The sequence below is a fragment of the Nilaparvata lugens genome, chromosome 2 (assembly GCF_014356525.2).
Source record: "Nilaparvata lugens isolate BPH chromosome 2, ASM1435652v1, whole genome shotgun sequence".
Lineage (NCBI taxonomy): Eukaryota > Metazoa > Arthropoda > Insecta > Hemiptera > Delphacidae > Nilaparvata > Nilaparvata lugens.
Genome location: NC_052505.1, coordinates 57,127,353 through 57,199,441, shown reverse-complemented (window position 1 = coordinate 57,199,441; position 72,089 = coordinate 57,127,353). Strand labels below are relative to the sequence as shown.

The 72,089-nt window shown below is 36.5% G+C and overlaps 1 protein-coding gene across 2 annotated transcripts; it reads right to left on the bottom strand.

The window, feature by feature from the left end:
- Nucleotides 1-17,828: 17,828 nt before the first annotated feature.
- Nucleotides 17,829-69,680, bottom strand: LOC120349558 (vacuolar protein sorting-associated protein 13D-like). Of its 2 annotated transcripts, XM_039419920.1 has the most exons (3): nucleotides 68,626-69,680; nucleotides 18,775-19,131; nucleotides 17,829-18,153 (listed from the first exon to the last, which is right to left on the bottom strand). In XM_039419920.1, the coding sequence occupies exons 1-3, from the start codon at nucleotides 68,626-68,628 to the stop codon at nucleotides 17,968-17,970; spliced, it is 546 nt and encodes a 181-aa protein (XP_039275854.1). In that variant the 5' UTR covers nucleotides 68,629-69,680; the 3' UTR covers nucleotides 17,829-17,967. The 2 variants fall into 2 exon arrangements, with proteins under 2 accessions (XP_039275854.1, XP_039275855.1); XM_039419921.1 differs by lacking the exon at nucleotides 68,626-69,680 and having other exon boundaries at nucleotides 17,846-18,153; nucleotides 18,775-19,294.
- Between the last annotated feature and the right edge of the window lie 2,409 nt (nucleotides 69,681-72,089).

The window sequence follows — 72,089 nt, the reverse complement described above, 5'->3', positions numbered from 1 at the left end:
CCTGTATCACTCGAAGGTCTTTTCGTAATATATGTACATGACACTTGAAACTTCTAACACCACACAATTTTATCCAGAATAGGCACTATCACTGAATCCATTTTGATATTCCCGTGATTTGGCAGCACACTCGGCAACTTATTCGAAGTATTCCATAATATTGTCACCATGGACCAGTCGCCGACCGATGTGGTTAGCCAGCCATCGTCCGCAGTCATCAACCTGGAAAAGCGCAACACCACATTAGACTCTTCAGTCGGTTATGTTACCAATCTTATGACAAATGATTCTACAAACGAATTCAAACTCATGCTCAGCCAACTCTTAGCAGGACAAGATGAAGAAGCGAAAATAACCCAAGAAAACAGCAAAGCTATCAAAGCAATCCAGGATAAATTGGAGGAAAATACCAAGGTCCTACAAGAAGAGATCAAAACGGTCAGACAGGATGTCAAAGCTATGGATGAAGTGCCTAAAGAAATTGAGAAATGGGTAGACGTATTAGGTGAAGAAAGAGGTACCACTATCATAGAAGCTACAACGGAAAAGGTATTAGAAAATAAATGCGGGATAGAATCGAAGATGGGTGAAAATGTCGATAGAATGGAAATAATAACTAAAGAACAAAGTGACGTGCAGACATGTATAGCAAACCTAACGGAGGAGGGGGCGAAATCAGGTGAGAGATGCGATGTATTAGTGAATGCCGTAGTCGGACAACAACTAAAGATAACCAAATTATATGACGAAGTGAATGAGAACATAAAAACTATAGATGATAAATGGACCGCAAGTGAAGAAAGAGTCTCTAGACTAGTGACATCCATGGAAAATATTCCAGCCAGCAGAATACATTATATACCGATTGAACCAGTAAATAGCACTCAACCTTTCCAAAATCTTGGAAAATTTGATAATTCCTACCGTCACATGCAACCCAAACCATTTGTGGACCAAATAAGAGCCGTTCAAGAACTGACACCCACCTCTTGGTTAATGTGGCGTTTTCAATTGTCCAGTTTATTACTCGGCGAGCCACTGATGTTTCTCCAGAGCCAGATGCAAGATATCAACAGCCTGGAGGACTTCATCTCCCAGTTCCTGCAACAGTATTGGAGTAAATGTGAACAGATGGACGCACTATCAGAAATTATTTTATGCACTTATGATAGTAGAAATGGACAATCCTACACTGATTTCATAACAGATTTGATGAGCAGAAACTATCAGTTAGGCGAATCCCTAACTGACTCATCACTGGTCCATATATTATTGAAAAAACTTCCTTTTCGTGTTCGTATGACATTGGCAGTATCTTCGATTTCCAGTTGCAAAGAATTAATGGAACATTTACACTGTATCCAATCCGTTACTTCTGAATCCAGTCAGGTAAACGATCGCACAGGAGACTCCAACCATTCTCTTCAACATAATAGCAATGGTTTCAGGAAAAATTATAATGGTGAGAATCAAATGTCAAATGCCGGAGTAAACACTCAATATCCAAAATACACTGAAAATACTAGCAGAGGTCAATCGTTTGAAAACAGTTCTAGAAATAGATTTCCATATTACAATAACAAACAACAGGATAGAGGAGCATATTATGATGGCAGAGATCATTTAAATGGGAATAATTACAAGTGAGATGGAGGTCACAAGAATCAAGGTGAAACACATCAAAATCATAACCGGACAAATACATCTTACACAATAGCACATACAACAAAGTCAACCCAAAATCAACATGCAAATAACCCACCACCAAATCAAGAAATAAATGCTTCTAAAACTACATGGATATATGATACCCCCGATATAATGCATACAAGCTTCAATGAAGCAAACAAAGAAAAGACAGATACTTCAGCATCACATAATACTTGTAGGAACGATTAACCGAAAATATTATTATTGGAAGAACAGAAACCAACACCAAAAACCGCCGCCCACCATGAAATTAAAACACCCCGCAAGCATCAGCCTCTATTAGGCATACTATTCCCCACCGAAGGATCACTACCAAATATAAATAGTTACCAGGAGGAGACCGCCACTATGCATCCGCGCACCGAGCCTACACCCGCGCATCAATCGACCCCACCGAGGCACACCAAGGACGGGAAGGAAGACACCAGTGAGTACCGAGAGGACAACATGCAGGATAGGAGGAGCGCCCACCGCAAGGCCCGGAGACGGAAACGCCCGAGGCAGACACCGGACGACCGACTGCAGGACGGACTACCAGAGAAAATAGGTATGCATCGCAAGGCCCGGAGGCGGAAAGTCAGGCGGAAGAAAAAGAAGTACCGCACGCGACGATGGAGGCCGCATGCACGCTTCAAGAGGCAATGGCGGACACCGGACCGAGACCAGGATGGAGGACAGAGGATCGACGGCATGCATCCGCGGCACATTCGCTTAAAAGCAGAATTTCAGCGATGTGACCGGAAGAATGGGCTAAAGAAATGTGATAAAAACGGACCTAATAAATGGATTAAAAATGGAGCTGCTTACGAAACAAATATGGAAACATGCATGGATGATAACAATAGATTGGATTACTTGTGGGAACTAATGAAGAATGGAAAGCGTTTAAGAAGAGTGAGAGAAATAAGGAGTTATATTAATAAAATGGAAGTACCTGGCTATATGTTGAGAGATTACATTGTTAAAGAAATGATAAATGTTCGGATATATTGTATACTATTTGTTATGGCTGTGACATTGATAAAAGACTGTGTTGTGGATAGGATGAAAAATATTGTATTATTATTATTAAATGAAACTACTATTGATGAGTGGAGAGGTTATGTTGTGAGAAACACAGTAAATGCATTGATTTATTTTGTGAGGATTATTATATTTATGGCTGCGATATCAATTAAGGAAAATATCATTAAAGTGCTGATGAATGAGGGCGTGTCTTATGTTTAGAGAATCAGTTCTAAAATTTTCAAAACTAATCTGAAACTCAGAACGATTCAAAATACACCAAGTAAATACTCTAGGCTAGCCAGGATAAGAGAGCTGATGGAGAACCGGTCGTCAAAACCGCCAGATTATTTACAGAATCAAAGCCCATGCCTATAATCTCAAACCGCATTATCAAAACATTAAGAGATAAAGAAAGTAAATAATAATATTTTGATGAAACGTCATTAGCTTACCCGTCTATGTATACGTACCACACAAACACCAACAATACACTTAATTAGCAGACGAGTATCCACTTTGAATAACAATACCTGAAAATAAAGAAAGAAAAAAATTTAGAAACCATCTTTAACACCATCCTCACTAATGAAACAAGTGAATAAATAACTTCAAATTTAAAAAACCAACTCACCGTTGTATATCTTGGAGACATCAAAATGGCGACAGTTGATAGACAGAAGCCAACGGAAACCAGCTGTCCACTACAAGAACCCGAGTAGTCAATGCCTGATAAATCGCCTAAGTTGACACCCCCAAGAAAGGCTCAAGTGTCATATAAATGTAAATTGTATGTAGAGATATTATAAAAATATTATATTATTATTATTTATGTGTAAATTAATTGTGAAAATCAATAAAATTATCCGCCAAATGATCAAACCGCATAGTTACCACCAAAAAGCATTAAGCCAAAGTTTTAATGTATCAGATGAATAAGAAGTTCTCTTTAATAAAACTTACCAAAGCTTATCCTTTAAAAATATTCGTTATATAAAAGCAAAGCCCAAATTCTGCAAGAGATTGAAATCAAAATGTACAAGTCACTATTCTATGTCGAGGGAGAAGAAATATTATATTCTGCAAGTCAGAGAATTACAAGTTTGTTAGGTTGTCAATGATTTTGCACTAACGTTCAAATGTGCTTCTAGCCTGAGAGCGAAGCGTGGATTGGAAAAAAGGTTTATATTGTGTATGGAGGAGGAGATAATTTATATTTGTGTATTATGTGTAGTAGGAGATTGGCCAATGTAAGGCATACGTATTTGAATTGAATTTATTTATTATTGTATATGTTGTTGAATTGTTAGGAGACAGAATTCTCAGTAGATTTATTAACAGACTTTGTAACATGTGTGATTTCTGATCCAAAACCAACTGGATCATAAAATTATATTATATTCTCGAATTGTCGTTTTATATCAGAAATCAGAGGACGTATTGTGTTACGTGGTAATTTAATACCATCAAATATTTTAAAATGAACCAATGAATTTTAATAGAACTATAAAATGGAAAGAAGGTTAGACCTAGTCAAAGGATAAATCAACTTAAATCAAGTATTATTAGCGATTAGGAGTAATAACATTGTCAAAAACGATAAGAAAACATGCATAATTGTGATTCTATAACTATGAGAACCCATTGGTAAGATCAAAAAATTATAAAGCGGCTTACTTATTATTGGCGGATTATAAAAAAAATAAAAGTGCATGAACATTGAGGTTAGAATTATTTGTTTACATTTTGAAAAGAATTAGTCGATCTTGAATAAATCGATAATTATTAGAATCAATGCTGAACGAATCAGCTGATTATTCGATCAACCAGTATAACAGGTTGAATTATATAAAATTTACTCACAAAGGATATATTATGTATACTAAAGGAAGTCGATGTGTAGAAATACGAACAACCATTATTTCTGTATAAATATTTATTATAATCTAAAAAAGCATGATAAATCAAGAATATACAAAACTCATATAGAAAAACTAATTGTATTAAAATCGTATGTTATGATTTATTTATGAAATCAATTTAAGAAAAACACTCCATATATTTGTATAAAAACTTTTTTATTTAATTTTTTCTATTATAAAGTCGAGGAAGCCCTGTTTCCAAGGCGACCAATTGTATTGAGTTTATTAAATTGAAGACCAATCAGAGAGTAGCTTACAGAATTATTCTTGGAAGAGACAAATTTTTCTGAAAACCTCCTTCTTCTGGCTTGAGATCTTGACCTGAGAGGATGCACATGGAGTTTAGGGTTCTTTCTTCCTCTTTTTGAAATTTTAAAACTATTAAGCCAAACCCTTTTAAATGTGAAATATTTGTATTAAATGTTAAATTATCTGTGAACTCAGTGCTGTCAAAGAGTTCGTAATTTGTAACTATTCCCTATAAATATATCTTTAATTCGGAAAGAAACTTATAAGAATCTGGATCACGCGCTAGCCCAGCAGAGACGAAAGGAGCCTACTTAATTAATTATTGGAAATAATTAATTCAATCCACGAGACCGTCAAGAACTTCATTTAAGTGAGTGATAAGTCAAACGAGCTCGTTTTAGATTTTCTGCGTAGAGTGGGGGAATTAATTAAAAGCGCTATTCAAATTGACTTAAATTAAATAAAAAGTCACCACGTGTTGAATAATATCACATAGTTCATAAGAACATTTTATAAATTTATTTGATATATGTAGGAAGCTTACTTCCACGCACGGCCCGAATTCATATAAATCCCTGAGATCTCATGTTTGAATAGTAATTTATCAATTATTAATTTTGTTAATTGAACAAAGTATATCATATCAAACCTATAGACCAAACAGGTTTTTATTTGCAGAATTTTGTATTGACTGGAAGCCTAAGTATCAGTATTAAATATAATATATTTATGAATTTGAAACTCACTATTGTGAATATTGGCAAAACCTGTGATAATTATTCAGATTTTAGAAAACATTTATTTAAGGAAAATTATAGATATATCGAATATTTTATACACACATTTTTATGGGAATATATTTTGTGTTTTATGTCAGCATACAAATCGTAGAAATTTATTTTATCCTAGTTCATCTCGTGATATACAGTCTGAGCTGTTTTGGTACCAATAGATATTCAGCAGCACTTAAAATTGTTGAATCAAGTAATATTAATCTTATTCAGAGCACTCAATATTTATCATCCTTTGATGATATTCATTTTATCTGCCAGAACAAGTATATTAAAAGATTATATTAATAAGGTTCCAGTTATATCATATAAGGATCCAGAGAGCTTCAAGAACTGGCGTTGTAAGTTCTAAGGAAATTTGGAAGGATATATTGGTGAATACCTGTATTCACGACGAGCGTTTTAAGAATCAACTAGAAACAACTATAGTTGGTCCTTATCATTCTCTAGTGGTACATGGTTACTGTTAATCAGTCATCGAATATTCTTTTAGTTTCCTCACTGGTATTCTTCAGGAACTTCATAGAAGCAGCGGTAAGAACTATTAATCACAGGACATTGAACCTTATGGTGATTACTTGCTTTTGTAAAGCTGAGGTTTGAACCCAGTAATTTTGCGAGCCGGACGGCCTTAATTTTTTGTGAATTTATTCGCAAAAGAGGGAATTTAGCGACTGCTCTTATAAATACCAATATCATCGCTCTATCATGAGAGGTAACCCTCCAAGGGCAAAGGTTTACAATTTCACAATCGATATCTCAAACCTTTCAAAAGTTATTCCAATTCAAAGATACTGATATATTATCCATCTATCTATCATCTTCTATGCTATAATCAAGGAAAGAACTGGCTTATACACGAATACACCTGTAAAGGATAGGAAAATTATGTTTGATGCATCATCACGTCTGAACTACTGGACTGATTTAGATGTTGCTTATAATTTCTTAATCAACCGAGGATTCTTATAGGCCTATTTCCATTTCTTCTAGATCCCATCACGTCAAGTTTTCAGTTTGTTAAGTTTTAAAATATACCCTTGCGAAGCACGGGTTACCAGCCGTATAGTATTATTTAATTGTCTTAGTGAATCATGTCTTATTTGCCTTGTTTTTCATTCTCTCCTGGAGACTAAAGTTTAGTTATTGGGAATCATATTATATCCCATCAGGTTTGTAATTGCTATTTTTTCTTCAACTTATTAATGTCATATTCTATTTATCTTCATTCGGAGCGGTTGACCGCTGCAATTTATCAATCTTAGGCTATATGGATTAGTAACAGTCAAAAACCAATTTAAGGGTGGGTAATGAATATTTCATAGTATTGATGTACGGTATTGTCTTTATTTTGATAATTTTACTTGTATGTATCATGGTGATAACAGTTTTTCGTTTTCTTTTATTGTTTAATGGATTAATCAATAATTTTATGATCGAATTTTACTCAATTTTGTAGTCTTACATCTGAGATATATGACGATATCCCAATGTACAAGAAAGTTATAGTAAATGGAGTATCTTCCTACTCTCTATTTCATTGGTACAGTCATTTATATCTCTGGCAATTTGTAATTATTGTGAGTAAAGTTTGAAATACTCACTAGTTGTACATCAACTGCAACTCTGTAACTTCTATTATATATTGTATCATCATGATTGATTTCGAATTGTTCATCATTCAAAAAAGTAAATCCTAAAAGTAATAATCCTTTTCAACTTTATTGTAAGTTCAATGATTGAATACTCATCAGCTTATTTTTTAATAATTATCAATAACTAAGACGAGAACACTTTGAAAACTTATTATTTTTATTTTTAATGTAAATTGTATGTATTTATTATTTTCATTAGATGATTTTATGAGAAATCATTCATTAAATAAGATATTTTGTATAAGTTATTTATCCTAGCATTACTGAGTAGTTGTGACTTGTGTTGCAGTTTTTTTTCTGTGAGTGTATTCTTGAATACTCTCGAGGATCGAGCTGTAAATATGCTTTGCTGTCAAACGAGGGCTGACGAATTCGCCGACCGAGATGGCCGGTGATATCGGACATCTGACCTTGCCGTACGGGGCTGAAAGACGATCTCCGATCTGACGCCACTAGCCCGATGCCTGGAGGCCATAACCCTTCACCCTCATCCATCACCCTTTGGACACCGGACTCGAGGACGACATATCTTAGATAAGTACTCGATACCCCCCACTACAATATCAGATGTGCCCCCGTAAATTTGGTCTCTATAAGACATGAGTATTTGGTCTCTTAAAGACATTTTGTGTTGGTCTCTCAAAGACAGATTGATTATTTGATTATTCATGTAAAGATGTAATATTTTCTATATTATTTTCATTATTATGAGAGCAGTCAGTCAACCGCATATCTATGTTCTTATTTCCAAGACCCTCAAACCACTAGAACTAGGATCACATTATTGACCAGATTCAAATCGGCAGACCTCGGGGCCTATCACAATTTCAACAACTAATCCTTCTCCGATAAAATCATTTGTCACCAGGAGAGCGGCTCATCAATATTATAGTTCTTCGAAATTCAATTTAAACGTGAACCACGACTATGCCACGTTTCAGAAAACCAATTTTCTGACACCAGGTTTTTAGAACTTATCTAAATCCCAAGCTCGGAAACCGGCCATAAGAAGATAGTGATTTCCACGAAATTGGAACAATTCAATAAGAATTTTGAAGTTCTATTCGATAAGAATTGAGTATGTATAAAAACCTTGATAGGAATTATGTATAATTGAAACCTGTTCTCTCATCAGCAGAATAATAATGTTATGCATAATCAATGAATTATCCAAATTTGAAATTTCCTTGCGAATGATGCCATGAGGTACAGAACAGTGTACAGTATATCCTTTGTTGCTAGTAATGATTCCGTTGTTAGAATATTTAATTTGTGATTTAATTATTCTGTTATTGAACTGACATTGAGTTATCACAATTTTCTGACTAGTTAGATGGGATGATGAACGGTGATCGCCCAATACGCTCACTGAATCAGAAGTGTGTGAGAATCCAATTTGAGATATTGAGTGGACTGGACGTGCAGCAGAGAAAGAGAAAGATGATGGATTGCATGGAGGTGATGAAGAGGAAACGGCCACTTCTGAAATCAATAAAGATGTGGAAAGGAATTGAGAAGAAAGCACTAGTTTGTCTCGAGTGTGGAAAATTGCCATGAGTCCGAGAAAACAGTTTTGACGGATGATGATCTTTCCTGTATCAATTCATGCCTAGAAACGGACCTTACTTCTCTTTATTGGGTAGCCCTACAGGAGAAAAGGAACTCAACAGATGTAAATCTCTGCCTAGGTTATCACATCGAGTGATAAATCGAGTAATTAATTACCAACTCAGGCAATTGTCAAGTCAATTTTTTATACTGAGGGTGATGCCCACATGAACTCTAGGCTTGTGCGAGGCTAATGATCATTCTAGATGGAATTTATAAAAAGACCTAGAGTTTAAGGTGAGTAATATAACAATCTTATTGATTTATAATGGAGTTTGAATAAAATACTAGATATTTTCAAACCATATTCATTGAGAATCGAGGTTTTGGTTGTTAGACAATTATCAATCTCTGGTAAACTCTATGTATCTGGTATACGCGTGTTTACCATTCTCGTGAATTGGAGTTCACCAGAGATTGATAATGGTGCAACAACCGAAACAATCTCCATTTTCAATAAATGGAGATAGTGAGGTCCACGTGTAGGTCTATAGTGAGGTCCACGTTATAATGGCAGTGCGTGATTTGCAGTGGTGTTGCTATCTTTGTCTTTTGTTCAACAAAGCAGATGGCGCTATCTCTTTCACGCATTGCGATGTTGCCACATCGTTCATCAACAATGTAAAAATTTCACTAATTGACAAAATATTCAATCTCAGTTATGAAAATTTTATTATCACATCTTTAAAAAATATATTTTCTTGGCAAATAAAATATGATCAACTATTTTCAACAATAATGAGCAGTTAAATTCATCAGATATACCAGTATCAGCTGTTTGGGTGGCAAGGCAACCCTTTTCTCCTATCTTCCTACACTGCCATTATAATGTGGACCTCACTATAGGTCTTTTCCTTTCAAAATGGATAACTAGCGCAGTTATCAACTTCACAACTACTCACAAATTATGAAGTTGTAATATATTGAGGAATTGAGATTGAGTTTCAAGTTTTGAAGTCATCTTTGCTCAAGATATTAAACATCTATATCAATACATTGTTGACTCCCTTTCTTGATTATCTTACTTGATTTTGCCATAACAAGTATTGTCTACAACATACCTCACCACAATCTATAGTCTATAACTTTCCTCAACACAAAGTTTTTGAATTCCAGTGCAAATCGATTGAAATATGATAGATGAAATATAAAATAGTGGGATGGATAGATAATTAGATAGTTTGGAGTTTTTCAGTACAGAATGCTCTCAATCCCAACATTTTTTTGAAAGTATTCAGTTTTTCTACTGATTACTAATGGCTTCTTGGTTTATTATCGATGAACTTTTACTAGTCTTACTCACAACGTAGAGAATTGTTTTCATACTCACTAGTTGTCTTTATACTTGAAAAACTGAAGTTTGATGATTTTTATTTTTAAACAGAAAAATTTGTATGAATTTCGAGTTTCTCATCAGGAATTGGAAGCTGAAATATCCAATAAGAATTATCATTCTATTTGCCACAGACTCCTTTTCCTCGCCAGAGAGTACTGTAGTGAGTTTGATAGGAAACCTTAATTCACTATTTGAAAACCGAACACTTAAGTTTATTCTTGATTAGAATAATCTTTGAGTTATTCATAAAGTTTATACAAAAGTATGAAATTATTTCTTTCTGGAATAAGCCTCCTGGTTTGAAAATGGAATGAAAACTAAAATGAAAAAAAAATTTATTGGGCGGAGTTAGGACTTTCAAGTCCTCTCTACCACTCAACCTCGACATCACAAATGCAATATTAAATAAATAATACAGTGTAACTTGATATATGAATAAAAGTACATAAAATAATATCGCTACAAAATAGAAACTTGGTTGGAACAAAAAAGTCAATCTGCATTTAGACTAAGAAATCAATTATATAATGCAAGAAACAATGGTAAAAAGGAAGGAATTAATTATATAATCATTCACATAACATTCACACAGCCCACCAGACCAGTTGCAAGCGCCAATCACACGCTACCCCGCAGACCCGGCAACAAAAGCCGCAATGAGGTAGCATAAGAGTCTTGACCAGTATGATTTTGATGTTGAGTGGAAGAAACAGAGCAAATCGTTTCAAGCTATTCTGAGTAGAATTTGGCCCACACCTTCTTCTACTAGAATTCCCAGTGTCGCTCTGGGCCGGCTAGACTTAGTCGGCGTCTGGGGTGGGCCGCAGCAGGGGACGGGAAGCTTGGTGTGGTGTACGTCAACAACCCTCGTTCGAGTCGGGGGTTGGAACAGGGCCTTGAGTACCTTGTTGAATTTATTCTCTCTTTAAGGAAAGAGGGGCCGTGCTTTCGCACTGCCTAACAGGGGTGGGCGGGGAGAGATAGGAGTAGGAATGATATGGTGTCTTCCGTGAGTAGGTCACTGGGACGGGAGAAGCGTTCCCAATCGTCACTGTATGTCCTTTTGCTATTCCCGATAGAATAAGCAAAGTAGAGTAGCCCTGGAACCGGGCGTCACGGCTGGCCACCGGGTACCTCACCTCGGGCACCGGTTGTTTCTGGCTACTAGGACTGGCGTCTCGGAGTCGAAAAAGGCGTTCTCAAGCCTTACTCGAGGTCCTCCTGCTATTCCCGATGGAAGTAGCAAGATAGAAAAGCCCTGGAACTGGGCGTTGCAGCTGGTCACCGGGTCCCTCGCCTGGGGTACTGGGTGTTTCTGACTCTCAGAAACGGTGTATCGGGGTCGAGCAAGGCCTTCCCAAGCCTTACTGGAGGTCCTCTAGCTATTCCAGTTGGAACTAGCAAGGTAGAAGTGCCCTGGAACTGGGCGTCACTGGCGGTCACCAAGTTTAACAGCTCCATCACCAGCTCTCTCCTGCGGCCGGGATCGATGTCTCGGGGTCAAGAAAGGCCTTCCTAAGCCTTAATCAAGGTCCTCTTGCTAATTCCATCGGGAATAGAAAAGCCCTGGAACCGAGCATCACTGGCGGTCACCGAGTCTAACGCATCGGTCACCGGCTGTCTCCTTCGGCCAGTATCAATGTCTCGGGGTCGAGGAAGGCGTTCTCAAGCCTTACTAAAGGTCCTCTTGCTATTCCCGATGGAAGTAGCAAGGTAGAAGAGCCCTGGCACTGGGCGTCGTGGCTGGTTACCGAGTCCCTCAACTCGGGCACTGGCTGTTCCTGGCTTTCAGGATCGGTATCACGGGGTCGAGCAAGGCCTTCCCAAGCCTTACTCGAGGTCCTCTTGCTATTCCAGTTGGAACTGACAAGGTAGAAGAGCCTCGAAACTGGGCATTGTGGCTGGTCACCAGGTCCCTTACCTCGCGTACAGGGTGTTTTTGGCTATCAGGATCGGTGCCTCGGGGTCGAGCAAGGCCTTCACAAGCCTCACTCGAGGTCTTCTTGCTATCCCAGTTGGAACTAGCAAGGCAGAAGAGCCCCAGAACTGGGTGTCGCGGCTGGTCACCGTGTTCCTTACCTTTGGTACTGGGTGTTTCTGGCTCTCAGAAACGGTGTCTTGGGGTCGAGCAAGGCGTTCCCAAGCCTTACTGGAGGTCCTCTTGCTATTTCAGTTGGAACTAGCAAGGTAGAAATGCCCTGGAACTGGGTGTCACTGGTGGTCACCGAGTCCAACAGCTCTGTCACTGACTCTCTCCTGCGGCCGGGATCGATGTCTCGGGGTCGAGGAAGGCCTTCTGAAGCCCCACTGGAGGTCCTCTTGCTGTTCCTGGTCCTCTTTGTGATGTTCCTGGGTCCAGTCAGGTTTTAGCCCAAAACCCAACTTGTTGCCACTGGTCGAATCAGGCAGGCTGGCTGCTAGAAGTCGCAGAAGTGGTCATACAGTACTCGCCTTCCTGCGAGTGTTGTATCTTGAAGCTTCCAGCGTCTTCTATTTCACATTCCACATAATTTTGTTCATCACAATTTACAAAATATCAACTAATAATTAGATAACATATACAATTATCAAATAATATTTTTGTACTTACTCATTTGATTATGAAATTCAATTTGATTATAAAATTTTTTTTTTTTAGAATTTTTTCTTAGAATTCGAATTATTTATTCAAGTAAGTTACAATACTTTTAGTTTTATACAGGAATTTACAATAAATTACAGTATAGCAGCTAATTATGCAACAAATTTCTCATATTATGAAAAATTATTAATTACAATGAAGATTAAATGCAACATTAGAATATTGATAATATAGTATTGTAATGTAACCACATAAATCGGCGGTGTTTCAACAATGAATAAATGATAATTTCAATGGATAAAAATATACACCTCACTATAAATTATATTTGTTGGGGAATAAGTAATTAGTTGCCTATTGCGTGTTATAATTATTATTTACAAACTTCATTCACTGATATGAGATTTAAGTTTTTTATAATAAAATTAGTAAAAATTTATAATACAAACTCCAGTTGACAATAATAACTCCAATAATAATGATAACTCCATTTAATAGGAGGCGCAATTTGAAGTAGTCAAAGGAGTAAGAGGAGATTCTGGTCACGAGCTGCACTCACTCCCTGGCCGCGTGCTGCCTTCTTCAATAGTTCTTGACTGACTGTCCAAGCTAGACTGGCTCTCTCTTCTACTCGGCGAGCCTTCCTTGGCAGCCGAGTGTCGGCGAGCCTTCCTTGGCAGCCGAGTGGGAGAAGATAAGGGTGCATAGTTGAGCAGTAGCCCAGTGCCTGCATCGCTCATTGTACAACGAGATCTTATAACAAGATTACCGAGTGTTGACAAAACTAGCTCTAAAATAAATTTCCCTCACTAGTTACGATATACATCGTGACACTATGGATGCAAGCAAACACCCTCTTGCAAACAGTCTCAACCCGATAAAGCCATGAGAGTGTTTTGGTGATAACAAGACCAAGGTTTCAAACACTCTCACCGTACTCGCACTGAACGCCATTTAACCTCAACCTTGGAACATTCTGAGTTCTGAATCAATTATAAGTCACAACTATTCTGTGTGTCTTACCTTCATTCGATATCAATGCATGATTGTATGTCCAGCCACTAAAAGCATGAATGTCAGAATTCATCCACTTGACACATGCATCAGACTCACCTGCAAAAAAATGTTGATAGATGTGATGGTCATCAGCATATAAATGCAGAAAAATTATAGATGAATTTACATAATATAGACTAAGAAAATAACTATTGAGCTGTATATGATATGAAAAAAACTGGTGTGGAGCACTCACACAACTTTCCTTGCCATTATGGAAATTGATCACCTGATGCTAGTGCTCCCACGCATAGAACTGTAGAAATCCAATAAATTTTTGTAGTTGTTTGCGGTTGATTGGTGATGGCAAATGTCGGATAGCTTCTAATTTATTTGGGTCCTGTGATATGCCGGTGGGTGTAATTATATGTCCTAGATATTTAACTTCGCTTGCAAAAAATTCGCACTTCAATAGCTTCAATTTCAGTCCACAGTTAATCAATCTACTAAATACTGTTTCCAGATGCTGGCAATGCTCGCTGATATTTTGTGAGGCTATCAATCCGTCGTCCACGTATAGCATGCAATAGTCTCCAATATCGCCTCCTAGTGCCAGTTCTTAGACATCGTATGAATATAGCCATAGCATTATGCAATCCAAATGCTAAATGAGTGAACCTGTAGTTATGTCCGTTGAACAAAAATGATAAATAATCGCGCGACTTTGGTGCTACCTGGATTTGCCAGTATCCTGATCTCAAATCTGCCGTTGAATATACTGTTTTGCCATAAAATGTTTGCATGACTTGTTCAATCTGGTTGGGTCCTTCTCAATATCTTTGCGCAAAGCGGTTCAAAGCGTGAGCATCTAGACATAGTCTTACTGTTCCATCTTTCTTTGCCACACAAACAATCGGTAGGCTATAAGGTGCTGTTGATTCTTCAATGATTCCCAGTTGTTCCATGTGGGTGATTTCTGCTATAGCGGCCGTTCGATAGGTGAATGGTATGGGGTATGATTTGCGGAGATAAGTGTCATGTGGCTTAACTTTGAGTGTGCATTCAAAGTGAGAAGCTAGTCTGGGTTGTTCAGAAAAATGTCTGCATTTTTACAGAATACTTGAATTATTTCATTTCTAATGTCAGGGTGCCAATCATTATGCTGATGGATCTTATTTGTCAAAATCTCTAATAATGCTTCGGTATTAGATTCTGCTCCTGGCTGTACCTGGTTCTCAGTTGTCAGACTTAATTCTTCTATATGCTCCATAGCATTCTCGATCCCGTGGATACCCCACATCATCGGCGCGCCTTCCATGTAATGAGCAAAGTGTATCTCTGTGACTTCTTCAGTGCGCTTCTTCAGGTCCAGTGGTAATATAATCTCGTGTGATTCAGGTTCGGTAAAAGTGTGAAATTTTAATGTTTGGAAATTTAAGCAGGCTTGGAAATGTTGGAGAAAATCTGTGCCTATTATTAAGTGTGGACCAGATACAGGTAATACAAGAAACATATAAGCAAATTGTTGTTGTTGAAGGTCCATTCCCAGCTAATTTTGTTTTCTCTTTTATACGCTGAAAGACATCCTCTTGTATAAGACTGCATTGTGAACCACTATCCACCAATGCTTGAACCTTCAATCCATATAACTTGATATCAATATATGCTTGCATCTGTGTGTCGGGCATCCTGTGTTCTCTTTCTGGTTCTTCTAATAATATTTCTGGTAAATCGTTCACAAAGGTGGTATATGAGGCTGAAGTATCTTTATTTTCTTTACCTATTTTTTCTGAGCTTATGTGGGTTGTATTGGGGGTATCATATAGTCATAATTGTTTAGATGTAGTTTTCTTTGTGTTTGGTGAAGGGTTATCTGGTGTTGGTTCCCTGTGTTTTGTGTTGATTTAATCGGGATGCATGCTCTATTGTATAATTTGTATTCATTTGATGTGGTGGCAGTTTATAGTTTCTGTTGTAACTATTATGAGTATATCTGGTATTAGCATTCAAATGGTCACGGCCATCATAATAATTTCTTTGTTTGCTTGTTGTGAATAATGGTTTGTTGGACGATTCTGAAAATTTCCATTATTCCTGTTATTACTTTGATTCTGGTCATTGCAATGCTCAAAACGAGGTGTCATTCGGGAACAATCGTATGGTACCGATTCATAAGCTTGGCTGGCATACCGATTAACATTTGAATTATATTGATTTTGTGTATATGGCTGATCGTATACAGTGTGATACGGTGATTTGGTATTGCCATCACTGATTGTATACAGTATAAATGGTTTATCAGATGTTTACAACCAGTTATTGGCTGGGTGGCGAGTGCCATTCTGACTTGGAAGGATAGTCTTTTCAATATTATGTTTGCTAAAGCAGAATCATTTATCGGCTCCTCTAGCTGAGAATTTTCAAATTGTAGGGCAGTGACGAAAGTCAGATGCACCATCTGAATTGGGGTTGAAATCGCATGATATGATATCTGCTAGCATGTCCAACTGTTTACTTCTGCTCCAATATTGTTCTAGGAAGACAGCAATAAACTCATCCAATGATGCAAATTCATGAGCTCTACTCCAAAAAAACAACAGGGGTTCACCACTCAGCAAGCTGGTGTAGGGGAGCCGCCACATATTCCAAGAGGTGGGTGCAAGAGTTTGAATCAGTTTTATTTGGTCAATAAACGGTTTAGGTTGCAAATGGCAATCGGTATTATCAAATCTACCTAGTCCATCCAGTATACCAGTTGAATTGATACTATCTGTTTGAATTCTATGAGGTTGTTGTTGGATCTGATTTTCTAATTCTGTTTTCCTATCTTGTGTTATTTTCCACTGATTATTACTTGCAGTTTTGTTAATTTCTATCTCTTGGTTTAATTGTGTTAAAGTTGATTTTTGCACTTGTAGAGCTCCGTTTAAAGATTTACATGATTCTATGTTCTGATTAAGGTTACTTTGTAATTGATTTATTTGTGTACACATACTGGCCTGTTTACTGTGAATAGCTGCAATAGTACTAGTGTTTTTATCTACTATAGAGGTCATATTCTGGTTAGTGATTGCAACCTGTTTCTGAATTTCTTGTTGACAATCAGCTTTAATGCTTGTTGCTATTTCCTGAATTTGCGAGGTGTTTTGTACTGTTAGATCATCTATTCTTCCATTCAATTCACAAGTAACAGTATCTATTCTTTCTGCTAAGCCTGTTGTAATTTTTTCCTGATTTTCAGTTTGTAAATCTATCATTACCTTTAATTCTTCCCTATAATTTTCTACCTTGCTGTCAATAGCGTCCAACCTATGTTCCACCAACTATATTGCGTCCGCTGCTTCCTTTATACCCTGCTCTACTGCCCTTTTATTTGAAGCTTTAATTTCTGTATTTTCTTTTTTAATCTCCCACATCATATCACTTATTGCATTTTGTAGCATAATATTAAACATATTGCTAGTCTGGTCCATTATTACCTTTGTTAACATATCTATTTCCATGTCTGACAATATGCTTTGTTTTGCCAGATGTGATTCTGACTCCTGGGCGCTCCTGGACGCTGTTTCTGCGGGCTCCTCTTCGCCCCCCTCGACATTGATATCTGCTACCTCAGTTTTCAGCGGTGCGTCTCGACCTGATTGGACGACAGATGTTGCAGACCTTGAGGATCGAAAACTATCAAACTGACACTTCCGGGTTCCCTCTCCTGTGGCGTATTGACATTGTCCATTGTGGGATTTGATGTGCTGGGAGTCGACAAAGTTGGATCTGGACAACCACTGTTCATATATGAAACTTCAGAGTTTGCGGGAGTGTGGTTCATGTTACTACTGAGTGTTAAGTGCAATTTGAAAAAGTGATAAATTTTATGCAACGTGGCCTTTATAATGGTCCACAAGGTAGAATTTACAAAAATGGCTATGTGCTGTGTGTTTCCAGCTAAGGACTCTGCCAGGTATTTATTAATTTCAATTTTATGATTTTATAAATTTTTATTATTGTTGAAACTATATTTTAGAGATTTTATGGGCCTTAATTGCTGAATTTTATTTAGTCACTGATAATTCAAATATAAGCCAGTTTGAGAATATTATAGGCTACAATCAATAAGCTAGTCAGAAATTGACAATTTAACACATTGCCATCCCCACCACTGTGGGAACCAGCTGACTAGCACGCTCCGCCCCTGTTGCTGTTGGTTGTTGGCGGTTTCTGCCTCCGGGGGCGGTTTGACGCCTCCATCTGGGGGCGGTGAAGGCTTAGCGGTACTGGGAGGCCGGATACGAGTCATTGCGATCTGTAAATCACAAAAAAATTGAAATTTGGCAACATTCTATTCATTCTATTTCTAACATTCAAACTATTTTATTACTACCATCTTATTTTACACAAACGGTTTCTCAAGTGTTCACTACTACAATAAAAAGACATTCAAGACAAAATTTTATTTCAGTTACATATTATTATCATAAGTACAATAGTAAGTATTAGATATTTGTTTTTGACTTTATTGATTTTGTATTTAGATTTTTACTGTGTGTTTGTATTGAAAAAAGTTATTGATTGATTGGAAGTTCAATTCTCCATTTTATTGTTTGTTTACCTCAGTAATCGCTGCTATAGACTAAGATCTATGTTCCGTTTTTATTACTTTTGAATGAATTTATTTATTTGTCAGGAACAAAATACAGAATACTTTGTCAATACATGTATTTGTCAACGACAATTAGAGCATTTAGGGCCGTTTGCACAGTCAAAGCTTAAACTGAATTTAGTCAGCTGGTGGCTTAAACTCAAAATGAAACAAATTTTAACAAACGAGACTTGATACGGATTCAATCTAGTTAAAATGAAATTTAGTTTAAACTGTCACTGTGCAAACGGCCCTAATTTGAATAGAACGATCAGTGGTACCAACCTCCCTCAACACTCTCAACTCATCGAATCCCCTCTCCCACTCGACAGCGTCCTTGAACGCTTTGTCGGCGGGAACAAGCGCAGTGACGTCACCGGCAGCTAACAGCTGACCGTAGATGCGCACATACTGCACGTTGTCGCGTGCGCGCTGCAGCATGCCTTCCAGACGCGCGGCACCTGCACGCTCCATGCGCACGGCGCCTGCGCCCGAGTCGCACAGCAGACAAGCGACCGCGTAGTGCCACCATTGGCGCGGGGCGTCGGTCACCGACGCGGCTGGCCTCAGCTTGCGGTAGCGTCGGTTCCGCTCAATCCGATCCAGACCTTTCATGCAGCCCACCATCTGCCCGTATTGTTTCTGCCAATGAAATCAACAGATGAACATTGAACTGTGAATATTTCTTCAATTCTATCACCATTATTATTACTGTATTGGATTTACTATTTGGTACTGATCTGGATATTCTGATAATATTTCATACTATAGAAATAATCTTTATTTGTCCCAAAAACATAATATTACAATGACAAAAATCTGGTGTGGCGCACTCACACAACTTTCCTTGCCGTTATGATAATTTATCACCTGACGATAGTACTCACGCTCATCTCAAGTCTATTATTCAAAGATCTAAGCAAGTTGGTGACAGTAAAATAACGCTGGAGACACACGAAGTTTGCTATCTCTTCATAGTGAATGATTTAATAGAATCAACAGTTGCCAACAGTTTGCAATTGAAATAATAATTTTTTTCGAATTTCGAGCTTATTTTAAATTTTAGGTGAAAATGTTATTGAACATTAATTGAAGAGATTTTAATGCTCAATCATATCCACTTGGAATTTTTTGTTTAAATTGTATCTGAAACCTGATAATTGGGAATCTAAAATCAAACTTTGCATAGATGGGGTGGAGCTCCTGGAATTTTTACAGATATGGGACTTGTGGCAGTTGATAGAGCTCATCAATGACTATTTTATGTATAAATTTGATCAAAATCTTTGGAGCCGTTTTCGAGAAAATCGCGAAAAACCCTGTTTTTGACAACATTTTCATCATTTTATCCGCCACCTTGAATTGCATTAGATCGAAATCTTTATAAAATAGAATGAATAGAATGTTGCCAAATTTCAATTTTTTGTGATTTACAGATCGCAATGACTCGTATCCGGCCTCCCAGTATCGCTAAGCCTTCACCGCCCCCAGATGGAGGCATCAAACCGCCCCCGGAGGCAGAAACCGCCAACAACCAACAGCAACAGGGGCGGAGCGTGCTAGTCAGCTGGTTCCCACAGTGGTGGGGATGGCAATGTGTTAAATTGTCAATTTCTGACTAGCTTATTGATTGTAGCCTATAATATTCTCAAACTGGCTTATATTTGAATTATCAGTGACTAAATAAAATTCAGCAATTAAGGCCCATAAAATCTCTAAAATATAGTTTCAACAATAATAAAAATTTATAAAAATAATTTCTTCTTTGCTTAAAGCTATTGATTCCCAACAATCTTTTTCTACTTTGCTTGCAGTCATAAGTAAATTCTCATTGCCTATCACCCATTCACGACAAATCTCAATCTGTATTGACTTGTCTATAAATTATCAGCGATATACAGCCCTGATTTACTCTCAATAATGATTTTATGAGCTCTGTTCTCATCACCAGTCCCACGTTGGATAAGTCATGTTTGTTTCACATTATTTCTTTCAATAACGAGCTGCCCTGCTTGGCTGCAGTCGGTAGAGCATGAATAACAAAATATATAACTTTTATTGTGGTTCTTAGAATAATGATAATACCAATTCACACCAAAAATCACACAAAAATTTTACTTGGTGATTTTAATGCTCAGTTAGGTAGAGAAAAGAAATTTAGAGATATAATTGGAAAAATGTCAGCACAAAAGAAAACTAATAAGAATGGTGAAAAACTTGTAGGAATTTGCAGAAACCATGAATTCATCTCCAAATCCACATATTTCATGCAAAAACCAGCAAAACTTAAAACATGGAAACATCCAAATTGGAAACAGGGCGAATGGCAACTTGACCATGTTTGTGCAGAAAAATTTAAGCATAAAGAAATTCAAAATGTAGAGGTTAATAGGTAACTCTACATATGTAGAAATGACCAATAATTAGAAATCCGATAATCTGAAAGAGCTTACAAAAAACTTGATTCAGGCTGCTACTTCTGCAGCACCACCAAATCCACCGAAGAAACATCTTTGGTGGAACGAAGAATGTGACAAAGCATATGAAAATCGTCACAAGTCTTGGCTTGAGCACCAAAGCAAGAAAACAGATGAATCATACAAAAACTTCATGGATATTCGCAAACAAGTCACAAAAATTTTCCGAAAAACCAAAAGACAGTTTGAAATATAGAGAATAGATAAAATAGAAGAAAATAGTCAAAAAGCCAACAGCCGGGATTATTTCCTTAATTTCAAACAGTCAATCTCTAAATTCGAACCAAATACCCTTTTACTAAAACATTCTGAGGGAAAACTTGCACATAGTGACAGGGAAAATGTAGAGATCCTTGCTTCTACCTTCAGATCTATTCTGAACTTCGATGATCCGATCTCGACTCTTGAAATTGATACAAATACTGCAATAAAATCAATGCAATCGCAAGTAGATCCACCCACACGGGAAGAACTCATCAGAGCAATGTCAGAACTGAAGAATTACAAAGCCAGTGGTAGTCAATGTGTCCAGACACATTGACTACAGAGATTTGGAAGAATGCCTCATCTCAGACAATGAACGAATTGCATCACCATTTAATCAAAATTTGGGAAACTGAGAGATTGGAAGAACACTGGACAACTGCGATTATTCACCCACTGCACAAAAAAGGCGACAGAAGCAATCCTGATAACTACAGGGGAATTTCGCTTCTAGATTGCACATATAAGATACTGTCACGAATAATTTACAACTGAATTAAAGATCAGCTAGATCTAGAATTGGGAGAATACCAGGGGGGTTTCCGACCGTGGCGAAGTTGCGCTGACCAAATATTAATGCTAAAATTAATCATGCAATATTACAGGAAACGAGGCAAACAACTAGTACTCTCTTCTATTGATTTCAAAAAAGCGTATGACAGCATCCATACTGAAAATCTTTACTGAAAATTTTAAGGCATTTGGGTCTCAACCCGAAGTTGATCAAAATGATTGAATTATCTTGAACATATACAAAATCAAAAATAAAGTTCAGAGGAGAACTGTCTGAGGCATTTGAGATAAAAACCGGCTTGAGACAGGGAGATGGGCTCTCTCCAATACTCTTTAACTGTGCTCTAGAATTCATCATTGGGAAATGGAGAGAAATTAATCCTGAAACTATACAAATTGGCCATCATAGAGACAACATCAAACTTAACAGCTTGGGTTTTGCAGATGATTTGGTTTCCCTTGCAAATGGAGTAGCAGAAGCACGGCAACAAATAACATCTTTGGAAGAAATAGCAGGAAATGTCGGACTGAAGATTTCTTACGAAAAACGAAATTCATGATAACTGATCCTTTGTGTATGAATAAAATTAATATTAACGGAAGTCTTATTGATATTGTGGACAGTTTTAGATATCTAGGAGAGACGATTACACATAATCTTAGTGAGAAGGCCTTATGGAAGGCCAGAATTTCAAAGCTTTCCAAGGGACAGCATGTAACTAGGGACACTTATTAGAGAAAAAGTCTTTCCATTCATACAAAACTGAAACACTACAAGGCAGTTCTAAGATCACAAGCAATGTATTGCAGTGAAACACTTTTCAATATTGATGGAAATGGAATTAAAGAAACTATAAGAAGAGTTGAAAGACGGATTCTTAGAACCTGCATAAACAAAAAACATGTAGTTGACAACCAGTTCAGACTCCTTCCAAGAGAACAGATTTATAGAGAAATCGAACCAATAACTGACGCAATGCGCAAAAAGAGAATTTCTTTCTTTGGACATATTCTCAGAACCCCAGCGAATCGATTGTTAAGAAGACTTATTGAAAAATTCATGAGTTCGAAAACAGAAAGAGCCACAATTCCTTGGCTTGTGGAAATAAAAAAAGACATATCGAAACTAAATTCAACTATTGACGATGTCAAAAATCGCACAAAAATCTATAGGGAAACCATCACTGACAGAAAGAGGATCTTATCTATAAAAACAATTAGGAGAAGGCAACAGGTTTGTTCAGATGAATTGAGAAAAGAAAGGTCTGACAGGTACTGGGAAGAAAGGAAGAGAATTGAAGCGAATAAATGAAGAAAGAGGACTAACCAGAGACTACAGTGGTCCTATGTGGTCATAAAATTGAAAAAAAAAATACCAATTTCTTACTGGCTCGCCCAGGAGCTCCCGCAGTTCTCTGCTCTTGCTGGTTACTGATGTCGGCTGCTCCAACAGTCCACAATTTCTGTGACTGATTTGTCGGATTCCGCAATTACAGATGCGAGAATTTGCGCTGCTGCAACTTAATGCTATGATTTTGAGATTCTCCAAATCGGATTCAATGATACTGGATAATTTATATAAATCTCTGGAACGTATTATTTCCAAATATTTGATAATCAATGCTGTATATCGCTGTATTAACCAACTTATTTGGTGAAGAATATAGTCGGATGGTAATCCTAATAATATTTCAATACTGGTAACTGGTTGCTTCTAGCACGAAAAATTACCATGTGCTTCTTAAATCATCAATCCTATGCATCTAGACTATGCAGCTCAGTTATCGACTTGCTGTTGCTTGTCGAATAAAATCTCATATACCTTCTTTCCAAGTTAATATATATAATTAATTAATAAATTATAAATCTCAAATATATTAATATATATTTCTCAAAGCTAAAGGTTCGGCCTCTGATGGAAATTAGATAAATCAATTCATCCAGTGAACATGAGCTTCAATTATATCTTCATAATTTACTAATAAAATTGATGATCGAGTGAGCATATATATTATAACTTTAAATTTGAATATTTATTTCCTCTGTGCATACTTGGACATATGAATCGCAACTTTGATATTAATTTCAATATTTGTATAACCTTTCGACGAGCTAGCTTTTTAAATCTTGTTTCACTTGAAGCACTGAGGGCGCCCTAGATTTATATATTTCTTGTTAACTATAACTCATGTGCCGAAATTCACAAGATGATGATGGCGATCCAAATTCTTCCATCGTCTTGGGGTTTTCTGGTGGCCAAAGTCATCCTCTCCAAGGGAATAAATAAATATCTGAATGACTTATGCCTTAATACGGCATCACTAAGTCTTATGAAAATTAATTATTGGATTCAAACTTAAATCTTTCAAACGTACAATTATTAACAAAAAAGGGACTTGTGCTCTATAAAATTAGTGGCGTTTCATGATGACATCTGGCGAACAAGTTGGCTGTGATCTACCCCTATTCTCTACGATCATACTTCCGTATTCCAAATTTGCATATTATTTAAATATTCAACTACTACGCCATTGTATGATCAAGTAGTCAATGTCAATCTGCTAGGCTATTACATATATATTATGTGTTATATTTTATAATTACTCAGATTACATCCGGTACATGAACTGCGTAGTGATAACTTGCAAATTCTTGTCATTTATATAAATACGGAGGGTTATTTTTGAATTGACTCGTTTTTACTGCCAATCAGCCACTGCATTTTGATTGGCTCATCTAAAAATTACAAATGTATCCATGCACCTGATAGAATATACACACTTCCTTGATATTTTTATTTATTTTACATATTTTGTACATGCTTGAATATACACACTTCCTTGATATTTTTATTTATTTTACATATTTTGTACATGCTCATGTGACACAATAATTTTTTTTAAGTTTATTAAGTTGTTTTTCCATTTACAATAACATGCCATGTGGTTACCAAATCCTCTGGTTGAATGCTATTGTTTACAACTAAGATTTGCCACAGGTGCTAGCTAAATTTCAAATTATACGGCTTGACCGATTATTTAGGTTGCCGACCAGTAAGTATTATAGCCTAACCTCAAAATTTCATTATTTTATATAATTCAATAAATAGCGAATAAAATTCTTTTCTATTCGGCTGTTTGAATTGTAGCCAGGATAACCGTTATTATCTAATCACTCACTTGTTGATATCGCACCCGGCGATAACAAAGCAGCTGTTTGGTAGAGACCTATAAAATCTTTTCATTAAGCGATTTTGCTTGCTATTCAAAATAATTTGTTATAATATTTGTATGTCTTGTTGACCGAGCGAAGTGAGGTCTTAGATTCAAGTCGACGGTTTGGCATTTCTCTTAATGTTTAAATGTTTATATGTTGCGCATTTAAGTCGAAACGCGGTAATAGATTTCCATGAAATTTGACAGGTATGTTCATTTTTAATTGCGCGTCGATGTATATAGCCTACAAGGTTTTTGGAAATTTTGCATTTCAAGGATAATAATAAAAGCAAAAAGGAGCCTCCTCAATACGCCAATATAAGAGTAAAAAATCTGGTGTGGCGCACTCACACAACTTTCCTTGCCGTTATGAAAATTGATCAACTGACGCTAGTGTTCCCACGCATATCAAATGTTGGTCTGGCCAGAGCATTTTTGAATTGTAGCGCCAATCCCAGACTACAGTTCTGCCCATAGCAGGCTTGTGCGCTAGTGTCGATTCGTCCAGCTGTTTGCCTTGCCATCCTTCCTAGCCCAGTCATCTCGTTCTTGTTCAGTCGTTCTTGTTCGTTTTGTCTTGTCTTGTTGTGAAGACCGAGTTCGTATTTTGTAATGTAATTTCCATCGGAAATTTCTAGTAATTGATTGTTTAAGTGTCGTGTGTGTGGATTATAAATATAACATCGTAAATAGTGTTAAATTGAATTAATTTGCATCAGTTTTGAATTTATAAAGAATCCAGTTTGAGCTTCGTTCGGAATATAGTACAGTATACGGAGCCTGCAAGTTGAACACGGAAAACCAGCCTGGAAGCGAAAACCTATCTTTTTCCCAGATTTCTTTCCACCCCTGAATCTGACCAAAACACCTAATAAAGGCTTCGAAGGGCAAGTAGACAAAATTGGATTATATCTGGTGAGTTTTTGCTCTTTTATTGTTCATTAATGCAGAGTTTAACTGTACCAATAACCTGGCTCAAATTGAAGATTAAATTTTGCTCCTTGTTTCTATTTGATAAATTGAATAGTAAATTACAGTCCACTAGTAGCTCTAGCCTGAGCTTTGTTCAGATCATTTTGATCCTGCCAGGCCGGAATGAATTTAAATTTGTAATTTGTTGATTAATTCACACACATTAGATTTAAGCAATTTCGTATTTGTCCAATGTTGGCATGTTCAGAATGGTCTGATCTATGCACAACTTTAGTTTGTTGTAGCCTTGTTCTAGAGCAAGGTTTCTTGTCAATTTGTATTTGTCTGAAATTAAATTTATTTCAGTTAAAATTGTAATTTTCCTGAAACTAGGCTCATTGTGCTCTTTTCTCAGGAATTTGTTTGTTGGATTTTGTATTGTCCATTTTGTATTGTACATGTTAGTGAAGGTTAATCACAGCATGATTTTGTTTGTTCAATTCAACAAGTTATCGTTTGTTTGTGAGTTGTTGGAAGAACATTATCTAATCATATAGTTTTGTCTTCAGCAGTAACTTGTCTTGTGAATTGATAATCAAAGTTTAACTTTGATAACTTACTAGTCGTGATTTTTCCTTCCATTTAGTTTTGAACTCATTCTTGTTTTTTTTTTTGTCTGTTGTTTGTATTGTCGGGGCTGAATTGTTTTGTGTATGAGTTCAAGATGGAGGAAAAATTACAGAAACAAATCAGGGTTCATCGCGCTAAACTGGAACAATTGTATGCCAGATTGCAAAGAATTTATGAACTGTCTAAAAATGTCTCTGATCCAAAAGTTGCTGAGCAATTTTTAGTGTTGTATCCTCGGGTGTCTCAGACCATTTCGGATTATGAAAAGACAGAATTAGTGGTTAATGAGTTGGAACTTGAGTTGAATAAAGATTATGTTGTAGCATTCAACGACTCACATCTAGATCTGTTTCAGTATATTGAAGTAGCGGCTAACACTCTCAAACAGAAAGAGGCGACTGATGCTATTGCTCAATCTTCGGCAGCTTCAGCAGCTAGTGCACAGCCGGTCGTGTCCGAGTCAGTACTGCCCAAAATCGACCTTCCAAAATTTGATGGGAACCAGACTCAATGGTCGGTGTTTTATGAATTATTTAAGGCATTGGTACATGACAACAAGAGTTTGAACGATCAGCAGAAGGTCCAATATCTTGTAAGTAGACTTACTGGACAAGCAGCAAATATTTGTCGTCATTTGCCACCATTGGCTAATAATTATCTAATAATTTGGCAGGCATTATTGACCCGCTATAACGATCCACGAGCGCAAGTCGATGCCTATTTCAAACAAATTTTTGAATTTCGTCCAATAAAATCAGAATCAAAGGCAGGTTGTATTGCGATTTTGGATGGGTTTTGCAGTTCCATCAATGCAGTGAAGAGATTGCGACTCACTGATTTGTCAGACTCGATATTCCTCTATCATGGCTTGAGATTGCTGGATCCAAGTTCTCGTAGAAATTTTGAATCGGCCGTACGTGACAAGGCTATGCCAACTTATGCCGATTATGTCAAATTCATTGAAAAGCAAATTAAGACTCTTCCTTCTGATGAGAAACAGACTGAATCGTTTAATATGAAGCACAAAAAAGATAATAAATCAAAGGTGTTTGTGGTTCAATCCAATGATTCATCTAACGATGCATCTAGTAAAAATCCCAATTGTCTGAAGTGCTCAAAACCGGGTCATCGGTTAGTAGATTGTGCTAGTTTCTTGAAAATGACTCCTTGGGATCGTTATTGTTTGATTAAAGGAAAGTTTTGTTGTTTTCGTTGTCTTGATGTGGATCATTTGAGTAAAATTGTCGTAGTAAAACTCAGTGTGCTCAATGTCGAGAATCTCATCATTCTTTATTGCACTTTTCCAGATCAAGTTCCAATGAAGGTGTTGCGTCCTCGTCGAACTCCAAGGCAGGTGGCACATCACCTATTAGTTGTTGTTCTACATCCAACGATGTAGAAAATTCGACCGTTGTGTTGTCGACCGTCACTGCACATATTCGAGATTGTAATGATCAGCTTTGTGATGTTCGTTTCTTGATTGACACCGGGAGTCAGTGTCATTTTGTTACAGCCAAATTGTGTCGGCGTTTGAGACTACCATTCCAGCCCATGAAAACCGTTGTTCGTGGATTCGGTGGTGGTACTAGTGAAGTTCGAGGTCGTACTTGTGTGTCGATTCAGTCGAAGTTGGATCCTACCGTCAAGTTTTCGATGGATGCCACAGTGGTAGATAGAATCATCGACAAGTTGCCTTCTTGTGAAATCGACAGATCCAAACTTCATCATCTTGAAAATCTCACACTGGCTGACGACAAATTCTACCTTCCTAGTAGAATAGATGGCATCATTGGTGCAGAGTTAGTTCCTCACTTGCTACGTGGGAGTCCTAGTATAGGTGAATCGCACGAATTGATGACTGTTAATAGTGTCTTTGGTCACATTCTGATGGGGAGAGCGCCGATTCTCACTTCAACAAAAAATGTGTCGAATTGTTTTACAGCCATCTGTAGTCCATTCGTTAGTAGTCCATCGTTGGATAGTTTTGTGGAACGTTTTTGGGAGTTGGAATCGTGCCCTGCACCAAGCTGTCAACTGAAACCGGAAGAGTTGGAGTGTGAGGTAAATTTTCGGAAGTCTGTACATCGTGTGAATTCTGGTCGTTTTGTTGTTGCCTTGTCATTTGCGGAGCCGCCCAGCAGCTTGGGAGATTCGTATGCTGTCGCCGAACGCCGACTGCTGAGTTTGGAGAGACGACTAGAGCATGACAGCAATACTCGTATTTCATATCATGAAATATTGATTGATTACCTACGTCAGGGTCACATGTCGTTTGTAGCAGATCAGACAGACCGAGGTGGTTACTACATACCGCATCACGCCATCGTGAAAGCAAGCAGCACTACCACGCCCATCCGAATTGTATTTGATGCTGGTTCCAGAACATCATCGGTTTGTCATTGAACCAGGTTCTTCATGCTGGTCCCAAATTGCAGACTGACATTTTTGTTTTGTTAGTCAATTTTCGTTTGTTCCCAATCGCACTAACTGCCGACATTAAACAAATGTATCGACAGATATTAGTGGAGGATTCCTGCCGTCGTTATCAGCGTGTATTGTGGAGATTTTCGCCGGAGGATCCGATCGAAATTTATCAGCTCAATTGTGTTGTTTTTGGTGTTTCAAGCTCTCCATATTTGGCACTTCGCACCGTCCACCAGCTTGTAGAGGAGGATGGAAATCGTTTTCCAGCAGCCAAGGCGAGAATACCAAGAGACATGTTCATGGACGACTTAGTCACATCTGTCGCCACAGAGTCAGAGGCCGCGGAGCTGTATCATCAGTCCAAGCAGCTGTTTGAGGGAGGAGGTTTCTCGCTCACAAAGTGGACGTCAAATTCACCATCAATGCTGGAGAAATTCTCGGAGGAAGAGAAATCGTTTTCGTACAAGGATTTCGAAGCAGACAACTCCTTGGCTATCTTGGGATTGAATTGGCAACCTAGTACTGATCTGTTTCAGTTTTCGTCAAGTGTGGTGAGGTCGTCGCTACTAAGCGTTCTATTCTGTCAGTGATGGCTCGTATCTATGATCCACTTGGTCTCTTGTCACCGTTTACATTATTTCTAAAATGTCTTGTCCAGAAACTGTGGAAATTAGGAGTGGATTGGGACGAGAAGCCGCCTGAGTCTATATGCACTCTTTGGGAGAATTGTCAAAAAGAGTTGCCTCTATTATTAAAATTTGCTGTTCCACGTCACGTTGGTTTGTTTCAGGATTCTCACATCAGTTTGATTGGTTTTTGTGACGCATCATTGTCGGGTTATGGTGCAGTTATCTATGTGAAGTCGCAGAAGGAGAGCGAGGAGTCAAGAGTTGTATTATTGTGTTCCAAGTCCAAGGTAGCACCATCTAAAGTTGTTTCAATACCTCGTTTGGAGTTGTGTGCGGCACTCTTGTTGGCAGAACTCATGAATTCAGTAGTCACTATTATTAGTGAACGTTGTCATGTGTCTCGTATTGTCGCACTCTCTGATTCGACAGTCACCTTGTGTTGGATTAATGCTCCATCCGCGAAATGGCAAACTTTTGTTGGTAATCGCGTCGCAAAAATACAGGATTCTTGTATACAGGAGTGGATGCATGTTGCCGGAATTGAAAATCCCGCTGACTGTTTGTCTAGAGGTTTATCACCAGTTGAGCTTGTGAACTTTCCGTTGTGGCTCTCAGGTCCATCATGGTTAGCAGAGGACGAATGCGATTGGCCCGTCCGAACTCAAATGGAAGAGATCGTGGATCCACCGGAGGCGAAAAAACCGTCAGTGTTGACAGTCACAAAATCTCCTGATTGTAACAGCAATGCAGTATATTCATTGATTGGTCGTTGTTCGGATTATGGTCGTCTTTTGAGAATTGTAATTCTTGTTCTCAAATTCTTACGAATCTTACCCCAATCAGAGGAATCAGATTTCGATGTTGCTGAGAGGTATCTATGTAAAGTGGTGCAGAAGATACATTTTTCATCTGAATTTGTGCAATTGGAGAAGGGAGAAGATTGTTCTATGCGCCTTCGTCGCCTGTCTCCATTCATTGATAAAGGTGTGATTCGCGTCGGCGGTCGTTTGTCTCATGCTGGACTGGAATTTGAGACTTGTCATCAGATGATCCTACCAAAATCCGACGCTTTCGTATCGATGTTGATTGATTATCATCACAAGAAGAACTGTCATGCTGGACCTTCGTTATTGTTGTCCTTGATCAGACAGAAATTCTGGATACTGTCTGCTCGCTCTATTATTCGTATTTGTGTGTTTAAGTGTAATCGTTGTTTCCGTGTTCGACCTAGTAATAATGCAATCATTCCAAAAATGGGTGACCTGCCTGCTTGTCGAGTGTCAAAATGCAAACCATTTGAAAATTGTGGTGTGGATTACGCTGGTCCTTTGCGTATTACTATGACGAGACGTCGTAATCCTTGTATTTTGAAAGCCTACATTTGTCTGTTTGTGTGTATGGCAACAAAGGCGGTACATATTGAGTTGGTATCGGATCTATCAACGCCCATGTTTTTAGCTGCGTTTCGTCGTTTTTTGTCACGTCGTGGACCCTGTCGTGTGATGTATTCGATTGTGGTACTAATTTTGTAGGTGCCAAGGAACAATTGCGAAATATATCTCAACTTTTGAATTCGTCCGAGTTTCAAACCACATTGACTAGTCAACTCGCCGAACACAAAATTGAATGGAAATTCATTCCCCCTGGTTCACCGCATTTTGGAGGTCTGTGGGAGGCAAATGTCAAATCTGTAAAGTTGCATCTGTTCGAGTAATTGGCAATCAACTTCTCACCTATGAGGAACTGAACACGGTATTGGTGCAGATTGAAGGTGTCCTGAATTCCCGCCCACTGTGTGTACTGAGTGAGGATCCGTGTGAACCGCTGGCTTGACCCCAGCGCACTTTTTGACACTCACACCGTTGAAATCATTTCCCATGCGGGACGTGGACAGTGTCCCTGTGAATCGTCTCACCAGGTATGAATTGATTGGTCAACTCATTCAATCGTTCTGGAACCGATGGAGAAGAGAGTACCTGCACAAACTCCAAAGTCGTAAAAAATGGCTGAAATCACCCACTTCTATCAGTGTGGGAACGGTTGTGGTAGTGGACCAACCAAACACACCTCCATTGCAATGGCCACTGGGTGTCATCGAACAGGTGTTTCCGGGAAGTGACGGTGAGGTTCGAGTGGCAAGTGTTCGCCTAAAAATGGGTATTTATAAAAGACCAGTTACAAAACTGTATCCACTCCCAACTCAATAGTTGTTTTTGCTTGTTGCATTTTTTTTTCTTTTTGTTGTTTTTTCGTGTTGGTGTTTTGTTTTGTCGTGTGTGTGGATTATAATATAACATCGTAAATAGTGTTAAATTGAATTAATTTGCATCAGTTTTGAATTTATAAAGAATCCAGTTTGAGCTTCGTTCGGAATATAGTACAGTATACGGAGCCTGCAAGTTGAACACGGAAAACCAGCCTGGAAGCGAAAACCTATCTTTTTCCCAGATTTCTTCCACCCCTGAATCTGACCAAAACACCTAATAAAGGCTTCGAAGGGCAAGTAGACAAAATTGGATTATATCTGGTGAGTTTTTGCTCTTTTATTGTTCATTAATGCAGAGTTTAACTGTACCAATAACCTGGCTCAAATTGAAGATTAAATTTTGCTCCTCGTTTCTATTTGATAAATTGAATAGTAAATTACAGTCCACTAGTAGCTCTAGCCTGAGCTTTGTTCAGATCAAATGTACTATTCTAAGATCTGAGACAGCTGGTGACAGGACAATAGCGCTGCAGACACACGAATTCTGCTATCTCTTCAGAATGAATATATATTATAACTAGCCGTCAGGCTCGCTTCGCTCGCCATATCCGTCTAGCCAGGGGGCTCCGCCCCCTGGACCCCCGACTGGATCGTCCAAGAATGAGTTCAGCCGGCTCGCTTCGCTCGCCTGCATTTTTCATTTGAGAATTTTTATCATATGTTAGGACAATACTAGTCGGGGGTCCAGAAACGTCTGGCTAAACGGATATGGCGAGCGAAGCGAGCCTGACGGCTAGTAATATAATATTCCCAGGATTGAAGTAGCAGTGCTTAATCAATTTTTCCGCGATAAATGCATTCAAATCTTCAACTTGGTGCCAACCTAACAAAGTCAACTCAACTTAATGCCAACCTGACAAAATTATTAATTTAGTTGCCAGTTAACAACTGTTTAGAAGAGGTATTCTATCTAGATTATAGTTCTATAGTAACATATGATATGGAAATTTCAATTATAATTAAGAGATTGGGAGAAGAAGAATATACATGCTGAAAGACGAACTTTGAACCCTTAAAAACCACCCTTAGAGTTAAAATATCGCCAAAAGATTTCTTAGTGCGCCTCTAAAGGGCCAACTGAACATACCTACCAAATTTGAACGTTTTTGGTCCGGTAAATTTTTAGTTATGCGAGTGAGTGAGTGAGTGAGTGAGTGAGTGAGTGAGTGAGTCAGTCAGTCAGTCAGTCAGTGAGTGTCATTTCGCTTTTATATATATAGATAGAATCAACAGGGTTCCAGGTTTTAAATATTTAGGAGAGGTTATTTCGGAGAGATTATCACAGCAGGATAGAATAAAGAAAGCTCATAAAGGCCTAGGGCTGGTGCAATCCATTTACAATAAAAAATGCTTGTCTCTTCACACTAAAATTAGACATTATAATACAGTAATAAAGCCATCAATGCTATATGCCAGTGAGACCCTAAATCTCAACAGGAAAGCTGATCTAGAAAATTTGAAGAAAGAAGAAAGGAAAATAATTAGAAAAATTCTAGGTCCGAGATTAACTGAGAATGGTTATAGATTACAGAAAAATAGCACAGTTGAGCAACATTCAAATATTGTAACAGACATGAGAAAAAGACGTCTAAAATCCTATGGTCATATCATGAGGCTCCCTGACCATAGAATCACAAAAAAAGTGAAATATGTAGCTTCGCTTGCCTATGGAGGAGAATGGATTAGGAATGTTAAGAAAGATCTAGTTTTGGCAGGAATTACTGATGATGAAATTGAAAATAGAAATAATTTCAAAACAAATGGGAAATTATTCCAGAGATAAAAGCACCAAGAGTTGGCACAAGATGGAGTGAAGAAAGAAAAGCTGCATTTTCTCGGAGAATGAATAGCTGGTGGGCGAACAAGAAAACCGCCAAGTCTAATAGAAATCGATGATCATGATTTTACTCAGCGTCTTCCACTTCGGAAGCTCTACGACTAATAATAATAGAATCAATAGTAGCCAACAGTTTGAAATTGAATAAACTTTTTCTCGCATTTCGAGCTTATTTTCAATTTTAGGTGAAAATGTTACTGAACATTAATTGTAGAGATTTATATGCTGAATCTTTTCCACTTAAATTTATTTGTTCAAATTGTATCTGAAGCCTGATAATTGGGAATCTGAAATCAAACTTTGCATAGATAGGGCGCTGCTCCTGGAAATACAGATATGGGACTTGTGGCAGTCGATAGAATTTATCAATGACTTTTCTAGGTATGAATTTTATCAAAATCGTTGGAGCCGTTTCCGAGAAAATCTCGAAAAACCCAGTTCTTGACAACATTTTCGCAATTTTCGCCGCCATCTTGAATAATTGCAGTAGATCGAAATTGTTCGTGTCGGATCCTTACAATGTAATGACCTTAAGTTCCAAATTTCAAGTCATTCCGTTTATTGGGAGATGAGATATCGTGTACACAGACGTACATACACTCATATACACACACACACCACACACACACACACACACACACACACACACACACACACACACACACACACACACACACACAACACACATACATGTGTGTATTTATGAAGAATATAGGATAAATTCTATAGTCTGATTTTACTTCCCTTGCCCTATTACCATAGGTAAGGAGAGTATCGCTTTCCGAAAAAAATTAAGGTACCCCAATTTCTAAATTTCTATAAGTTTCAAGGTCCCCTGAGTCCAAAAAAGTGGTTTTTGGGTATTGGTCTGTATGTTTGTGTGTGTGTGTGTGTGTGTGTGTGTGTGTGTGTGTGTGTGTGTGTGTGTGTTGTGTGTGTGTGTGTGTGTGTGTGTGTGTGTGTATGAGTGTATGTGCGTCTGTGTACACGATATCCCATCTCCCAATCAAGGGAATGACTTGAAATTTGGAACTTAAGGTCCTACACTATAAGTATCCGACACAAACAATTCCAATCATATGCAATTCAAGATGGCGGTTGAAATGACAAAATTGTTGTCAAAAACAGGGTTTTTCGTGATTTCCTCGAAAATGGCTTCAACGATCTTGATCAAAATCATACCTAAAATAGTCATTGATAAGCCATATCACCTGCCACAAGTCCCATATCTGTAAAAATTTCAGGAGCTCCGCCCCATCTATGCAAAATTTGATTTTAGATTCCCAATTATCAGGTATCAGATATAATTCAAACGAAAAATTCCGAGTGGAAAAGATTGAGCATAAAAACCTCTCCAATTAGTGTCCAGTAAAATTTTCACCTAAAATTTAAAATAAGCTTGAAAATCGAGAAAATGTTATTATTTCAATTGCAAACTGTTGGCAACTGTTGATTCTATTAAATCATTCACTATGAAGAGATAGCAGACCTCGTGTGTCTCCAGCATTATAGTCCTGTCACCAGCTGGCTTAGATCTTTGAATAGTGGACTTGAGATGCGTGGGAACACTAGCGTCAGGTGATAAATTTCCATAACGGCAAGGAAAGCTGTGTGAGTGCACCACACCAGATTTTTAAGTCTCTATCTTGAAGTAGTCATGGAAAATCGATCTTATAGTTCTAGCTTGTCACCTCATGTGTATGGAAAAACTCACGAGAAACCGTGCAGGATTTTTTTTGGAGGGCACTTGAGAACTCATTCCCTGATGTACAGCGCATGGAGATTGTAACATATTTGAAATTGGGGTAGATATAAAAATCCCTAGCTGAAGTACTAATAGGTCTGAGTAAAGTAACTGGCTAATATCGCCAATGAGATAACAATAAAGATTAGATAGCATCAGCTTGTTCTGGCTAAACGGTACAATAACCTAAAAAGGAATTGAAATAATTTTTTGCTAATATATAATATATTATAAATTTTTGAAGATTGAGGTTAGGTATAAACATTCAGTGATCGGCGACCTAACGATCGACCGAGCCATGCAACGTAGAATCTGACCAAACCCCTTGGCAGAGATCTATTGCAGCAAAACGGTATGCAATTTGAAAGAACAAATGGTCACGTGGCTAACTATTAGGAAGCATGAAATAAATAGTAGTATATAGAATATTAACTAGCATGTAGAGAGCATACTTAAAAAACCTAATAAAAATAATTAAATGTATCCAGGAAATAGGAGGTTACCAAGCGCATGAATACTGAAACAATTTGCATGCACCAATCACATAATGGCAGTTAATAGGCGGCAATAGTATGCCAATTCAAAAATATTTATATATATTTCTATAAATGATTGGGATTTATGTAAAAATGTTATATAGTCTATGTTATGGATATGGCCCGAAGGCAAAGAAATTATTAAACATACAACATAAGTAATAATTTAATATTTTAGTACGGTCTATTTGAACCTTAATGGCGGAGGACTAGGATATTCAAATTTTATGTAAATTTGAAAGTCGGAAATAAGAATTGTAAAATTGAGAAAGGAGAACCATCACTCGCCTGCCAAATGCCACCATGAGAGGTCCCTAAATATTATAGAGCGTAATACCTTGCTATAACTTGTAAAAGCTAAAGTTAGATTGAATTATTAAATTTCTTATAAGACTTTGTGATGCTCTTATAAAGCAGAAGTCATTTTCATTTTAAATAATTTTTGTAACCCCTTGGAAGAGACGATTCCGGCTACCATAGTCCAGGACCACCAGGAGTTGGATCGACATCAGCGGCTCATAAGAAGATTTCGACACGTGAGTGAGAAAATTGAATTAGTGATGGGCGCCCTTAGTGCTTCGAATTTATCTAATAATCAAAGCTAGCTCGTCGAAAGGGTTTTCTTATAAATTAAGAATTTAATAAAAAATACTTGCGCAAGTAAATATAGTATTAAAGGTATTTTATTAGAGGAATAATGGGTCAGTACATCTCAGAAAATTCTAATAAATCAAAGAAGTATAAAATCTAGGCTATTAATGCATATTCATATGATCTTTAATTTTTGCAATATAATTTGCGATAGTTTGTTGTAGCTCTGATTCACTAGATGAATTGCTCTACTTATTCCATCAGGTGCCGAATCTTGCACCCTGAGATAAAATATATATTCATTACAAAGAAATCTACTAGATACTAGAGAATTTAATATATATATATTTGGATTATTGGTTGCCAATTTATCAAGTTGATCTTAAGGAACCTATTTTTAATAGAATTGTCCAAGTCGACAAGTATTAGCAAGCTTATATCGCAGCTACATGCAAAAGGATGCATATGATTAAAAGATAAAAGCACATGGTAACGTTTCGTGCTATAAATTTAGAGAATAGTATTTAGCCTGTGATAGTTTACTGATTTCAATTATTGTTCTATTTTTATATTATATATTTTTATCGCTCTTTATATTTTTTGCCTTGATCTATTTTTTGCAATATTTGTTAATATATGTATCAAATTGTTTATGGTGTGCAATTTATTTTAATTCCTCAACACTATAGGATAAGTATCATATATATATATATATATTTTTTTTTTAATGAATTACAAGAGTTATAGGGGAAGCTCATACCTGGGCCTATAAAGATTTCTATGAGACTATGTCCTATTAAAAAACCACGACCTAATTTTTATAATTATATCAAATATTTCATGCTCTACCGACTGATGCCAAGCAGGAGGCTAATCGTTATTTAAATATAAAGAATAACGTCATAGAAACATGCCGTACCAACGTGGGACTGATGATGAGAGCTGAGCTCATTAAATAATTATTTGAAATTAAGTCAAGACCCATATTGAGGATAATAATTAAAGACAAGTCTAGTCATATTAAAATTTGTCGTGGATGGATAATGAAACTATAGATATATGAGTATTGAGGAAAACAGGCGAAGTAAACTTTGTATTACTTTTTGGGGAATCAATAGCTTTAAATAAAGAGAAATTATATGTTTTAAAGAAAATTTTATATTATTGTTATTGTAGAAAATATATTTTATAGAGAGAGATTATATTTTATAAGCCTAAACTGCTATTACTTTCTAGTCAAGAATATATATGTATAAGCCAGTTGGAAAATAAGTCACAGTCTGTAAACTAGTCAGGAATCAATATTCAATATTGGGGGCGCTAGAGCATTATAAAAAACTTAAGTATAAATACCTTCTTTTGGATATCCAAACACTTTGCACATAACTGTTTCACTGTAAGTCCCGGTTTGTGTCTCTTTTTTAAGCATTTTCGCATATTATTTATCACTTTTTTAATTAGCATTTATCATATTTGACACAATGAATCACACTCCCGCAAACTCTGAAGTTTCATATATGTACGGCGGTTGCACAGATCCCACTTTGTCGACTCCCAGCACATCAAACCCCACCATGGTAGATGCCAATACGCCACGAGAAAGGGAACCAGGAAGTGTCGGGTCGATAGTCTTCGATCCACAAGGTCTGCAACCTCTATCATCCACTCGAATCGACGCCGCTGACACACCATTGAATCAACGGATAGCAGAGATCAACTTTGAAGGGGGCGAGGAGCAGCCTGCAGAACCCGCATCTCCAGAGGCCGAGTCACATCTGAGCAAACAAAGTCTATTTTCAGTCACAGAGCTAGATCCATTTAAAAAGGTAATAATGGAACAAACTAGCAGTATGTTCAATATTATGTTACAAAACACAATGGATAACATGATGCAGGAGATTAAAAAAGAGAATGTGGCAATAAAAGAGGCAAATAAGCAAACAGTGGAACAGGGCATGAAAGAGACAGCAGGCGCTATACAATCAGTAGAACGACGGTTAGATACTATTGAGAGTAAAGTAGAGAATCATAGGGAAGAATTAAAAGCAATGATAAATCTACAGAGGGAAAGTCAGGATAAAGTTACGGCAGGATTATCGGAAAGGTTGGATATGGTTACCTGTGAACTTAACGAAAGGATAGATAACCTAACCACACAAATCACTACACCCATTCAGGATTTAACAACTAACATTAAGGCCGATTGCCATCAAGAAATCAACAAACAAATTACCGTTGCCAATCAAAATTTAACGACTACAGTTGATAAAAATATTAACAGTATTAAAGAAATACAAAATAAACAGATTAATATGTCCACAAAAATGAACCAACTGCAAGGTAGTATCAATCAAAACACAGAAACCTGTAAGGCTTTAAACGGAACTCTATTAATTCAAAAATCCACTCTGACTCAATTAGATCAAGAAATAAATGCTAATAAAATTACACATAATAGTCAATGGCAGATGGCACAGGAAAAAATAACAGCATTAGAAAATTATATCCAACAACGACCTCAAGGAATTCAAGCAGATAACATCAACTCACATAGTATATTGCAAGGACTGGGTAAATTGATAATACTGATCGCCATTTGCAACCTCAACCATTCATTGATCAGATAAAATTAGTACAAACTCTTGCACCTACCTCTTGGAGCATGTGGCGTCTTCGTTTGACTAGTTTATTGATTGGCGAACCCCTGATGTTCTTTCGGAGTAGAGCCCATGAATTTACATCATTGGATGAGTTTGTAGCTGTCTTCCTGGAACAGTATTGGAGCAGAAGTAAACAGTTGGACGTGCTAGCGGACATCATATCATGTGATTTCAACCCTAACTTAGACGGTGCATGTACCACTTTCGTCACTGCCCTACAGTTCAAAAATTCTCAATTGAGCGAGCCCATTAACGAATCGGCATTAGCAAGTATTATTCTGAAGAAACTACCGTATCAAGTTAGAATGGCACTTGCCACACAACCCATTACTGATTGCAAACAGCTAATAAATCATTTATATGGCATACAGTCTGTGATGGCAATGTCAAACCACCGTTCAGACCAAAGATACACACAGAATCAACATAACTCAAAAAGTAATCAGTATACCAGCCAAAATTATGAACCGGTATCATATGATCGCTCCCGATCTACTCCTCAATTTAAACGCTGCTATGATCATAATCAAAATAATTGGAATAATAGAAGCTTTCAAAATCGTCAAACAAACCATTATCCACAGCAAACCTACAAAAGAAATTATTATTATGGCCGTGATCGACTAAACTCAAATAATGGTTACACTCAGAATAATTACAACAGAAATTACAAACCGCCACCTCAACAAGTAAGCACAAATTATACATTAGCGCATGCAACAGGATTAAACCAACAAAAAACACAAGATAACCCACCACCAAACACAGAGAAGACCACCGCTAAAAAATTACGTATATATGATACCCCTGATATAACGCCTGCAAGCTCCAATGAAACCAACAAAGAAAAGCAAGATATTCCAACATCACACACCACCTTTAGAAATGATTTACCAAAAATATTATTAGAAGAACAAAAGCCAATACCAGATAAACCACCACCAAAAACCGCCGCCCACCATGCAATTAAAACCAGCCGCAAGCAACAACCCATTTTAAGTATCCTGTTCCCCACCGAAGAGCAACCGGCCACCGAAGAGTCACTAATAAATATAAACAGTTACCAGGAGGAGACCGCCACTATGCATCCGCGAACCGAGCCTACACCTGCGCATCATTCGACCCCACCAAGGCACCAAAAGGACCCCTAGATGAAAGACCGAGAGGACGGCATCCGGGAGAAGAGGAGCGCCCACCGCAAGGCCCGGAGACAGAGGCGCCCGAGGACACCCGAGACGGAGGCGCCCGAGGACACCCGACCGGCATCAGGACGAGGAGAACGGACTACATGACCGAAGGAACATGCATCGCAAGGCCAGGAGGCGGAAGAAGCGACGAAGGAGGAACCGCGCGCGCGCATACCGTCGCATGCACGTTTCAAACGCCCGAAGAAAACACCGGACCAGCACCAGGATGGAGGACAGGAGCGGACCGATGGCATGCATCCGCGGCACATACGCTTCAAAGGCTATGATCAGCGATGTGACCGGAAAAATGGGCAAAGAAATGGATTAAAAATGGAACTAAAAGGACTATTATGGATTCGTGCATGGGCAACAAGGAAATGGATTACTCGTGGAGATTAATAAGGATAAACGGTGGCTAATAAGATTGGAAGAATTAAAGAATTTATTAGTGTTGATTGGAAGTGTTATATTATTGAATTGTTTATTATGATGATGAAGCCTAATAATGAATTTAAGTGGAAAGTATCGGATGAAGATGATTGGAAGCTTTATATTATAAAGTCGTTTATTGGTGTAACTAGAATTATAAACAATGCCACTAAAGTGAAAATATCGAGACTCAACGGAATAAATAGAAATAATAAGGAAGAAAACAGAACCAGATCAAGGAATTGTTTTAAAAGATACACCAGATACATGGGCTTTAAATTTGAGAAGGATAAATTAATAATAGGACAACCTCAACAATCAACAAATGGATAGCAGATAACCCAACTGGCCTACAGCAGTATAGCTACAAGCAGAAAGCTAAAAGATACGGGAAAACCACAACAATTCTACATGAAATATCATCAAATTTGAAATAAATATGATAAGTAATCAAAGGAAAACACCACTATCAAGCCAATAACTGACCTTTCTTAATGAATTTAATATTGATGAAGCAACCTCGTGTCAACAAATCAGATTTTTGATTCCTTCCAACTGTCCAAAGCCTGCAACAAGCAAAAGAATAATTTTCAATTATGTAATTGAATAAGATACATCAAATAAAAAAGGACACAAGCGGGGATAGTATATTTAAAATTTGTTAATTACCTTTAAAGAGAAAAAATGTAGCGGTTAGGTTAATTGCGAGATTCGACAACCAGTTCTGACGTAAGCAGTATGAATGTAGAGACAGTGACCAGCTGAGCAAAGCCACCTGAATCAAATGTAGCGCTCAACATATGATTATAAAAAGAAAAGCATTGTAACCCAAAATGTTATTTATTACTGTTATTTATTATATTTATCAATGTTAATATATTTATTTATATGTTTTATATTTATTACCGTTAGTTATGCCATGTTTGTACCCTGAAAAACCTAAAATGAATGCTAGTTACCTAAAACCAAAGAACCATTAGCGAAAGAAAAAGAATTGTACCTGATGTATAGAAAAATTATTTATATCAAGACCTAGGAATTACTATAAAATATAAGCCCAGAAATTTGTACATCGAAATTATTGTTTATAAGGAATCAATTATGATAGAATCAAGAAATGTGTGTAGTTAGGTTGGCGGCCCTGCGAGCGGCAAAGTCAAAAATACTATGTTCTAAGTGTTGTAAGGAGGAATGTGTCTAGAAGATTATATTTTATGATATTTTTTGTGTGTTGATGAGGAGAATTTGTTATTGTATTTGATAGAGGTCTAAGGGAAGCGCAGCAGATAGATCTGCAAACTATGATAAAAGTTTGAGAGTATAATTTGTAAATAAAGTATGGAATATATCAATGTATTGAAGGGTGGATTTTCATTAAAAACATTGTGATTCTCAAATATTTTGAATTCAAATCCAGGGGCGCGTGTAACATATTTGAAATTGGGGTAGATATAAAAATCCCTAGCTGAAGTACTAATAGGTCTGAGTAAAGTAACTGGCTAATATCGCCAATGAGATAACAATAAAGATTAGATAGCATCAGCTTGTTCTGGCTAAACGGTACAATAACCTTAAAAGGAATTGAAATAATTTTTTGCTAATATATAATATATTATAAGATTTTTGAAGATTTGAGGTTAGGTATAAACATTCAGTGATCGGCGACCTAACGATCGACCGAGCCAAGCAACGTAGAATCTGACCAAACCCCTTGGCAGAGATCTATTGCAGCAAAACGGTATGCAATTTGAAAGAACAAATGGTCACGTGGCTAACTATTAGGAAGCATGAAATAAATAGTAGTATATAGAATATTAACTAGCATGTAGAGAGCATACTTAAAAAACCTAATAAAAATAATTAAATGTATCCAGGAAATAGGAGGTTACCAAGCGCATGAATACTGAAACAATTTGCATGCACCAATCACATAATGGCAGTTAATAGGCGGCAATAGTATGCCAATTCAAAAATATTTATATATATTTCTATAAATGATTGGGATTTATGTAAAAATGTTATATAGTCTATGTTATGGATATGGCCCGAAGGCAAAGAAATTATTAAACATACAACATAAGTAATAATTTAATATTTTAGTATGATCTATTTGAACCTTAAATGGCGGAGGACTAGGATATTCAAATTTTATGTAAATTTGAAAGTCGGAAATAAGAATTGTAAAATTGAGAAAGGAAAACCATCACTCGCCTGCCAAATGCCACCATAAGAGGTCCCTAAATATTATAGAGCGTAATACCTTGCTATAACTTGTAAAAAGCTAAAGTTAGTTTGAATTATTAAATTTCTTATAAGACTTTGTGATGCTCTTATAAAGCAGAAGTCATTTTTATTTTTAAATAATTTTTGTAACCCCTTGGGAGAGACGATTCCGGCTACCATAGTCCAGGACCACCAGGAGTTGGATCGACATCAGCGGCTCATAAGAAGATTTCGACACGTGAGTGAGAAAATTGAATTAGTGATGGGCGCCCTTAGTGCTTCGAATTTATCTAATAATCAAAGCTAGCTCGTCGAAAGGGTTTTCTTATAAGTTAAGAATTTAATAAAAAATACTTGCACAAGTAAATATAGTATTAAAGGTATTTTATTAGAGGAATAATGAGTCAGTACATTTCAGAAAAATCTAATAAATCAAAGAAGTATAAAATCTAGGCTATTGATGCATATTCATATTATTTTTAATTTTTGCAATATAATTTGCGATAGTTTGTTGTAGCTCTGATTCACTAGATGAATTGCTCTACTTATTCCATCAGGTGCCGAATCTTGCACCCTGAGATAAAATATATATTCATTACAAAGAAATCTACTAGATACTAGAGAATTTTAATATATATAAGATATATCGTTTCAAAGCTGAAATAACGCTCTAAATTTAATAGGTTTGAAATTTCTCTGTATCTCTTGCATGAAAAAAGTTATAATGGAATGAGATTTGAAAAGATTCAGAAAAAACGTTTTTTTGGGCTTTTGAAGGTTAGAACTAAAACAATATGCGTTCAAGAGGAAGATTTTATGAAACAAAAATTGTATAGGAGGGTTTTTAAAATATTTTCATAAAAAAAAACTGTTGATTATCTGGAACGGTAATTGAGATACAAGCGATATAGCAAAACCCTGAAAATTTTGGCGGCCATCTTGTTTTCGAGGTGTTTGCCTGTGATTTCGACTCATCATCATCACGATCCTTATTCTGCTAGACCTAACGAAGAAATTGAGACATCTTCCACGACTGTTACCCAAAAATGACCACGGAATGACATTTGTGCCCGGACTAAAATAGGCCTATAAACTTTGAATTCTTTGTTGCCTAGAGGACTGGTACATAGAAATTTCAGTCTGTTTCCACTGTTCCAATGGAGTTAAATTCTCTTTCTGCCTGGCATTCATTTGTATCACCTTTTAACTTATAGCTCAGCAAGCACTAGTGAGCAACTTATTTTATAATACTCGTATTTTGACAGTAGGCTTATAACTGTAGAGCTCTCAATGATGAAGAATTTTGAAATGATTAGAGCATACACAAGACAATCATCCTATTTTTCTCAAGATTATTGTTTGTGCTTAGGCCCAATGATTTCCAGAAATTATTGCTAGGGAAATCAAATTTCCTCAATAGTTAGCATTTTCTCACTTGATTGACAATCGGGAGTATAGAGTATTGGATTGACATTGAAGTATGATCAAGCTAGACTATATAGCAAGATTTTTGTGAAAATTGATCGGCTATCAACAACTTTCAAAACGTTTGATGCTTGCAAGATTGTCAGAAATTACAATATTATTTGTTAGGCAACAAGAATTCAAAGTTCCTATTTACTCTAGAAGGAAAATTCATAAGAATTTTGGTGATTAATGATGTGTTAGAAAATATATTAAATTTGTTCCGCTTCGAACTATCTTATATTATTCTATCTGATATCATCAGAATTAGCTCATTTACTTCAGATTACCAGTTTACCAGATATTGATAATGGTGTAACGACCGAAACCGGTATCTTGATTTCTTATTAATTTTTGGTTTGATAAATTCTTTTCTTTTCATTTATCATAAATTACAAAATACGTTCGCTTGAATTCTAGCTTATGATAGTTGAAAATTATACTAATTCAGTATTCGATTGATTGACCAAAGCATATACATTATATGCTTTTGTATTAGGTTCTGTTCTACTAGAAGGACTTATTTGAAGAAAGAGGGAAATAAAGAGAAAGAGGGTGTGAGAGTCAGGTTCTCTTCATCAGTCAAACCCATGAGTTTGTGAGCGGGTGAAAGAGAGTAAGATAGAGAGATAAAGAAATTATAAAAGATAGCAAACGATAGAAGATAGCAAATGATAGGGATTCAGAGAGCTTGTACAAGAGAGCGAGAGAGTCGAGGGTTTAGAGTCATAAAAATATTTCGTCATTTCGTTATTTAGTAGCGTATCTACAAAATTCCGTTTTTTAGCTTATCTGACCTATCCAAATAACTTTTCGTGGTCTATTTAGTGACACACACGTTTATCTCATTGCATTAGCCATTGGAAAGATAAGTGGATATCGTATCTACAATCGAGTGATGAAATAAATGACACAAAAGCATATGTTCTGTTACGCTTCTTTGACTTGAACAAAACTGAATGACACAAAAACTTATCTTCAGTTACGCTTCAGTTAGTGACCTACATGATAGCTTATGTGTCAACTTACGCTAGTGTGACAGTAACTTTGAGCGCGAAAAAGCTCACAAAATCAATGCTAACATAACTTTCATAGCCCATAAGTCTTGATTTTAACATAACTTTTATAGCCCATAAGTCTTGATTTAACAAGACAATCAGATTAGCTTCTGTATTTTTTCCTGTTTGTGTTTTATTCTGATCAATGATCACGAAAAACAGAGGAGTTTTTCCGTGTGAGTTGGCAAAGAAATGCTTGAAGGAAGCTGATGATTGTAAGTTGGAAGAAAGTTTATTTATTTATTTATTCATTCAACTTCCAACGGTACAACACGAATTTCACATGAAAATAACATAGAAAAGATACAAGCGAAGAATATATAGATAAATAATAATATACAACAATGAAAAAACATCTATGTGGATAGTTTGAAAGACAAAAATTAGAATACAGAATGAATCATAGTTAACATACAATATTACTTATAAGTGAAAAGGCCCATGGAAGTTTACCACAAGGGGCATAAACAAGGAAGGGAACACCAAAATCACACCATGCAGGTATCTCTTCATAGTTCTCCTGAGAAAGCCCAAGGACACCCCAAAGAAATCAACATCAGCTGCAGCAGCCTCACAACCAGAGCGAAGTATTCTAGAAAGCCCACTATTATAGGCATAGGCTGTTGTGTGAGAGCATCTGCGGAAAATGGAACCTTGAGTACATTCCTCTTGGAACACAGATGTTAATACCAGCCAGAAGTTCAGGGCAGTCCAAATATCCATTGACGGTCTTGAAAAGAAGGACCAGGTCATTGTGTTCCCACCTCAGAACCAAAGGGAGGAGATGGACTGTCCCTTAATCTCCTCCAGAGGAACTTCAAAGTACTTGAAACCCATCCTGCAGCTCAGCATCCTCACGAAACGTCTCTCCACACTTTGCAGCAGGTTAATCTGGTACAGATGGAATGGTGCCCAGATAATAGAGCCATATTCAAACACTGGAAGAACAAGAGCCCTAAACAAAACCAAGACACTCTCGGGAGAACTGAAATCCCTGGTGAACCTGAATATAGAGCCAAGGAGAGATCTAGCCTCTCCAGTGATCACACTTATGTGATCCAGTGGGCTAAGAGACTGAGTCATAGTCACTCCAAGGTCCTTGAAACTGCATACTCTTTTCAAAGGAATGCCTCTCAAGGAGTATTGAGAATCAAGTATACTTGTTCCATGCTTGAAAGACATTACAACACACTTGGTTACAGTCAGAGCTATACCATTATCAAGGCACCACAAATCAAGGTTGTTGAGAGAATTCTGCAGAGATTCATGTCCTAAGTCTTGCAATACCCTGTCGAATAACTTGACATCATCAGCATACATTAGAAACATGAATGATATGAAGCTTTTAATGTCGTTCATAAACAAATTGAAGAGGAGGGGGCCCAAATGGGATCCCTAAGGGACTCCAGATGGAGCCAGGAAAGGAGATGACATATGACCCTCAGAGTTCTGACAATCAGAGTTCTGTCCCTCAGATGGCTGTTCAACCACTTGAGCATGACACATGCACCTCATAACCCTCCAGTTTGGCAACCAGGAGAGAGTGGTTAATTCTGTCGAAGGCCTCTGAGAGGTCTAAATAAAGACAATCGACCTGGCAGGCATCCTCAAAGGCACTCATCACATACTCCTGGAACAGGAGGTGGACACAACCCTGCTATGTAAAACAAATACCTGATTTTCACAAGTGCGATTCAGCTTCCATATTCTTGGAGTTTCAGAATATGAATTACCCAGTTGCAAATTTTGATGATAACATTAGATCTGAGGAACATTTCAGTAATTTCTGTAGGTATATGAGCTTGACCATCAAGAGGTTCACACTCATGAGAAAGGTTCATGTCTCTTGTCTCCCTAAGTGGTTCCATTGAATTAAGAAGATTGATTGTAGCCAAGAAAACTGCTCATAGAAAGTATAAGGCAATAATTGGTAGTATTCAGCTCTATGAAGTTTTTTGCAATTTGAGGGATCAATGTCATGTTTTGACAAGAAGGTGTTATACAATAACTATTTACTTGGATTAGAGGAATTTGTTTTGACAAATTCTAAATCTTTCTGGACTCATGTGGATGGTTTGAGAAAAGGCTCAGCCAGACCTACTTTTATGAGACTGGACACAAGAAGTGCTGCATCTCCTGTTGATAAGTAGTGTGAACTCTTCGCTGATTATTTTTCATCTATTTTTGTGCAGGACACGGTTAATGTCCCGAAATTTGATTTTCGTTGAAACCAGTTAGTTCCATCCTGCTGCATTACTCCAATCAATATTCAACGCAGATTGGAAGCTCTGAATGTTGGCAGAGGAACTGGGCCTGATGAAATATCCCTTCCTGTAATTAGGTTATTTAGGCCATTCATCTGGCCATACTGGCTCTGCCTTGCTGGAGCTTGGTGTCTTCCCCAGAGATTTCAAAAACAGTTTCTTGGTACCTATATACAAATCTGGAGATCGAGGTGATGTAAGAAACTATAGACCTATTACAATACAGTCTGTAATTGCCATGGTCTATACTACCTGTATTTCCACCTGCATAAAATGATGAGCTTTGGTGATAAATAGCCTATTATATTCATTGAAGAGAGTGAATAATTTGAAGAGTCATTGAGAGAGATTCCAATGTAATTTTAGTGTAATTGTTTCATAATATTATGTGATTTTCAGTCATTCTCAGAGTATTTTTATTGTATTTCAGTATTCATTTTTTCAGTCCTTTAAAGAAAATGACATTGAGAAATGATGAGTTTTGGTGATAAGTATCTATAGGCTGTAGTCATTGAAGATAGTAACATTTTCGAGTTTGATTCAAGTGTTATATGAAGAGGCTGGAATTTTCGAATTTAGTTTTAATGTTATTGTTTGATATTTTGTTTTTCTCAATCATTCTCAGAGCATTATAATTTCATTTCAGTACTTTATTTTCCAGTCCTTCAATAATGCCGTACCTACTTATTGGACACCTGTGATTTTCTATACTTTTTATATATTATCATATATCTCTCATATTTTGTTATTGAATGTCAATAAACATCTATAAAATACATGGAACAGTTTAATAAATTGTTACTATTCATAACTGATCACTCTCAGAATAGCTTATCTCCAGAAAATGATACATTTTGGAAATTGATTATGGTCACAATAGCGTAACTAGAACAAGGTATTTCATTTTTGATTTTATTTAATTGAATTTTCAATAATTCATCGAAATGAATGCACTGGTAGAAGCACACGATTCATACAATATTGATATGTGAATTCTAGGTTGTTGAAATTAATACAGACCTCAGAAATAGTGAGGGAGTGTGAACTCATTGTTGTTTTTTGCTCTCCTGAAAAGTTGGGTTTTTGTAGATACGCTACTATGACTTTTAGCCCTCGGAGTATTAGAGAGCAATAGAGAGTAACAGGCTATGGGTGTAAGAGGTTTCGTCTCAGAATGGTTCAAGTCATATCTGGAAAATCGTAGGCAGCGAGTCAGGATTGGGAGAAACCTAAGTGCAGGAGATGGCCTTCCAGTTAGCTTTGGAGTACCACAAGGAACCGTTCTTGGACCAATACTCTACCTCATCTTTGCCAACGAGCTGTGCTCTGTTGGATTGAATTGACAAGTGATTGAAACCATAGGAATAATTATGATATCTGAGAATTTTCTATTTTGGGGGGCTCCAGGACCCTCCTAATATTTTGAACTTTTGAACAGCACATTTCTCAGCAAAATTCAAGCGAACTTTTTTGTTCAGCGCCCCTACATTACTAGATTGCTGAAATAAAATTCCGACTGTGTCGCGGGGGGTGCGGGGGGGAGCCGAATTCTCGTTTATTTTTGCATGATGGAAAATTTGAAAAATACCCAGCCAAACTGGGGCATGTGACAATACCAACTTCCATCAGGATGTCTCTAGGAGTCCTGGCAGGCATTGGGAAAATCATGGATTTTTTTTAATTTTCAATTTGGGGGTCAATGATCACCCCTCGTTCTTGAAAAATTGAGGAGAAAATAGCTGCAGTTTTAAATTTTAGCTCAATCGACTCAGAGGATCCCAAAACATGGCCTCACACAAACAAAACATAGATTTTTTCAATAGGGGTCTGACCCCCCAATTTTTTTGAGAAAAAAGTGTGGAATTCCCAGCCAGTACTGTGAATCTCAAAATTTAATGAATGATATCATTGGAAAGAGGACCAAAAATAACACACAAAAAACTCTCAAATAATGAATTTCCCAATTCTAGGGTGGCATGGGGGGACCCCAATATATACAGTGCTGGTTATGGAACACACTTACAGGATTTTTATGCTCAAAATAAAAATTGGGCAGCCAAAAAAACATCATTCCCGCGAAAACTAATCATGAGAATATATATATGTGAGGATGCGAGGGCAATTTTTCAATTTTTGTAAATTTTGGCTCATATTCAAAGATTTTTGCAGCCATGAATTGATTGTCTATGTATTTTTTACATCGGTTTTCAATGTTGGAATCACGTAAATTGCCGTCCATGCTGCTGATAGTGTATCATCAGACCGAAAATTAAATCCAGGGGGCTCACGTGGGGAGCTGTGTGATTTTTGGCAATTTCGAAAAATCTGCAGTCACACTGAACTGTGAAATGATGTTGATATATGTCAAAAAATGATCAAAAGTGATAAAAAAGGCAATAAAAAATACAAAAAAAAACAGATTTCACCTTCAGGGTCCTCCTGGACCCCCCCAATATTTTCAACTTTTGAACTGCACATTTCTCAGCAAAGTGCAAAAGAAATTTCCTGTTCAGTGCCTCAACATTACTTGATCCACACAATAAAATTTCGACCGTGTTCCGGGTGGTGCGGGGGAAACGAAATTTCCATCAGTTTTTTCCTAATGAAAATTTGAAAAATTCCCAGCCAAACTGGGGCATGTGACAATACTAACTTCCATCAGAAAGTCTGTGAGAGTACTAGCAGACATCAGGAAAATCATTGATTTTTCGAATTTTTCATTTCTAGGGTCAATGATGCCCCGCTCAATTTCTGGGAAATTTAGGGGGTGAATCGCTACAGTTTCGAATTCCAACTCAATCAACTCTGTAGATCCTTAAACATCGCCTTGCACAGAAGAAACATCGATTTTCTTGATAGGGGGCATGGCCCCCTCATTTTTTGAGAAATTTTTAAAAAATCTGCAGTCATACTGAACGGTATAATGATGCTAGAATATGTCAGACAATAATTGAAAGTGATGAAAAAAGAAAAAGATATGACAGAATTTACCTTGGAGAGACCAAGGACCCCCTCAATTTTTTCAACTTTTCAATGCTTGATTTCATAGCAAAGTCAAGAGGAACAATCTTACTCAGCACATCGAAATAAGGTCAGTAATTATCATGAATGAGAACTGGATGGATTGATATATGAGGGATTCAAGGGCAATCTCTCGATTTTTTCCAATTTTTTCCCAGAAAATTTTTGACACCCACAATGTTGCAGCCGAAATTTCATGGGTTCTGTAATTTTCACATCATTTTTCATCGTTTAGATTACATAACTAGCTTTCTATGCTGCATAATAAAACTTGGAATTAATCTAATCCAGGAGGCACTAGGGGGGGGGGGACAATATAGGTGCTGTGATTTTCAGTAATTTAAAAAAATCTACAACCACAATGGAAGGTAGAATGATGTTAAAATATGTCGAGAAATGATTGAAACAGATAGGAATAAATGAAAAATTTCAAATACAAGTGACTCAATTTTTGGTGTTACTCAGGGCACCCTAAATTTTCCAACCTCCCAATGTTCAATTTCAAAGCAAAGACATAAGGAACTATCATGTTGAGCACAAACATATGAGAGACGCAAAAGCAGTTTTTAAGTTCACCATTCAATACTGCAATCACTTGAACCTAGCCTACTCTACCTGGCCTACCAAACCAATCCCACCAAACCTACCCTATCCATCCTTCTATACCTATACTACCTACTCAACTCTCTATCAATTATCAATTACATGACCTACCCACCGAAGTCACCCCACATTAATTATGCTATTCAACCTACTCTACCTAACATACATTATGGTATCTTACTCACCCCACCTTACTCACCCCAGCTCACCTATCCAATCTAACTACCCAACTCTATCCAGCCTATTCCACCTAACTATACTTGAACCATTCTAACAAACAAACCCCACATAGCCCACCTCACTCCACCTATATAATCTCTATTTCTATGATGTGCATCATTCTAGCCAGAGCACGAAGCGCGGAGGCTGCTACCCAACATGGGACAGTCATGAAATGCAATTCAGCGGACAAGCGCTGATGATGGGGATTGGTGCTCCTGCCAGCACTAACGAATGATACCATCTACGACCTTGTATCTTACTTGGGGGCCGATATCTGACTGGGTGGGGCCAAGTTCACTGTGGAGTTGGCCCTACCAAAGGTTTTTTCATCATAACTCCTGAACGGGAAAGATCTAAGGATTGGGATTGGTGCTTCTGCCAGCACTAACGAAGCACTAACCAATGATACCATTCACGACCTTGTATCTCACTTGGGGGCCGAGTTCTGACTGATTGGGGCCAAGTCCACTGTGAAGTTAGCCCTACCCAAGGTTTTTTCATCATAACTCCTGAACGGATCATACTTGGGGGCAGTGATCTGACTCGGTGAGGCTAAATTCACTGTTAAGCTAGCCCTACGCAAGGTTTTTTCATCATAACTCCTGAACGGGACAAGCACTAACGATGGGGATCAGTGTTCCTGCCAGCACCAACGAAGCACTAACCAATGATACCATTTACGACCTTGTATCTCACTTGGAGGCCGAGATCTGACTGATTGGGGCCAAGTCCACTGTGAAATTAGCCCTACCCAAGGTTTTTTCATCATAACTACTGTGATGAATTTTTTAAATAGACCTCATGAGAAGAGAGGAAAATTGTGATTACCTTTTAAAATGAAAGAATTTGCTAAAGGAATGGTTAGCGACCGAGCAATAAAGCTTCCTTATCAGTAACTGTATATTTGATAAGAGTACCGTTCTGTACTGAATATTTTCTAGAAAATTATTTAATAAAATTATAATTATTCTGCAAATAAAGCACGAACCATTTATGATTTACTCATTGAATTTTGAGGTTACACTTTGTTTACTATTGATCAGATGTTTTAAAGCAGCTCAAACACAGCTGACTGATTCAACGTATTTTAAAATGTCATGCCAGATTCATGCAAGCAACAATATTATTTCTAAAAAAGTAAAAAATATCAATAAAGGACCAAGAATCTCGAATAAAAAATAAAATGTATGTATTATTGTTGAAATTATTTATTACTTAAAAAAAATTATATTATAATGTCAAGTATTATTGTAACTAACTAGGTCATAGCATGAACATTATATTATTGATAAAAACGGCAGAAATTAATTATAACAGTCTCAAACATAATAAAAATTGTATAAGAATATTAATTCATTAATTATTATTTCAACTGAAACACATGGTGATTGAATCTCTTTGGCAAGTCTAAGCCAATCATAGTGCATAGAAATAGCACCAAAAAGGTGATCGTTTGAAAACAACACATGTTAATCTACTATCAGACAACAAACCTGCCTTATCATATACGCTAGCACATGTACATTGTATAAGAGGAACTATGTCTAGGAGATCAAGCAGTTTTAAGAATTATATAAATTGAATTATTATCGTGATTAAAGGAATTATATTCTATTGCTTGCCACTGACGTCATGTCTACGTCACAATCGTTCTACCAATGGCAAATTTTTATGCAAATTTATTACACCGAGATTCTCAGGAGAAAGATTCCAGCCAAGAAGCTTAGAAGAAGACGTGGCACTTCCCTTTTGAAATCCTCACCGTTCAGATCTCGTTAAAGTTACCAAGACCTATTTGTAAGATTTTCGTTCGATTTTATATGTTCTATTTGTGAGCCAATATTTTAGGCTAATCTATTTGTTATTTGTAAATCTATTTTCATCAATCAATAAATTAAAAGTTTGAAGTTAATCATCCCTCAATTAATTTGGTGAAGGAGATATTAAATTAAAATTCCCCACGTGCCGAGACCGAAGCTTGGACCACCGCCGATCAAACGATTTTGATCTAAAGAAGAAAACCACGACCGTCAAGGAATTTCACGTGAGTTATAACTTTAAAGGGGCCCCAATCTATGCTTCGAAAAAATATTACAGTGCAGGAAGATACAAAAATTTCTTCGTTAAATTATTGGCCACGCCGACAAGCGCTTATTAGTTATTAAGAGCCTAGAATTTATTCAATTTAGAATTTATAAGAACTTGTAGTTGATTAACTATCCTCCGCTGCCAGAACCACGACCCCGAGCATTTTAACATATTTTATAATTTATTTTCACCATTTTTTCACAAACTGTTAGATTTTATCAATTGTAAAATTCTGTCGAATCATGCATAGTGTCATGCAAGCACAAGAAAATTTTTAACTCTTTTGTTAATGCTAAATTATTATCAATCTGTAAATCAAATTCTGAATCTGCACTGTGAGATCATATATTTTATTATAATATATTTCAATTTTGTTAATTCGTCTTCTGAGTTCGATTATTTCTTAAGCCTGTCAATTATTGTGTCTGATACGTTCTATATTATCAAGAACCGATCGAATACGATCATTGAAATAATTGAATTAAGCTGGATATTGGAACAGGTCTAAGTGGATGTATTGTGTGGGGTCAGATCGAGGTATTTATTCTCTGTCCTTACCTGCTCATATATCAGCTTTTATCTGTTACCAACCTCGACTTAGGAGCGAATATATCAACTGTACAGCAGATGCAACCGGAGATCATATAATTTCCTACAATAGAGCTTAAAACCCGACAAGACTCTGTTCTCGAAATATATTCCGAACGATATCTGGTCCTTGCACCCTATCTTAATCTTCGGAACTTATTAGAGACGCAGTCCCGTAAATTATCTACATCGGGATCTTTGCTCGACCTGTATGATTTTGTATGTTGTTTCATCACAGGTAATAATTTTAAGGTATCCGTATTCAGTGTTTAGCGATCGCTACACTACTTATAAAAATTTCATCACCATACAATCTGTCATAAGAAGAATCAAGGGTGAGCGAGCGTTTAGGCCTCCTACAATTCCGACAATTGTATTAAATCTTGTAGTGAACAAATCAGTCTGGTGTACACTTAGCATCCACGCACGCCATTATAAAATTTATAACCTCAACACCGTTGATTCAGTGCAAGATTCACCCTACGTGTATCGACTTATCCTTGGAGGTGAGAGTGACTCCCCCAGGTAAAGCTTCACACAATTTGGCGCCCAACAGTGATAGGCATTGAAGAGGTGGATAATCGACTATGAGGATTATTTAGTTGCTCAGTATACTATAGCGTTGACAACGGGAAAATTTTTTGAAAAATTCATGGTTGTGAATTTCTTTGAATTTAGTATTAACTGTTCACTGTTATATAAAATAACAAGACGTACCATACCCAATTTTTGAACAGAAAATAAATTTATCGATTGATGAATTTTTAGAGGAAAAATCGAACTCAGAATTTCATTCTTGTGTTACTTGAAAATTGGTCATATTATAAGTCATAGGTATAAGAAATACCATAAGAAAGGTCATACTATTTAAGAGTATTAGGTCTACACCAAAACAATTCATAAGAAATTAATGGAAAAGAGGATTGAAGTTATTTACATTTTTTAAAGTTTTTAAAGCATAAAGAGGGAAGTAAAATTAAATCACTGATATATTGCGGAATAATCCAAGCAGAACACTGCTGCTTTTATATAAAATTTTGCGAAGAATACTAGCCCTATAAAGAATTGCGGCAAAGACTTATAAGAGTAAAATATTTATAATAGTAATAATAATAAATTATAAGAGACGTACCTTCGTTATCGCATAATTATCCATTGTGTATCCTGTATGTTATTATCATTTCTATGTTAACGATATTGCTAATTTGATTCACTTCCTCACTGAACACATTGTTGAATCACTTTTTCTGTATTTCATTTGTTGCAAAGCTATAATGATTTCACTTGGATCTTTTATTCAATTATTTTGTATATCACATCAACATTTTCACGTTTATTCACCACACAGTTTCGTCGCGTTATTTTTCCGCAAACCATGGCAGGAAACGACCCGGTCAATCCAAGTCTATCGGACCCCGAGGACATCTCACTCAATCGTTCACCGCCATCCGCATCTGCCACCGCATCCGCCGATTTCCATCCACATATACTGGATGACTTGTCGTCGACGCAAGTGGAAGAGAGCTGCATTCTATTGGAGGATCCATTGATAGCCCAAGAACCAGAGGACGAAGTATCAGAAGAACATCCGGTCGACAATGCTGCCCCAGAGACAGGAACTCCCATTTCTCATACCGTCGCTCAGATGAAGAACCAGCGGATAACCGTTAGCCATACACCCGCTCCCGCAATAGATTGGAACACCATCCTGGAAGCAATAAATGATTTGAAGAAAGACAATAAACAAACAAAGGAAGAATTAAAAGAAGACAATAAACAAGCAAAGGAAGAATTAAAGAAGGAAATTCAAGAGGTAAAGAAAGACAACAAGCAAACCAATGAAGCAATAAACAGGCTGTATAAGGAAGTTCAAGAAGCAAAGAAGACAAATGAACAGGGTTTGGAGAGGTTGAGTCAGCGGGTGGACGGAGCATTCCGTGACACCGATAATACCATCAAAAATTAGCTGAGTGTCTGGATAAATCAATTTTGGAAACCAATAGTCGATTAGATAGGATATCCCAAGATATGCATACAAAAACAATTAACATCAAAGTCAGCCTAAAGAAACATGTACATGTGGAGATGGATACAATGAAGGAGGTGAAAGTCAAACAAGCAAGTGAACATGACACATATAAGGAAGACCAACCTACCGAGAATGTCAAGACTGAGATCGCACCGCACCCCGCAGAACTCCAAGAGGAGCCGGACGACATCACCAGCCAAGCTCAGGACGTCATTCATGGCATGGAGGGACAGCTCGTACCACCGCGCACCGGACACCAGGAGTTCAAGGACGTTGCCCGCCGAGTAGAAGAGCAGCCCGGACCGCCGACCGCCCACATCACCGTCCATCCACCGAGAACAGCACCTGCAACATATAAACCCAGCACTCATGAAGATAGTTCACAAAACAATAGAAGTAAAACGGAAACCCAAAACATACCCAAACCACAACCAAAACCGGAAACCTATGAATCAAAACAACAAACAAGAAGGATTACAATATGTCAAAGAAGAAAACCATCTGATAGAGTTCATCTACACTGCTGTCATATAAGGCTAAAATCGTACATCAAGCTTCCTACTGGCATGCCGAAAAGGAAAATATTATTTAGAAGAACCCACAGACACCACCGGCATGTAAGGTTTAAAAATAACAAGCTGCATGTCACCGGCCAACAAAGAGGAAACGTGTTTGTAAGAATTGATTTACACCACGGGCACATTCGTTTTAAGCCAAGTTTTATAAAACGGATAGTTGCAAATTGGAATTTGACCTTGAATAAAACCGAAATCAAATCTAGATGGGGGCTTGAGAAAGAAATAAATTTGAATTAACTGGAATCTACGTTGTAAATTACACAAATTATCAAACTTCTTCATAATCACAGCCTACCCATTGAATCATTACTTTGCAGACTAGCACCTTTCTACTGCAGTCTAATCAATCAAGATAACCTAAACTTCGCCGCATCTCAGCTAATAAAGAAATACCATCAATCTACTTCAAATAAAGAAATCGAAAACAACTCTAATAACAGAAGAAAATAAAACTACAAAACAACTCTAAAAATCACCAACCTGATCAAGACATCTGCCTCATGTCATAGTCATCACGGAAAAAATCGCCTAGTACAATCCGCACAACTGAAAAACGGAAACAAAAATTATATTATCAACAGAAAATAATTGTAAATTAGAAATCAGATGAAATTAGTAGTGAATAGGAGGAAAGAAAATAAACAAAGTTTATTTGAAAAAATGTGTAAATCTAACCTCGAAATATGGAATCGATCGAAAAATCTATTCAGAACCAAAGCCTGTTCAATAATTTTCTTCGTCATCCCAGCCAATATGTGCGAAATCACAGAATAAATCATTATGAATCAAAGCAATATTGTTGTTAACTGTTATAATCTATTATTTAATGTGAAAGTATAAGTAAAAAACGCAACCAGAATATATATATATTTATGTTAAATTGCACGAAAATCGCATGTTCTATGTATGTAAATGTATCTCTAAAAAGCTCAAAAGAAAATGAAATTCTTACCTTCAAACATGAAATTTATTATTGTTGCATTAAAAGATCATGAATTGTAATTCAAATCAATGAATATAATCTTAAAAACATAGTATTTGTAACCAGCATTGATAAAAGTCAAAAATCACTTCAAGTGTAACCCTGTTTGTATACAACGTACTAAGCGTAAAAAAGGAATTGCTCGGATCAAGCGGTAGACAATTGTCAAGTCACCGAAATTAATCACATTCTCACCCAATTTATGTAAAAGCCAAAACCAAGAGTCGAAACTTGTAATAATAATGAAAATCTATATTTGTTGCGAATACTGTTTGAATCTTAAGAGGATAATATGTGAAATTTTGTTATATTTGTTATAGTTATGGGTCTGCTCATAAGCCACCCGTGAATGGAAGTTGTGGAGTTGTTTTAATGAAGGATCCAAAGAGACCTCATTAATTATTGTATTTCGATTGTATCCAATGGAAGGAACAATCAATTATTTATTTTCTTGTAGCCAAAAGTGCACGATATATTGTTTTTAGTGTTAAGTGTGGAGTTTTTGTAAAAGTAAGGAGATGAAATGGTGTATTCATCACAGTATGGGATTTTTCAAATAGTCATTGTTTCAACTCGTCTCCCAATTACCTATTTAAAATATCCTGGGGGCTTTTGTGTGATGAATTTTTTAAATAGACCTCATGAGAAGAGAGGAAAATTGTGATTACCTTTTAAATGAAAGAATTTGCTAAAGGAATGGTTAGCGACCGAGCGATAAAGCTTCCTTATCAGTAACTGTATATTAGATAAGAGTACCGTTCTGTACTGAATATTTTCTAGAAAATTATTTGATAGAATTATAATTATTCTGCAAATAAAGCACGAACCATTTATGAATTACTCATTGAATTTTGAGGTTACACTTTGTTTACTATTGATCAGATGTTTTAAAGCAGCTCAAACACAGCTGACTGATTCAACATATTTTAAAATGTCATGCCAGATTCATGCAAGCCACAATATTATTTCTAAAAAAGTAAAAAATATCAATAAAGGACCAAGAATTTCGAATAAAAAATGAAATGTATGTATTATTGTTGAAATTATTTATTACTCAAAAAAAAATTATATTATAATGTTAAGTATTATTGTAACTAACTAGGTCATAGCATGAACATTATATTATTGATAAAAATGGCAGGAATTAATTATAACAGTCTCAAACATAATAAAAATTGTATAAGAATATTAATTTATTAATTATTATTTCAACTGAGCCACATGGTGATTGAATCTCTTTGGCAAGTCTAAGCCAATCATAGTGCATAGAAATAGCACCAAAAAGGTGATCGTTTGAAGGCAACACATGTTAATCTACTATCAGACAACAAACCTGCCTTATCATATACGCTAGCACATGTACATTGTATAAGAGAAACTATGTCTAGGAGATCAAGCAGTTTTAAGAATTATATAAATTGAATTATTATCGTGATTAAAGGAATTATATTCTATTGCTTGCCACTGATGTCATGTCTATGTCACAATCGTTCTACCAATGGCAAATTTTTATGCAAATTTATTACACCGAGATTCTCAGGAGAAAGATTCCAGCCAAGAAGCTTAGAAGAAGACGTGGCACTTCCCTTTTGAAATCCTCACTGTTCAGATCTCGTTAAAGTTACCAAGACCTATTTGTAAGATTTTTGTTCGAATTTATATGTTCTATTCGTGAGCCAATATTTTAGGCTAATCTATTTGTTATTTGTAAATCTATTTTCATCAATCAATAAATTAAAAGTTTGAAGTTAAATTATCCCTTAATTAATTTGGTGAAGGAGATATTAAATTAAAATTCCCCACGTGCTGAGACCGAAGCTTGGACCACCGCCGATCAAACGATTTTGATCTAAAGAAGAAAATCACGACCGTCAAGGAATTTCACGTGAGTTATAACTTTAAAGGGGCCCCAATCTATGCTTCGAAAAAATATTACAGTGCAGAAAGATACAAAATTTCTTCTTTAAATTATTGGCCACGCCGACAAGCGCTTATTAGTTATTAAGAGCCTAGAATTTATTCAATTTAGAATTTATAAGAACTTGTAGTTGATTAACTATCCTCCGCTGCCAGAACCACGACCCCGAGCATTTTAACATATTTTATAATTTATTTTCACCATTTTTTCACAAACTGTTAAATTTTATCAATTGTAAAATTCTGTCGAATCATGCATGGTGTCATGCAAGCACAAGAAAATTTTTAACTCTTTTGTTAATGCTAAATTATTATCAATCTGTAAATCAAATTCTGAATCTGCACTGTGAGATCATATATTTTATTATAATATATTTCAATTTTGTTAATTCGTCTTCTGAGTTCGATTATTTCTTAAGCCTGTCAATTATTGTGTCTGATACGTTCTATATTATCAAGAACCGATCGAATACGATCATTGAAATAATTGAATTAAGCTGGATATTGGAACAGGTCTAAGTGGATGTATTGTGTGGGGTCAGATCGAGGTATTTATTCTCTGTCCTTACCTGCTCATATATCAGCTTTTATCTGTTACCAACCTCGACTTAGGAGCGAATATATCAACTGTACAGCAGATGCAACCGGAGATCATATAATTTCCTACAATAGAGCTTAAAACCCGACAAGACTCGAAATGATTTCCGAACGATATCTGGTCCTTGCACCCTATCTTAATCTTCGGAACTTATTAGAGACGCAGTCCCGTAAATTATCTACATCGGGATCTTTGCTCGACCTGTATGATTTTGTATGTTGTTTCATCACAGGTAATAATTTTAAGGTATCCGTATTCAGTGTTTAGCGATCGCTACACTACTTATAAAAATTTCATCACCATACAATCTGTCATAAGAAGAATCAAGGGTGAGCGAGCGTTTAGGCCTCCTACGATTCCGACAATTGTATTGAATCTTGTAGTGAACCAATCAGTCTGGTGTACACTCAGCGTCCACGCACGCCGTTATAAAATTTATAACCTCAACACCATTGATTCAGTGCAAGATTCACCCTACGTGTATCGACTTATCCTTTGAGGTGAGAGTGACTCCCCCAGGAAAAGCTTCACACTACTGAACGGGACAAGCACTAATGATGTGAATTGGTGCGTCTGCCAGCACTAACGAAGCACTAACCAATGATACCATTCACGACCTTGTATCTCACTTGGGGGCCGAGTTCTGACTGATTGGGGCCAAGTCCACTGTGAAATTAGCCCTACCCAAGGTTTTTTCATCATAACTCCTGAACGGATCAAGCACTAACGATGGGAATTGGTGCGTCCGCCAGCACTAACGAAGCACTAACCAATGATACCATTCACAACCTCGTATCCCACTTGGGGAACGAGATCCGACTGGGTGGGGCCAATTCTACTGTGAAGTTGGTCCTACTCAAGGTTTTTCCATCATAACTCCTGAACGGGACAAGCATCAATGATGGGGATTGGTGCATCTGCCAGCACTAACGAAGCACTAACCAATGATACAATTTACGACCTCATATCCCACTTGAAGACCGAGATCTGACTGGGTGGGGTCAAGTTCACTGTGAAGTTAGCCCTACCCAAGGTTTTTCCATCATAACACCTGAACAGGACAAGCACTAACGATGAAGATTGGTGCTCCTGCCAGCACTAACAAAGCACTAACCAATGATACCATTTTCAACTTTGTATCTTACTTGGGTGCCGAGATCTGACTGGGTAGGGCCAAGTTCATGTGAAGTTAGCCCCACCCAAGGTTTTTTCATTATAACTCCTGACCGAGAAAAGCACTAATGTTGGGGTTCAAAGCACTATCCAACACTAACGAAGCACTAACCAATGTGACCATTTTTAATGTTAGTGCTTTCATGGGTGGGGCCAACTCCATGGACCTACCAACGTTCGATAATTCTTCAGTGTTGCACGCGTTTACTACTGCCCAGTCAATTTTCGGAGCCATTTATCAGACCGAACAAATTTCACAGATAAAGAGCTTTTGATTTTATTCACTGAATCCTAACGGAGCCTAGATCTAAGATCCTTTGGCGAAATTGAAAAACGAAAAAGAGTTTGCTCACACTAACTGTCAAGTCCAATCGGGAATCAGAGTACACCAGGAGATACACAAAAATAGGACGAAAACACTGGTACTACAAAACTCAAATTCCACTTGAAAATACAACGTTAGTTTAAGGAGCCAAACAGAACTGATCTTCACTACTCAATCTTTATCCCCACTCACCACTCACCACTCTGGATTGATTCCACAGAAGCAATTCACTATGCATACCAAACACTAAGAACATACTGGAAGTGCTGGGAGAAAATATGCTTTATTGTGACCATTACATTCTAAGTTTGTCATTAAAAAATTGAGCTGATTGATGGAAAAGGACATGTTTTAAAATTCCTTAGTCCAGACAATAAATTCTAAATAAATGGTATAGGGGGAAAAGTTGGGGAGACAATTTTTGACATAGCATCTATGTTCAGAGTAGTGAAAATGTATATATTAAAACATACCGTATGAAAAGTCTCCACTTTGTGCTAAGGAGGGTGGTTCAAAAGTGGTTCAAACCATTTTTTAATTCAACACATATAATTCTAAAAGTATGCATCTAAAGGACATGACTACACTTTACAAAATTGAAGCTCACATGATCTACAATATTCATTTTACATCTTTTTCTAATTCACCCCTGTCACTAAAGCTGCTATAACAATTGAAGGCAAACGTGTTTTTTTCCAAAATGTCAAACCTTTAGGCTCAGGATATCTCGAAAACTAAACGGTGTGTGGGAAACGTTGTGAGATGAATATTGTAGGAAATCTGGTAAGCTTCAATTTTGTACAAAATAGTCATGTCCGTTAGACGTATAGTTTTTGAGATTATACGTGAGAAAACAAAAAAATGATACCTTTGAAGGTGTCAGGGTGTGGACAGGTGGTAGGGGTGGGGACTTTTGATGTGTGTTCACGTCCTTACTACGCTGAACAGAGCTGTGGGGTCAAAAATTGTCTTCCAAATTTTTCGCTTCATAACCCTTGTAACGTTTTGACTTTTGGAGGGATAAATAAAAATTCCTATTTGAAGAAATTTATAGGTCTAAGTGGAATAATAGGCTAATATCGCCAAAGATGATAATGTTAAAAGATTAGATAATATCAGGCATCATGGCTAAATTCACAATGGCCGAATAGAAATAAAAATAATTATTGCTACCTCTATAATATTATATAAAATATTGAAAATTTGAGGTTAGGCAGAAAATATCTATTGATCGGCGACCTAATGATCGACTGGGTCGCATAACGTAGAATCTAGCCAAATACCTTGGCAGGAACTTATTGTAACGAAATAGTATGCAACTTGAGGACCAAAAGATCCACGTGGCTAATTGTTGTAATATGAGAATCAATCTATAACCTTTAAAAAATTATTTTGCATGTAAAAAACGTATCAAAAAACCCAGACAAAAATGATGTATTAAGGAAGTAGGAGGTTCCTAGGTGCATGTATACTATAATAATTTGCATGCACCAATCAAATGGTAGCAATTGATAGCAGTAATTGTGAGCCGATTCAAATATATTTGTATAGATTTCTATAAATGTTAAGGATTTATGAATTATTATTGTACAGTTTATGTATTGTATATGGCCCAAAGGCAGACAAATTATCAAAGATGTAACATAAGTAATAATTTAATAGATTGGTACGAACTATTTGAGCCATGAATGGCGGAAGAACAGATTATTTAAATTTTATGTAAATTTGGAAATCGGAAATGAAAAATTGTGAATTAGAAAAGAGAACTTCCCCGTTGGCCTGCCAACCACCACCATGAGATGTCACCAAAAATTATAGAGCGCAATATCTTACTGTACCTTTTAATAACTTAAAGTTAAATTGAATTACTAAATTTTCTCCTAAGACTTTGTGATGCTATTGTGAAGCAAAAGTCATTTAAATATTTCTAATCCCTTGGAAGAGACGACTTCGGCCACAAATAATCCAGGACCAACAGGAGTTTGGATCGCCATCAGCAGTTCATAGAAAATCCAGCACGTGAGTGATTAATATTTGAAATAGTGATAGGGCGCCCTCAGTGCTTCGAAATGAAATAAGAAATCAAAGCTAGCTCGTCGAAAGGGTTTAATGAATTAAGAAATTGGTAAAAATACTTGCGCAAGTTTAAAGATTGTATAAGAGGTATTTTATTGGATAGTAACGAGTCAATTCTTATATCAAAAGATACACCAATCAAAAGAATACTAAGTTCTAGGCTGATAATACAAATGCTCATATGATCATTAATTTTTATAATATAATTTGCGACAGTATAATGTAGCTCTGATTCATTAGATAAATTGATCTGTCTATTTCCGTCAGGTGCCAAATCTTGCACCCTGAGATTAAATATATTTATTATAAAGAAATTTATTAGAAACTATAGAAATTAATATATATTAAATATTATTTTGATTATTGATTTATCAATCTACCATGCTCTGATTTGAGAAGTTTATATTTTGAAATAGAATTATCCAAATCGACAAGCATCAGCAAGTGATCATGAAGTGAAAGCACATGGTAGCGTTTTGTTTTGACTTATTTTTATTTGAGATATTTGTTAATATATGTATCAAATTTTTTATGGTGTACTATTCATTTATTCATTTATTTATAATACTATAGGATAAAAAAAAATAGGAAAAAATATATATATATTTTTTTTTTATAAATTATCAGTATTATTGTGAAAGCTCATGTCTGGGCCTATGAAGATTTTAGTGAGATTATATCCTAGTAAAACCACGACCAGATTCTATAATTATTAAAATAACTCTCATGCTCTACCGATTGACGCCAAGCAAGAGGCTAAGCGTACTCCACCAAAAGTAACGTGACACCCTTTGTTGACTGGACTACTGGGGAGAAATTCAGATGCTGTTATGATATTTCAGTTAAACTTTGATTTATATAGTAAATACATCAATCTTGATTACTACAGTGACATACACTACAAACTTCAAGCATACCTACTTTTCAATAATGACATCAATGTTGTCTATTCTATAAATTATGCTCACAGTTGAAAATGAATCCTACTTTAATTGTATTCAAGATTGCTGCCATTTCCAAATTTATACCGCTAACAATAAATAATATTATATGCTACGTGTAAAGCCGTCTCCACACTGAACAAATGTTCGACAAGCATGTTTGTTGGAAAAGTTTGGGCAAATTCTATTATGTTTGACAAACAATGTTTGCCCGTGGCCAGTGTGGACGTGTCACCAGACAAAATATTTGTAAGTGGGAAGAACAGGTTTTATGTTTCACAGCTGTCAACTCTGAAAATGTTTGGAAAAACTGTATTTTTTTGTTTGACAAACAATCATTGTCCAAATTTTTAAAATGTTTGTTCCTGAGCTCCTCAACAAACATGTTCGCTGAATATGTATGTCGAACATTTGTTCAGTGTGGACACGGCTCAACGTGTCACATAGTTTCTGAGTAATGGAACATATACATTTCAAACTCCATTCATCGAAAAGAAAGTAAGATATTTGTCAAACGATTGACTTATTAATGTATTAACAGACTCAAATACGGATGAGAAACTTCATCACATCAATGAAATCTCGAACGATGAGATTAATGATGCCAGGCAGTGTTTGAGAGACCCTTTTGTTCGTGATCGGTTGTTCTTCAGCTGGTTGGCTGAGGGGTTCTGCTTGAGAAATGGATTTTGTCACGCTTCAGTTACTATTGCTCTTAAATGTACGTACGTGATTTCCTTTGAAAATCAACCATCACTCAACAAAATGCTGTATCAGAGCATATTTTAATGCATGCTCAAAAGCATTCAATGTTTTATCAATCTTTATCATTAATGAATGATAAGAAGTGAGGAGAGACTGCGGTTTTAGAATAACCTTCTTCAGAACTTATCTCTTCCAACCTTTCTAAAAGAAAAATCATTCAATATTCGTTAGAAAACAGCATGTCAATACCTGACATAATAACAGTCAGCTAGCATTCAGCAATTTTCATTGTAAGTTGATCACAATGCAGTTATTAAGGTATAGCATGTTCAGCCATAGGCTTCGTATCATTGTCCTATTCAAGATAGAATAAGCTTTCTCACATCTATTTCTCTACATAATAGAACATAGGTATACTATACTACGTTATACATCATATTACGCACTGTTATAAGAGATTTATTATTTCTCCATGATTTTATCTTAGTTATAATAGTTTGAATTTACAATCATGTAAATTATAATGAGTTATGTGAATGATATTCAACAATATCCGGTACTTTGAAAAATACTGTATTGTTATTATCAACAGTAATTTTATTTATCAATTTAATTCAATTTATTATCAACGAAAATTTAAGCTACCTTGTATCAGAGAAAAAATACAATATTCTAGAAGTGATAAACTATTATTTAATTATGTATAAAAATAATTTTTCAATAGACAATAAGTTAATTATCATACAGTAATTCCAATATTCCAGCAGTTTGCTAACAGAAATTTCTAATGAATCTTCCATATATTAATTCGTCTGTTTTGTAGCTGAATGAATGATAGACATTATTTGGTGCTGCAAATAGTAGTGCTTTGCCACACTTGGGGCTGCGATGAAAGGTGACGATGCAGAAACAATGGGCTTTGTAGGCTTCTCTAGGCTCTAGAGGTGGCTCCAGCTTATTTTCGGTGGCTTGTGAATAATTTACAAAGTAATCCTTTGCCGAGGTTGAATTTATATTCGCTCGCTTGTAACAGTTAGCACGTCGAACTTGCTGTTTCACGCTTCAACACAACTTATTAAAAATAATCGGATAATTTGGTGTAGTTTGCTGCTCGGTTTGACCTGTTGATTCCAACTCGAGTTGAGTGTAGGTTTGTTTAGCAGCCGGTGCAGTGGCTTGCTACTAGCGTTCTCTATTGTTTTCTTGTGGTAATTCAGAGACATAAATTCTCCCTCGCCATCCGTTTTTCTGTCGTCTGACATTCCTACAATGTAATTCTGGCTCTCGTCTCTCGTTTTATGCCTTTGGTCTCGAACCACGGGTCGATAGCTGCTGAATTCCACGTTTGCGGCCCGGCCACGGATTTACAAGGAGGCAGAAAACTTTATGCTATGTGATCCAGATTCCACGATAAACTCGTCTACTCGCATTCCTCTGCCTCCAACTCCTATAAAAATCTGCGTCACTCGTATATTCATGGAGAATGTACTCAGATCGTTCATACACAGACAAACTAAATATAGTGAGATCTACTTAAAACAGTTAGCATGTTTTGAATGAGAAGCATAAATATTAATAAGTAATGCTACCAGTTAAAGTGGGAAATACGTTTAATTTAAAATATTTCTAAGATAAATAATCAACATAGATGTAATATGAATAAAAATAAAAATCTTAGTGTCCTTTTTTTAAATTATTTAATCACAACATGTTTCAACATTGATGCCATATTCAAGTGATATGAAGTGAATAAATTTTTTTTACTTTTTGTGTAGTTGAGAAGTTGATATTGTGGTAATTATTCATATTGAATGAAAAAGACTAAGAAATTGTCAAAAAACCACTGATTCATTTCAATGATAATTAGAAAGACCGGTTTCGGTTATTACACCATTGTCAATCTCTGATAAACTCATCAGAGATTGATCAATCTCTAATAAAACTCATCAGAGATTGACAATGGTGTAATAACCGAAACCGGTCTTTCTAATTATTATCAATGAATCAGTGTTTTTTGACAATTTCTTAGTCTTCTTCATTCAATTCAAATAAATTAATTCTGCTGCAAGATTCTTATTATAAGAATAATTAAATAAAAATTTATTATACTGTATTATAAGAATAAGAGTTATTATAATAAAAATCTTCCAGCAGTATTTATTTATCTACTTCATATCACTTGAAAATGGCATCAATGTTGAAACATGTTGTGATTAAATTATTCAAAAAAAAGGTACTAAGATTTTTATTTTTATTCATATTACAAGTAGCCCTATACAGAAAAGAGACAATGTAATGTAATAGGTGGTATCTATAACCAATAACTCTAAACCTGACATCATTGTAACGGGTGAAGATATTAATGACACTACCTCACGACACATGACAACATGGTATTTTTTATACTACCCCACACTTGATATCATTCGTAACGATGGGTGGCCAGGGGTACTTTGTTAGTCCCAGATTTAGTGACAAAGGAAGAATAAAATAACTGCTCTCAAAATCTCTTCTTAACTATAACCCTGTTTAAACTATTTGAATACACGGTTGGGAGCTTTGGATGGATTTGTTCATGAAAATGCCAAGATCCTACCTACTGTTCAACAACGCCTGTTTTAGCCACTAAGTAACTTATCACGAGCCAGGAACGTGAAATAAAAGATTTTATAGAATTGCTACTGACATTAATTTATTAGTTGTATTCAAACATTAAATAATCTTTGAAATTCTGTTACATTCAATCATAATATTCACTGTAAACAATACGGTTATTTATCCAATTACTTCTTGTTTAAAAATTACAACATAAAAAAAATTCAAACAATATTTCTCAAATTTAGACTTCATGGCAATGATTCATGATTGGTATTTAGACTTGCTAACTCACTCTACAATAAATTTAGGGCCTCGGTCAATTTAAGTGGTCAATCTATTTGAGCTTAATTAAATAATTTTGGCACTCACCATGCAATCGGAAATTTGACAAATAAATCGGCACTCACAATCACTAAATTCTACATTTTAAGTACGGTACTATTTTTCAAACTACATGCTTTCAAATTATACAAAATAAAAATAATAATATTTTCCTTCTAAATAGGCCGAAGCCTAGTTTGGAGGCCGAGACAAGCTGTATGACTACATCTTCTCGCGGTGACGACTCGATTAGAACTGCTGCTCTTCCACTAAAATTTCCCAATTTTCAAGAAAACACGTGGAGCGCCCGGCCTAAAATCTGGTTGGAACGTCGTGGGGTCGCACGGTTCAAATACATTCCTAAATACGTTCGCATTAATTTCATTACGAAATCCAAGCTAGTAGTATTGAAATGCTAGAAGACTGCAATAATTTGGATGGATAAGAAGCAAGTTAGCAAATCTTCTATGGCAACACAAAATTTAGGTGCTTACTTTGTGCATGAAAAAAATTTTCAAAAATCGAAAACAAGGTTCACTAGAGTTCATATTGGAAAAATTTATTTCAATTTTGATCAGTTCAACAACCTGAAAGAAAGGTACAAAAAACTACAATAATTCAAACCTCTCAATATTCACAATATTACATTACCCCCTCCCCTAAAAATGACGAATTCACTGAAAGATTAATCTTCATTCACACCGAATTATTCTCTTTCACACTAAAAACTGGACACTTGACACTCTTATCTGTGGTTGACATCATAATCCGCGCCTGAACCTGGATCCTGGAACAGCTCCTGGATGTTGATATGGTGGTGTTCGGGGGGGATGCAACGGATGGTAGTGCCCAGGCATTTCATCATCAGCTGGAACGGCAGCCAGATCTGTCAGTTGTAGGTCAGTCAGCTGATGACGGGAATCGCTTGCTACAGCGCAACCAATGAAGATCTCCGCCACCAATGACTCAGGAACAGTGGACTCCAGTACAACAGCGCAAATGACCTCATCTCTCACAACGATCACAATAATTCCTTTCTCAACACTGAATTTAATTGGGATGTGCCTGTCCCAGAAAGAAATACTAACACTAGCTCAAAATAGAAATGACGGGGCCCTTGAAAAACATTAATTAATCTCAAATTATTCACTTCACACAAAACTTTGAATAAATTCCCAATTCATTATCGAATGCAATTTCAATTCGTTATCTTGTTTCAATCCGTATCAGAATAAATAGCAATTATTCTATCTCTGTAGATCAAAAAAATGCCTGCCAGCTTGCATTTTCAAAGTAGCATATTTCATTTTCATATTCATTTGATTGACTACTACGCTTTCAACTAATTCTCTGTTAGTCTATACAACTGTTTATTCCATATTCCTCTCCACTTTCTTCTTATTCTTCTTTTGTTTCATCTCTACTTTCGTTTCTCTCTAGTCTAGACAAATTATTATAATAATCACTATTTACTGTTTTACTCTAATTTTCATTGTTCTCATCGCACAATCCAAGGAGTATTTTCCTCTCTTTCTAACCGTTACCTTCTCTCTCATTCTCACTCACACTTGTTGATCTTTTATATCTCTAATACACAATATAATGATTCTCTCTCCTATCAAATCAACTATCTCTCTCACTCTTTATCGGGTCAGTTAACTATTCCCAGCCTTGGCCTCTAGAATAATAATAACTCATCCGTAGAATAAAATTGAATTATTCTACACTTCTAAAAGTGGATACACGATCATAACACCAGTTCACCTCATCACTGTGCAATCACTCTCTCATTGAATTTCCCGAATTCAATCTGACCTCGGAATTCCCGATTCCAAGTCTCGCTCTCAGTCCCACTGAGCAATAGAAAAAATCATCTAACTGCATTTTACCCTATTTACCGATTTCTGCCAAGAATAAACCTGAATGCTCAAAATACAACCTACTTGATCCAGTCATAGAGTGGGTATCCAGTTCAAACTGGCGGGAATAAAACCATTCTTTCATCATTGCTCTTCCATATATCAATTCTCAATCTCTCGTAAAATAACAGGTTTTACTCTAAATACAATTATATCTGAAATCAGCTCCATACCTCCTTCGACTCTCTCTCACAAAACATCATTTAAAAAAAAATTCCACACATCATTTTCAATAATAAAATATGATTAATCAAATTAAAAAAATATATATTACAAAGTTCCCAATCAAACGAATGTGGTATTATCTTCATCTATTGAACAATGCGTTCTACATTTTCTATCAGTCTGGTGCAATGTTGCCAGCTTTTGCAGTCACCGGAGAACTCATATTACAAATTCCTATTCCATTGTTCTAGATCTTGAATCGAATTTCACTCAGCAAGATTCTCAAGAACGGAATAATGATTTCCATCTTCATGAGAAGTCCAACTACAGAATAATTTTAATTTAATTCTCCGATACCAAAACTCTTTTCTTAACATAAACTAAAACTCTTAATCTAAAAAATATTTTAGGTTCCACATTTATCACACGGTCATGTTATTACAATGAAATTTTATATTTTATGTTCCTGCTCGTGTTGCTGAGAAATTCTTCATTTTGAAACAGGCTGTTTTCTCAATACTTTTTATCAATCCTCATAACTACTGATTTCTATGGCATTTGGTTGTGTGCCGAGCACTCTTTTTAATTCAGGCCTTTTCCCAAGTTATAATAGTAAATTTAATACGCAATAGACTAGAGCCATTATTGTAAGTGAGTTAGCGAAAGAAATTATTTTCTCTCTCTATTATGAACGACCATGACTTCGAGTTTCCCATGATAGATATTTAAAAATTGTGGCTCCAAGTCATCGAGGAATGTAGATTATGGAATTATCTCTAAAACTTAGCCTTCCTGTCACGACATAGAGTGCGATAAGTTGGAAAACAGCAAGCAATGAAATTATAACAAACTACCGATTTTGCAGTTACTATTCGTCCAAAGGCTCTAGAAGCCACGCGACGATTGGTCAAATTGATTCCCTTCGCTCAATAGGAGACCTGTTTCTAAATACAGTAGTGGGGATTCCCCAGCCGCGAGACCAGATTACGTTTCGGAGGACACTTTGCTAGGAGCACTATGAGAGTAAAGATGTAGTCATTATGTTTCGCCCTTTTTGGGCAAGTTTATAAGTTTATATAATTAGTTAATGTGGGAGCTAGTTTTATTTTTATTAAAGTTCAAATTTTCTAGTAGTGCCATGTCCTGAAAAGTTTAATTGTGTTTCTTCATCATGTACGAATAATTGTTCCTTCAAATAACTGCTAAGCGGTTCATGTCTGTCCCCAAACCAACTTCATGTACCACCCCTTTGGTTCCGCAACTTTATGTAACACCACTTCAAGACACCCGTTCAGATGACAGGTCTAGGGACGTGAGAGGACTTCGCCGTCAAGCCAAATTCAACCGGTAAAAGTTCACCGCCAAAAACAAGGAACTGTAACCCCGACGATAAAGCAACCTACAGACCAACGAAAGTGCAGTGTAGTG

What these genes read in the sequence shown, in the direction of transcription:
- LOC120349558 (XM_039419920.1), bottom strand. An exon ending in AGTTGAGAGTGTTGAGGGAG is followed by an intron (nt 18,154 to 18,774) that starts GTTGGTACCACT and finishes TGTGATTTACAG; the next exon opens with ATCGCAATGACTCGTATCCG.